Here is a 72,089-nt window from a genome sequence, read left to right as displayed (position 1 = left end):
TGAGGAGCGAGGAGTCCCCGACGTCGCTGGCGATGACCGAGCACCGAGGAGTGAGGAGCGAGGAGTCTCCGACGTCGCTGGTGATTCGAGAACCGAGGAGCGAGGAGTCCCTAGTGTAGGCGGCGATGTCCGAGCACCGAGGAACGAGGAGTCCCCGGCATAGGTGGCGATGTCCGAGCACCGACGTAGCTGACTACGTCCGTGCGGTGAAGTGTGCCCACTTAGTCCTCGAGCACGAAGTATCCATGCGCCGAGGAGTAACCGACGTAGCTAGCGATGAAGCATGAGCGACGAACAGTCTGGTCAACTGGTCGGCGGTGAAGTGAGCATTGAGTAGAAGCGACCGGCGAACAGTCCGAGCACCAGGTGGTCCGATCACCTGGACGATGATCCTGCAATACAAACATGTAGAACGAGTAGTACATGATGTAAAAATAAAGGAACCTTTTGAGAAAAATCAGCAATGGTGATGAAACGACGTATGCAGTTCGGCGATCAGTTGGCGTGAAAATATATTTATGTTTAATATAAACCGCCCGAACAGTTAGTGTGTAGCTGAGTCTCCAGCCCTAGCTAGCCCATAGTCCATAACGTCGAGCGCGGAGCCCGTGCACGTGTAGGAGGAATAGGCGTGACCAAGGAGCCGCTGCCGACCACCCATAACGCAGAGCACGGAGCCCGTAGCACGTGTAGGGAGGAGCCGGAGACAGGGCCATCTCTAGAGGCATCCAAGCATTAACAGTACTGTTTGAGGGTTCGGAAAATCGTTTGGAGAGCAAATATGAAGAAAACAGCTTGAAGAAACATTATGGCGATATACGAAGATTGGAGAATATTTAGAAGAATATTAAAGCAAGACTTAGCTTTGGATGGAGCGTCTGGTCGGTGACGTATGGCGTTATCTGGTCGGCGTTGACGGCGAACACCTGGCGGGCGATGAGTTGTTGGTGAAAGCGACCTCGGAGGTGGTTCCAAGATCGGATCTGCTATCGTAGGGGCTGGTGTAGCAGCGATGAATCATCGTCGTGGACCGGCATGGATCTCCACAAGATTGATGACGAGAACGTGTTGTTGATTTGAGGTCCATCTGGCTCGCCATGGATCAAGCGCACACCCCTACCTGGTGCGCCAAGTGTCGATAGAATATCGTCGACAGTCCATCGAGGGGTATCCCGCGATGATAGATTTGTCAGTGGGGGTGCACGTAATCAGGAATCGGATGGTGACACAAGGCGCAGAGATAGCGATTTAGACAGGTTCGGGCTGTTTGATCGACGTAGTACCCCACGTCTTGTGTCTTTGGTGTATTGTATTGATCTGGACGACCAAGTAGCTTGTCCGCTTGGGGACCCCTGCCTCTCCTTATATAGTCTGGAGGGACAGGGTTACAAGTAAAGTATCCTATTTGGTACTATACAATGTCTTGCGGTGCACGTCGAGCAGCATCGTACACGCCTTGATCTTGTGGGCTGGGCCACCTTCGATGGTGTGGCCCATGTCTTGTCATGAGGATACCAGGGGGCATACCCCCACAATGTTTGTACGAAAAGATCTGCCCTTTTGGTTTGAAACCAAATTGATTTTTCATCATTTCGGTTACTCTGAGCAACAATTCAACAGCATTTGAGTTCAATTTCTTCGCAATTGCTGACCCATCTGCAAATTAAAATTCTGAGTGCCTTGATATCCTAGATTTGGAATCATATTGAGAGTATTATAATCTAAACTATAATGATATCCTTGGACAATATCTATCTGTCGAGACCCTTGCTGATTTACTATTTGAAATCTCTGATTAAAAATATTAAGATCTATATCTCTATGAATCCTTTGAACCGATGGTGCTATTTTTTGAGCCGACGGTGGTATTTGGCCTGATGTATCAAAATTAACCATCTGATTCTAAACTTGCCCTGTCGGCTGTTGCACATGCTATACTGATGATCTAGGATTATATTGCATTTGATTAGTAGTAGCACCCTGAATTTACTCAAACGAATTCTGAATTGATTGGGCATCATCACTCTTAGCTAATGTTGCTTCTTGATGGCTAGTATCGGCTAAAATAGTCGATGCAGTCATAGCAAACAAACAGAGTACATATCTTGATCATGAACAAGACCACTAATCGATAATTTCTAATCTAAAGTCTTACCAGTGAGGTTCGACCGGATCGATGCAGCTATGGTAGTGTCATTAGATTGGATCTCATTAACTAGTGAGTTTATTCAAGATTAAAACATGTCTTTGGATGCATACTATGTTTGATTGGAATAGAGATAAAACAACCGATCTAGCGGAATTAAGCCATCAATTATAAGATTTAAAGCATGAGTAGATCAGAGGACGACAATTAAGACGATATGGTGCCGATCTATCTCTATGTCAATCGGGTGATTTTGTTATAATTAATAAAGCATTAACTAAGCAAGATCGATAACTGGTGAATCAACCAAAAACAGCAAGGAAAATCTTACTAATCTTAGCATATTCGATAATTGATGATATGTATTAAACAACAAGTTATTTAACACAAGATCGATAACTTTGATCTATATTATGTTTCGTAAGAGATCAATCAGCTGATGCAGCCTTATAAACTACGATACAAATCGATAACTACCTTATATTATAGCTCATAAAAGATCAATCAGCTGATGTAGCTTTACAAGTACAATACAAGTTGTGATGGTACTCACAATCAAGCTAGATGTTGATCAGTCGATGCAGCCATGTTTGCTGAAGAACTCACCAAGATCTACAATACTCCAACTCCTAATACGATGACGAAAGCCAAAAAGATTCTATTGATTGTGTGTTCGTCCTTTTACAATAACCAAGGTCTAATATTTATACCCAGAACCTAAACATGAATCCTACTCAAATACGACTAATTATAATTCTTGAAATAAAAGAAAACTCCCTAATTTAATAATAAGTTGGACCCTAATTTTCCTTATTTGTAGAGTCCGACACATCTTCCTAGCGCCATTCAAACATAGCCCATTGACACCGTCTGCTGACATCATCCATAAAATAGCCGATTCTAACATCACATCAGCTGATATCGATTCACATCTATTCGATTCCTCGATGAACAATCCTAGAAGCTTTGAGCTCCCGAGTTCTTCTTCCCAAATTTTGGTGTAAACAGTGAATATGCATCACATCCATGCCGTGTTTGTGCTAGACACCAACCAATGGGCATCCATGCCTCCGGCTCACTCCAATCTTTATATTTCTCAAAAAAGTTTTGGTCACATTGTTTCGAACCTTCATATTCAGTTTTTCAATTATTTTTATCAGATTGTTCCTTTTGGTAAATTATACATTAATTCCATTGCTGTTTTGCTCCATTAATTCCATTGCTCTTTCATAGGGAAAATGGCTCCACGGGTGCCTCGATGAATTGTTGAAATGGATAGAGAATTTGATGAGATTGCCTCTGCTTTATCCAATGATCCAAGAGACCAATTGACCTCTGGTACATGTTTGCTTTATACATTCAGCACAACTAAATATTTTTGCATAAAAAATCTGATGTATTATAGCATGTTGCATCAAAGGAATTAAGAAAGCTTTTGCAGCCTCATATTGTTGCTTACGATCTGGTGTGGAAAAAATATGCTACATATTGCTTTGAATCAATGATTATATGCTTTTTTTATTCCATTGTAGCGAGACCCTGAAACTAGTGAATGGCCTACTGCTATGAAAGTATGGAGGGCTACATATCGAAAGGCTGATGGGACATGGTCTATTCCAAGTTTTGAACGGGTGAATAAATAATGGTATGAACATGTGACTTCCCTTTCTGATGGCATGTTTAGGTTTCACGTCTATGTCAATTTGTATCCACCCTTTTGAACTAGGATTAGGTGAAAGTGGTGTGCTTTTGTATGAAGAAAATATGGTAGTAGAATTCTGTATCACTCTTTCATTGGTTATTGTCTTATCTCTACAGCAGCAGCGTTTTTTAAACAGCATGTCTGCAGATTTTTTTTTGAACAGCAGCAATTCTGAGAACATTTACATGTTACACTATCATGTTGCTAATTCGTGCTCAAACTTATTACAATTCATCCAGATGAACGTTTTGGCCTGCTGTGTAGTATATGGGTTTTTAATTACTTTGTTGTCTCATGTTTTGCAGACCAAAATACATGAAGCTGCTGGACACATCATGAAAAGATTTCTTCTACGCCCGTGCCAATAGTGGAGCACTTCGCATTAGTTCTTAGTCGAAAACCAAACTATTCACATAGTTGTGGCAGAACCTCCTAAGGAATCGGGCCCACGTGCACCTATCGTTGTCTTTAACAGACCTCGGATAGCGTACATGAGTTCCCAACAACTCAATAGGTCTGTCGGGTGTCCTCGGGAAACCCGAATCATCCACGATTCTCTTTTCAAACAGGATCCCAATCACAGTCATTGCAGATTACAATAGTTTATTCAAATATATACCAGAGTAAAAGATAGCGGAAGTCTTAAGATAACATAATTACAAACCAGTTGTTTTCAAACTTACAATACCATAAGTGTCATACAACCATAGCAGCGGGATAATATTACATTAACTTTATTTATCATACAAACTAGTGCCTTGTCCAAAGGCCATTCATTACTCCTCATCGTCGTTGACTTCAAACACCGACATGCAGCAGGGACCAAAACAAGCCTGCGCATGCGACTCACCTGCAACAAGGGTTAACAAACCCTAAGTACAAAAGTACTCAACAAGACTAACCCGATGTAACGGGTGTAAGACTTTAGGGATGCAGGAGTTTGGGACAAGGTAAGGATGTAGCAAAATTCAAAGTCCTTTGCCAAAAGCTTACTATTCTTATCCTATTTTTTAGTTTTACCCCTAAGTATTTTTAGTTCATTATCTCAAACTAAATGTACATTTCCCATATTCCATTCCTTCTCATTTCATTCTTTTCATGTTTTAGTAATTCATCAGTCCTGCATTGCTTCTGTAATGAATCGAGTCTCTATATCCGCGGAGCACCAGCAATTCGAATTGATTCAAGTCCCAGCTGGGGATTCCTTATCACACGACATATGTAGAACTTAATCTTGCATATATCAACCTCGCTACTGGATCCTCCTATACTAAGCCATCTCCACGCCACCCGAGAGCACAGCACACCTCAAATCTGGCCACATTCCAGCCACGAGGGTACACGCTACTCCCACCATCTCTCCACTCTCAGTGCGTGGGCATTCGTCTTAGTATCGGATTAGCCGAAGTAGGCTTACCGGAGTATGTGACTAGTACTACAAAGTGTCTCGTTCAGAAGATCCACGATGAGTGGCCTTTAAGCGACATAGTCGGCAACATTACCCAACATTCAAGATAAGTTACCCGACTAGTCTCTAGTTCATTCAACCTTCTTTCTTTCTTTGGCCAGTATGCCATCTTTGATTGTATCAAAACTTTTACTTTGAAAGCCTACTATAAAGCATACTAAGCATTCTACGCCTTTGTAAACAAAAACATCTTCAAGGATGGTAAACAAGTAACAAGGTAGGTAATGCATCTAGTAGGTAACATTTGAATTAAACAACTTAATGCAATAAGTAACATAGGTGATAAACTTTTCAAAGTAAACAAGGTAATGGCTTAATGCTTAAACCAGGGGCTTGCCTTCGTTGACGATCTCAGGTTCTGGATCAGTACCACAATTATCGAATCCCGTGACAACCGGGGATTCTTCCAGAACTTGCTCAACTAGAATCGTTTCACTCTCGGATTCTACACAAAATAATAACATATGCTTCAACATGATGATAATGTAAACATGATGCTTTCATGGTACATGAAATGTAAAAACACCCCGCAATTGATTTTATTTCACGGTACAGTTGCAAGCCAACAAAACCAACTTGCAATCCTACCATCAAGAACCACACATGTGACTTGACCAAATGGATCTTGAAACCCTACTAGTCACAAAACATGACCAAAACAAGATCCAACACTAATCAAACACTTAGGGTTTGCCTTTATCTATTTTTGAATTAATTTGGAATTAAGCCCAAAAATGAACTTGTTCCAAATGACCTGCAAATTTTATGTAAGCTTCCTCATGACAAATTAGTGTACCAAAACAAATTTCATAATTTTTGGAATTATACAGTGACCTACAAAAATCATGGAAATTGCATTTTTCAATTAATGGACTGAATATTTGAACATTAAAAACTTATTCAAATTTCAAGTTTCAAATTTTTAAATCATACTAGAATATGTACAGAAGCTACACACAAAATTTCATAATTTTTAGAGCTATCCTGAATTTCCTACAAATTCCCAAAGTTTCAGCACTATTCACAAATTCAGAAAATAAAAATTTTCACTGTTCTTCTTCCTCACTCGCACTGACAGACTGACCCCACCCGTCAGTGACTCAAACATGTCATGATGGCGCTGCCCTCACTGGCCGACCTCAAAATGCGCCGACGGTGACGCTCCGACGAGGCCGACCTCACCAAAATGATCTACACCCTACTACGAACCCATCCCCGTCCTTGGAATGGCAGAAGGTACACCGGAGAAGACCCCACGCCGGCCATGGCGGCTCGAGCACGTCGGCTCACGGCGTAACCATGGCAAGACTGTGGTAGAGTCAAAAGCGAAGTGAACTTCACGTTCAGTGGCTCACCACGGTCACGTCGGTGGGCTTGGTGAAGGCAGAGATGGTCTGGAATGGCCTGGCCACGTCGAGACGATGTTGGCGGAGCTCCGGCCGGGCTCGGGGAAGAAGCAGTTGCGCCGGGCGACTCCGGCCAACCCAAGTGGCGTAGACAAGCCGCAGAGAGGCGCAAGACCGAGGCGATCACGTAGGCGTAGATGGGCACGACGGATGCTGCTCGACGGAGGCTACGGCGAGCGACGGAGCAAGCTGGCGGCGGAGCAGAGCAGAAGGGGAAAAACGGGAATGACGACGGCGGCGGCTGCTATTTATAGCCGGGAAGGTGTTGCCCGGCGTCGACAGCGCACGCCCGCACTCGCCACGGCACCGGTTGCGTGTCAACGTGCGAAGAAGTGGCGAAATCCGATCGGCGGTGACCTCCGCGTGGCGCCGGCGGCAAGCAGAGAGGTGGAGGTTGATTTTTGAAATAATTACAGAACTGCCACTGTGTCCATTTTTCAAATTACTCACAAATTTTCTAAAGAAGTTGAAAATCTCCAAAAATGAAAGTTGTTCAATTATTCAAACTCTACAACTTTGCTTCTAGAAATATTTTCAAATTCTGCCTCCATTTTGAAATTTGAATTTGGGGTGCATTTGAGCATTTGAATCATTTCAAAATTACTCCAAATTTTATATGTAAACTTGAAAAACTTTGAATACCAAAGTTGATCTACATAAAATAATCTCCAACTTTGCTTTTTGCCTCAACCCCAAATTCCATATGGATTTTGAATTAGCCAAAAGGGGCAAAAAGGACTTTTATAAATTGAACTTGAATTCAAATTTAATTTGTCTTCCTTTTACTTAAATTTTGATTTTTGACCAGTAACATGGCCCATTAGGGTTATTTGAGTCAAATGACACATGGCCTCACATGATCACATGAAATTTGACCCTTGTGGTCATGATCTTTGTTTAGGGTTTTTGAAACACATCACATGAAATAACAACATTATGAAATAAACCTTATTTAGTGAATGCATTCAAAACTTTATACTATATGAATGCTTTGCAATGCACATGATGACATGTCAAATTTTAGTATTAGGTCAAAACACCAGAGGTGTTACAATAGTGTTCTCAATTTTGTGTACTTCTTGATTACCAAAATTGAATTATTAAAATAAATATTATTAGTGTAGATTTGGGAGAATCATATTTCTATAATGTACATCCGTTGAGCTGTTTTACCACCGTAATTTACATGTGAGGATGAGTTTTCATCACAAATAAAAAGCATTTGTGTTAATAAGTCACCTCTTTTTCCCAAACATATTGTGGGAAACTATTAGACACAACTACAATTTAATAGTGAGAACAAATGTTGACATAGTAAACTTGTATAATGGCGAAACTTCTGTCACTATTATATAGTCTCTAGTGACGATATAATTTGTCACTTTTACAATGGTAACCGTGACAATCAAATTGCCATAAATACTGTATAATAGTGTCAACTATTCTCGCCACTAAAAACATTATAAGTGGCATATTTTTTGCCACTAATACATATGTTTTTGTGATAACGAATGGGGCCACAAATCGCCACTTTACTAGTGGCACAACAATTCGTCGCTAATGAGTGTGGTTGTTTGTGGGGAACATAAAATCATCACTAGAGTATTTGTGAGGCGAGTACCTGTGGCGACTAGTGGCGATTTACAAAGTAACCACAAAGGCTTATTTGTGGTGAAAAATATGCTTTTGTGATGAAAATTTTCGCCACAAAAACCCTTTGCCCTTGTGGTGTAAGTAGTTTTAATAGTTTAGGTTAGTTATTAGGCTTCTGGACGAGTACAATCATATAGTCGTCCAAATTGTATCTATATGTTAGATATATAAAATGAATCAATGAAAAAATTCTATTTGTGCAGATTTGATCTCTTCAATGCCACCTTTTTTATATGAAATGCAAAGCAAGTTCTTTCCAATACTACTTCCAAAATGCCATAACACGGATTTGATCTCTCAATGAATGTTTTTTTGTTTTTCTATATATATATGAATGAATGAAAAGGAAAAAATGTCATGTACGGTTGTGGTTGTTTCTAGGAGAATCTAAAAGCAGTTTAACTGCTGACAATCGCCGTATTATAGCGTTGGATTAGCGTGGCAATGGTCGGCTTAATACGGACACTTTTTAACTTATCACATGCCGTTCGTTCTCGCTACCAATTAATCTAGACTGTCTGTTTGGCAACAAACCTAGAAATGCCCGGCATGTTCTCAACTCCCCTCGGGCCCTGTCGGTGCCTTGGTAGTGATTTGACCTACTAAAAAACCCCAGTACAAATCCATTAGTTCTCCCCACCCGTTGTTGCTTCATCTTCATTCTCCCCAACCATTGCTTCATCTTCATTTTGACCCATCACATGTACTTGCCTTGTCTCGAGCACCTTGCATTGTCGTCATGGACAACGCCCCATGAAGGTTAGATGGATTCGGTCACCCCCTGTTTGCATTTGGTCCCAACCAGTTTTGGGTTTGGTATCAGTTTTGTTCATATCAGGAATTTATTTATTGCAACATATGTCTTACTTTGCAAGAAGCCATTTCAATGCGAGCAACCTTTTGTTTTGACGGCTAACATGGCACTAGGACCCCAGATGATGTTGTTTGCTACTTGGCGATGGAGCATTCACACTGAGCTATGTCCAATTGTTGCTCCACAACTCTAAGCCAGTCATCAACTTCTAGTGGTTTGCTTGTATGAGAGAATGTCGGTGGGTGTCCCTTCATAAAATCACTATGCTTGTCAATAGGTGGTTCTTGATGTGGGTTGTTCAACACACTTTGGGCAATAGTCTATAATAACTGAGTCTGCATCATCAAAACTTGCTCTATAGATGGGGAATTGGATGGCGGTGGATTAGAGTTGGCAGGATTCCTTCCAGCACCTTGCGAAGCATTTCTCCTGGTAGCAACCATCTGTTTTCAACATGTATGAATTAGAACTCAGTCGTTCATAACATCCTTAATTGTAGCTTCAAGAGATGACAAGATAGGATTGATAGCAATTGAGACAAGGGAACACCAAACCCCAGAGATAACTAATACTTCCAAACGAAGCGCTAGAATGTAAGAAACTTCATCTTACCAATCCTTCAACTTAGCTACCCCCCTTAAGAAAAGATCAACTAGAGGACACAAAAAAAGGTAGCTTGCACTTTTTTCTAGATGATCTAACTAGTATCAAGACGTTCTAACATCCCAATGATACTCTTGTATATGGGCAAGAACAAGAAATCTGAAATTCCTCGCGAGTAGGAAAACAATAGCACAGTAAAATAGTTGTAACTCTCATTTTGTTAATCCAATGAAGTTGTAGCTTATACCGTTGGAAATCTTATAAAATTCTCCACAACTTCCTTATAGAATACTTTTCCAAATTCTACAGTTAACTTGATCGAAAATAGTGCACAATAGAAACTGCTCTAGGTTTTAGACAGCGCGGTTGAATCGTTTTGTGATTTTCGTAACTCCATAACCAAAATAGCTATTAGGGTGATTCTTGTGTTTAGAGAAAGATAGTGAAGTCTACTATTGTCTAGAATTTTCCCATGATTTCTGATCGTCCAAAGTCAGAGATAAAAGCCGAAGAGTGCAGACTGCTCCAAAAGGACAGGATAGGGAGAACAGAAGAAACCAAATCCCAACTATTTATTTCATTAATACTTATACCTTAGACCTATAAACTAAATGATATTGTGGGAACACCCAACAAGATCATTGCAGTTATTACAAAGATCCAAAACAAGCATAAACATAATGACAATTCAGCAAAGCAATAAAGGTGCACAACTCAATCATTGACTCAACTTGCGAAACTATCATCCTCATTGTATTAGGGGTAACAATCATAAGACTCATCTTTAGATTACGTAAGAAGGTGATGATGAACAGTTCTAAAAGCATATCAAATCAAGGGGTGGAGATAAGAACAAGACTTTAAAATAAGCACCAAGGTAGAGATGAATAGCAAGGGTAAAGATATAATAGAGAAGAAAATATCAAGGATCATAGAGCAAGGGTTTTTGTAGCAACTTCTAAATCTTAGAACGACTAGTTTCTACTAGGCTTGAGTCCTATAGTCAGCATTGCTTTGATACCACTTTGTAGCACCCGGTTTTAAGAACAAAACCAGATACACACCATATGTGAGCCTAGAAAGTCAAATCTCACATATAGCTACAAATAAGGGTAATATCAATAGACAATGCTCAATATATAACGTACTAAGTATAAACAATATAACCTTAGTTAGCAAACAGCGGAAAGACAACTCCGATCTTTTGGTGAAAACTCTAATTCTATAGGGACAACTGACTGGTTGACCACAAGCATAATTCCTCCAAACTCTAGCAATCTGGTACCCATCCGATATTTTTATCCAAATAATTTAAAAAATGAAGCAAGTGTAAGTACATGTCGTACTCAATAAATATAACATGGGGTTCATGAGGCTCAAAAGGCTGACACTGGTTTAACTGCGATTAGCTTTTAATCAGTCATGATTTTAGCAATTGAGTAGCAATAAGTTTATCATAAGCCCATAAACACATGATCAGGTAATCATGAATAATGAATAGCATAAACAGTAATCATTAGTGAGCATCTTTATCATTAGTCCAAGGCTGCTCATGACCATGAGCACGGATGATATACTAGTTTTACACTCTACAGAGGTTGTACAATTTCGCTGTGAATCATGATTTACCCTTTTGCCCGAGGTAGCTAATCTCTTGAACCACTTTCAAGAAAGGCCAGCAGGGTTCACTATGAAGCCTTTCAAAGGTTCGTCTCACAAGTTAGGGCCGCTAAGGTTTCCCCATCAATATGCATGAACCCCCTCCAATGAGTGACTAACAAAATACAAAGAAACCAAAGTGCACCCTCTTGATATGCCGAGATCATACAAATCGGAGCCCCTCTTGCGCCATAAAGGTAACCACTAACAAGCTAGAAAAGGTCCTCATACTGAGCTAAAGCTAGAGCCATATAGCCCTCATAGCTATATTGTAAATCCCAGATGATCACTTACAGATAAGTCCTTAGGGAGAGGAATCTAGAGCACCATAAAAACAACCCAATGCTCTAGCCCCTGATTCCATGTTGCTAAAAAACATCTTTTAGTGTTTATTGCATATTCCTTTAGTCAAGTTACAAGATCATGACTTTAGTTGAGCACTAGCATCATACTACCCAATGCAATAACCTATAGGTAACAAGGCACAAGGTAACAAAGCACTAGGAAATCCTTAGTGGTAATCAAGGTAGACACATGCAGTATGAATTAAATTATTAAAGGTATATAGGACAACAAGGAAGATCGCATGCTATACTTGCCTTAAAATTAGATCCTTCTTCCAATCCAAATCTTCAAAGATCTGCTTCTTGATTCAACATATAAAGCTCACTGACTGGACAAGATTATAAAGCACCACACAAGCATGGAGGGCAATCATACACGAAGCAAGCAATAGATCTAAATTAGAACAGTACATCAATCATAGAAAAATAGGTAAAAGAGTTTGAGACATGATTCTACGCATCGCTACGAACACACAGTCGCGAGAGGCATGCTAATCGGAGCTACGGTTTAAAAGATACATCTACCGAAAGATTTGCTTCATATGTAGAAAAGAAAATTGTAGGCGCCATTTATTTTAACTATATAAATCCATATATCTAAGATATTTTATAGATATTATAAGTTGAGTTAAGTCAAATTTAGATTTGAATTATAAAACTAAAGTAAAACAAATCATATTTTATTTATAAAATCCAGTCGCATAATTATTATTTCAAATCAGAGTTTAAACCATGAAATTCTAGAAATAGGGACATGATAAACATTGTTACTAACGTGTAGATCTCGTTGTAATGAATCTAGCGCAACTTGAACGGGTCAATTCGGAGCTAAAACATAAAACATATGAAATAAATAAGATTTCCTTTATTGAAATAATAGATTAAATCTAACCTCGAGTTTCAAAAGTGCAAAATATATTTAACAGTTGGATAAACATGTATATTATGAAATTACGAACCTAACACAAGTTGAATGGGTCAAATCAGAGTTAAAACCAAAATTTTATGACTAAAACAAGATTAGTGGCAAAACTGTAAATAAGTGAAAACGTATTTTTGATCTAAACCGAAGTAACTACGTTTTCCAAAGAAGAAAACGTAATATGTGATTACGCTTTGGACAGCGGGTTAATTTGCTAAAAATAGAGGGGCTCTTTAGCAAAAAGAACAGCGAAGGGGTATGTTCTAATCTGGGTCATTGATCTCACCGTCGTCATTGATCTCAACGCGGACGGCTCTGGATGATTGTAAGTATATGTGTATTTCCATTGTATTTCTGGATTTGTTTTCTTAAAGGAAAACGGACACAAAACCCATGCATGACCTCATGTGATGTCATCTAGCTAGCAAATTGAAACAGGGCAATGCATGCATGGCTCACGGGCGGTGGCGCCATGTACGGCGGCAACCAGAGCTCACCGGAGCTCGGTGAAAACAGCGCAGAGGCCATGGTTAACTAAACGAAGAGCACTGGGAGACAGAGCGGAGGATGGCGTGCTAACCTAGGTGTTTATCACGGATGGAGAAGGCTTGGCGGCATCGCGGGGCTCAAAGAGGAGGACGACGGCTTCCTGCGTACCACGGCGGCGATGGGCTAAAGACAGAGAACGAGAAGGAACAAGGAAACGGCTCCGGCAGCTTCTTCACCTCTACGTGGAGCTCGGCAATAGGTCGTGGACAGCTACGAGAACCACGAGCGCGGCTACGACGACTGCATTCCAAGCTCGGTGAGATCCAAAAGGCGAGCGCAAGTGAAAACTAGGACTAACAGCGGCTCGGAGATGGTAAGCAGATGTGTGTCGGGTTCCTCTCCATCATATAGCGGTGGCTTGGCTTGCAATCCATGTAGAGGAAGATCCCGAAGAAACCGGGATTGGGAAGCGTCTCCATCCGAGTCCAGGCAGAGCACGAGGAAGACGAGGAAGAAGACGCTGGCGAGAGGGACCCATTGGTCAGCCACTGAGGGAGCGGGGCCGGTTCATCATACACAGAAAGGGAGAGAAGGGACGCGCTCCACGTAGGCTTTGGCTTGCTACTGGGCTTCAGCCTTTGTCAAGTCGAGGTGGGCTACCGGAGAGATTGGGAGCAGGCCGACGGGGAGACAACTGGGCCGGGAGAGAGAATGAAAGAAAGGGAGAGGGAAAGGGTTGTTTTCCTTTTCCAAATTCTTTTCTATTTTATTTTTAAAACCAAATTCAAATGTAAGCCAAATCAAATAAAGTTTCAAATATACTTTTCACTCAATAGAAAGGAGAAATTTTGGTAAGTTTTCCAAAAATAATTTTTACAACTTTTTAAATTCTTTTATTTTTTAATTTTCTTTCCTTTTACTTCAAAGCCATTTTTAATTTATTTCCAAAAGCATTTCGAATGTTTCCAATTTGAATCAAATCCACACAATACAAAGAAACAAATGCACCTGCATATATGCACAACATGTTGCTACCTTATGATGAATTTTAATTTAATAAAAAAATTTATTTTCCTATATTTCATGAGCACAAAATTCAGAAATAAATCTTTTTAAACCTATTTTTAAAAGAGGCAAATTTTATGGTGTTACAATTCGTAGAAGGCCTGGTACCTTTAACCAGCATTGGTGATGTGGATGACATTAACACTGAGGAACATATCAGTGCTGTTTATGAAATGGGTACACTTTTGTATCCATTGCCTGAGATTCTAGTGAGTTGTGCCATCTAGCGTGCGTTGATTAATTAAAGTGTCATTCCATTATATATAGGTTCCGTATATGCACCTAGTCCCATCAATCGGGTTGTCACGTGTCCAAAAGAGCATAAGCATGGTCGTGACAAAGCACAAAAAGCTGCAATATCTCCTGAACAAAGGCGCTACTAATTCAGAGTCATTGTCGCTTGCAATAATAATAATATCTATGATTTAACTATTTCTATATATTGTTGATGGTGAATCTTGCCACAGACACTCAAGTGGATACCTTATTCTGCAGTATATGTCTACTTGGAATAGACCTAATGCCACACATATTTATACGTTGAGTATAATATACTTTGTTTTAAGGTATTGTGAGAGATTTTTCAAGACACACAATATTACCCATGTGACAGGTACTAATATTTACATATATGCTTGAACCTGTGTATAGGATGGTATGAAGATGCGACGGATCTTATTTGTGGATTTATTGGCGTATGAAAGAAATGGATATCGGAGATTTCTTCCTGCCAATATAAAACATTATCTTAGCCGCATCACGAAAATGTCTATATAGTAGAGTTTATGAGCCTACGACATCGCGTTCTCCGTGACTATGTTAATTTCATAAACTTTGCCTTTTAAATTAAATGTTACTTTAACGTTGTCTTATTGTACGATCCGTGTGTTTTTAGTATAAATTGTTAGCTATCCTATAGCAACGCACGGGCACGCTACCTAGTTAGAATTAAGAACAGATGTTTAAAGTGTGGTCTTAACTTATTCTTGTTGGAGTAACTTATATTTTTGTTAGGTTATTCTTTAATTCTAGTTTGGTGCTTACTAGCAAATATGCTCGTGTGTTGCAACGGGATAAAAATTATCGTGCTTTCATTACCGATCAATCCATAGCTTTGTAATGTTTATTTACTTCTTGAATAATTGTGTTTTTGACTCTCATTCATGAGCAACTGAAATAAGCTAAAGTACAATTCGTGATGTGCATATAAAAAATATTAAATGAAACTATTTCTTCAACAACTGCAACTCTCATCTAACTCTATTTGTTTCCCCAAATAGCTAGTAAACTATTTCCTGGTTTACTGCAAAATAGAAGAGAGGAGAAGCTGGTTTTCCAAAAGAAGAAGAAAAGTATACATGCCACGTACGGCTACCACTTTTCTTCTAATAAGTGTTCTGTTTCCTACCTTCTACAACACATGTCTATCTCTTCTCTGTCCGTTAGCTTATCTCTCCAGCGCACTGCGCACCTGATCTACAGACCGAGATGAAACTCCAGGTGACCTTTCACGTGGGACAGCGGCTGCACAAGACGTAGGAGACGCTTCTGGCAAGCGTGGTCGGCAATCGGCACGATGAGCACCCACGCAGGACAACGGCTGTGCAAAGGCAACCGCCACGCTCGAACATGGTCCGCGATGGGCGGCGCAGCGCGCCGTGGCTTGAAGTTGTTGGTTGGGGGCAGTACCCTTGGTTCAGCGGCAAAGCAAAAATTCATCAGCAATGTTAATAAGGTTGGAGATAAGTAGAGGTGCAGCCATGGAGGTACGGTCGTCACGGTCTATACAAGGCCATATCTCAGTCGGTATCTCATGTCAATTTAATTAATGGATCGGAGGTCCAGACTCCAAATCAATGTAAAGATATAATACAGCTCAGCGTAATTATGGCAATATGCAATATGGTACTTGACGACGCGTGTCCGGCCAGGATTCTACATAATGATGACTAACAACGTTTCTGCTACATGTTGTACAGAACAGGGACTATGCAAAAAATAAATTTGCAATTTCTACATAACGACGGAAAAGCAAATTTGAATGTATTGGGATCGTGTTCCGCCATGAAAAAAATAAAAGTGTAAAAAAAAGAAAATGAAAAACAAAACAGAATCAAAATCAGGAAACTCTTCGTGGTTTATTCGGGATCAAAATCTATTTAGATTAGGAGTGCTAGTAAGAGAAGTCTTATACATATGTCATATATATAATAGGAGGGTCGGTCATAGACACATAACAGAGACAGTTTCCACATTTAGGCGACCAGAACTCCAAGAGACAACGTCGTGCCGTGTTCGAGTCCTAGTCAGATACAATTTGTTTTGTTTTTTCTTTTTGTTTTTGCATGGTTGTTTCAGTTCTGTTACTATAAAAGAGCGCACAATTAGTTAGGGAGGCCAGACCAAAATAATGGCACCAAAAAAGTGGAGGAAATTTTGCCTCTTTATTATTTGGAATAAATATATATATCTTTCTTTGGTGTCCTTAGAAATATAAAGGAGGTGCTACAGAAATCTTTATTATTTGTTTTATGTACTTGCAGCTGATGTTTTGTGAACTTTAGTAGCATCTGGGGGTGTTTGTGGATTTCGGGTTTGTTACATCTGGTCTATAACCTACACCAAGGCTCCAGGAAAAACCCCTGTCGAACTTCTTGCCACTGCCGCCACTGCAGCTATGGTTAGGTTCTTTGATACAACATCAACATTGATCATCATGATGCTTTCCTATGGTGGAATTCAACGTCTTTTGTGGTTTTGACATCTCGAGTTAAGCTAGATAGCGCTCAATGAACATTGGGTCAAAAGAGGGCTTTGGAATGAGTCCTCGTGTATTGCTTTCCTTCGGACATGCCAACGAATTGCCCATAGCGTCACCGATATTTTAATCACATCCCCCCGTGGTAGTCTAGCAAAAACCGTAGCTAGCCATCCCTTCGGGTCTTGTTCTATATCTCGCACGTATGATGAGTGAATGCATCCGGTGATCTGTCTCACCATAAAATGCACAAGCGCTTTGAGGTGCCATGTTTCTGTGGTGGAGAACGTTGCCTGATGGAAGGTAATGGCGAGCTAGTCATCACAGGAACATCCGGATCTTAATTGGAACCTGAACTTTTCACAGGGTCGTCTACTCGCTCCTTCATCACCGTCGTATCTGATCGGCCCGGTCTTCCTTCAAACCATGTGGTCGCATTCTCGGTGAGCATCCTATAGGCTGAGCGAACCGAGAACACCCCTTGTCATCATGCTACCAAACCCAGAAATCCGTCTGCCGTCTGATATTGGACAATCTCAACAGTTGAGGGCCTGTTTGGAATGCGGGAAATATTTTTCGTTCTGGTGTTTTTTTCTGTGAAATTAAACTGATTTCTGCGTTTTTCCTGTGAAATTGAACTGATTACTGTGAAATTCCTGCGCGATTCCTACGAAATTCCTACGTTTCAAACATGCCTTGAAACAGTAATTATTCTCCTGTTCGGTCGTCCATCCGTCCGTCTAGACCCCTCCCGCGTTTCCGCTCACGGAACGGACCCCACCTGTGCCACCCCCCGTCCCATCGCCCGTTCGCTCTGTGCCGTCTGCGCGCTGTGTGCCCTGCTCATGGGACGGATCCCGCCCTTCCCCGCACCGCCCTGGTTCGCGCGCGCGCGCCTCTGCTCATGGGATGGATCTGACCCTCCCCCGTGCTGTCCCCGCCCATACTCACGCCTCTCGTTGCGGCCGCACTCCATCCACCTACCGAGGTCCGTGCGCCGCCGAGCTCCACACCGGCGACCTCCGCGCCACTCCGTAGCATCGAGCTCCACGTCGGTGTCGAGCTCTGCGTCGACTAGCCTCCATTTTCATCCAAGCAGCAAGTAGATGTTGCGCTTGAAAGCGTATGTTGCAAGTGTCTGTTTTAATTGTTTCAGATATTTTAGAGATAACTGTTTCATATGGATGTTGTAAAAGTAGATCAAGATGTTGCATATGTTGCAATGGTTGTACACGTATATTGCAAGTGTGTTTATTTAGATGTTGCATATGTTTCACACATATATTTATAAGTGTTTTATCTAGATGTTGTGTATGTTTTTGCAATGGTTTCAAGTGTTTTCCAGGTGTTTTTACAAGTGTTTTAGATGCATGTTTCAAATGTTTCATCTGTCTTCAGACGTATGTTGCAAGTGTTGCATCTGAATGTTTCAAAAGTAGATCAGATGTTGCATCTCCATCCATGCCTTCTGCTGTCTCGCCTCAGTGTCTCCTCCTCCTCCTGGCGTCAGGCTGGGCATCCACCGCCTCCTCCCTCTCTTCTCGATGCTAGTGACATTCGGGGCAGCACGGGTCCCACATGGGCGTGCGAAACGGCGCGAAAAAATGACTGTAGGCGTGGGTATCCAGATGTCCTGTCCTTCCGAACGTCCGGGGACTAGTAAATCCGTAGTTGAATGGGTAAATATACTTTTTTTTTCATTTCTCGATGACACGTGGACCAAGTTTGGGCTACGATCCAAACAGATTTTGGCCTTTCAACTTTTCAAGGCCTACCAAGAAACCCCTATGACAAATGGGCCATTAAACCCAAAGCAACGCCACTCTCGTGGGCCCTGGCCCGTCTAGTAAGCCGCCGCCCTTGCGTCAGAAATTCTAGCCAACGCGAGTACGCGACGCGGCGGTCGGCGGCGACCGACAAGGAGAGAGAGAGGGCGGAACAGTGAAGGACCGGAAACGGCGACCAGAGGGGGGGTGAATGGGAGCCTCAAATTTCTTCCGAAATTTTCAACCACTGTCCCAACATCAATCCCCAAAAAGCATTCACGAAAGACTTGATGACCACGACCCTAAAGAAGGGTGGATACTCCCTCAGAACACAACGGGTCACCACAGAGCAAACGGAACAAGGATCGAAGCCCAAACGAGCAAACTCCCAAAATAAAACAGCACTGCTCCTGCAAATATCGGACACGTCCGGTATTATATCGGACACGTCCGGTATTTTCGGACACGTCCGGTATGATCTCGGACACGTCCGGGATTTTCAGCAGCAAGCTGACCAAAAGAGAAAAATCCGAAACCCCATCAAACGGTGTCCAAAAATCATGAAATTTTAACCATAGCTCTTTAGACACCAAGGGAAGATCTCCACAAAATTTCAGCTCAAAACTCCAAAGTGAGAAATATCGGACACGTCCGGTATGATATCGGACACGTCCGGTATTTTCAGCAGCAAGCTGACCAAAAGAGAAAAATCCGAAACCCTATCAAACGGTGTCCAAAAATCATGAAATTTTAACCATAGCTCTTTAGACACCAAGGGAAGATCTCCACAAAATTTCAGCTCAAAACTCCAAAGTGAGAAATATCGGACACGTCCGGTATGATATCGGACACGTGCGGTATGAACGAGCAGTTTCTTGGAAAAAATTAAATCAAGCCATAACTTGATCAAATCAACTCCAAATGACTTGAAACTTTGCACAAGAGTTCACAAGCGGGTAGAAAGGCAACCTCTAAAAGATCATAGCCCGAGACAAACTCTAACTCCGTGAATCGAAGGAATTAAAGAAAACCCCAAAAAAATAGGTCAAGAACTAAAATTGCCCGGATCTACGATCTCGTGAGGAATTAGTGGATTTCCTTCGGTGGAAAGCTTCTACTCATGTCACTGATCGATCCAAGGCAACAAGAACGAACCGAAACCATCCCAAATCGAAGAAACGAGAGGGGAAACAAGAAGGGACAAAAGGAGCTCGTGAAGAACACCAAAATCACATCAAGAACACAACTAAATCATGAATCCCGGAGGACATACGGTGGTTACGGCCACCGATTCCTTCAAAACCAAGTCACAATTTGAGTTGTGGACCTCTCTCATACATGGAAGCAAACTAGAGGAAGAAACCCTAAAGGAGAAAATGAAAACTGGAGGAGGTAAGGGAGATGGAGGCTCCCTCATCCTATTTAACAGGGCTATTACACATTCCCAGTTTTGCCCCTGGATACAAATGAGTTGAACCGCTAAGCCCAAGGGCATTGTTGTCCAACCCGGTGTAATCTTGATCCGACGGCCACCGCGCCTTCTCATCGGTAGCTTCGCCTCGACGCGAACTCCCCGATGCCGCCACGTGCCGTCCGTCCCTCCTCGGAACCTCCGCCCGGGTTTTGAGGCCCAAACCCGTAAACCGTCCATCCGATGGTTTTGAGGCCCAAACCATCAAACCATCCGCGAGTAGCGTACTCCATACGCGTCCCCCGCCATCCGACGCGTGTCACCGCCGTCCTCGACCGGCCGGCCCGCCAAGTCCTCCTGAGCCTCGCTCGACTCACGCGTCCGCCGTCTTGACCCGGTCAACACCGTCACTCCATGTCTTCTTGCACTTGTTGATGTCCCAAGTGTCAGCCACCGCGGCTAGTCACCCGGCCTCTGGGTCCCTCGGTCCAAGCCTCACGTCCGTCCTTCACCGCTCCCGGTCCATCGGCACGGCACGTCCTCCTTGACCTTCACCTCGCCGTCGACCACCGCATCCGAGCTCCACACCTGCACAACACAAGCCAAAAGACATGTCGCACACATAGCTTTCGCTATGGTAGGGTTAGTCACCACTCAACCTACTTCGTGGATCACATTGACAATCACTCATCACAAAACGAACACACAAGGGTACTTGTCAACCTTGTGTTCGCAATCTCCCCCTTGATGAGTGCATTGTCAACACCAATACACGAACAGCTTGAGCAAAAGAAAAAGAAGAAGAAGAGAAAAGAAAGAACTCACCCAAATGACCAAAAGCCAAAGAAAAGCCAAGAACCGGGTCATTTGAAAATGAGCAAAAACTTGGTCCCCAAAGACATGGGCAACGGCTCGACGCAACCAAGTAAAACAAAACTAGCCCTCAAGAAGAGGCAACGGGCTCAACACCACTAGCAAAGCTCGAAAAGCCGAAAAAACTGCTAGACCCTCCAGAAGAGGCAAAGGCTCAACACATCTAGCAAAACACCTCAAATGCAACTCCCCCTGAACAAGTGCAATCTCTCTCAAATGAATGCATATCTCTCAACTTTAGGTGAAATTGGAAGTTTGAAACCCTTGTGTCATTGTGAGTGTGGAAAACTTCTCCCCCTTGTTGACATATGCACTTATCAAGCTAGAGCCCAAAGATTGCATCTCCCCCTCAAATCATGCTATGAATGCAGAAATGCACGAATGCAGAAGCTTCAAGATTATAGTAAGTAGATTGAAAAGAGGCTCTAGTTGTTGCTGTCATGTATATATAGCAACACATATAAGTGCTAGCAAATGCTCAAAGTGACCAAATGAAACGAAATATGGCATTTAAGCAATTTTGATCAAGTTTGAGCAATTTTAAAAGAGGGTTCACCACCAAAGGAGCACATAGCAAAAATAGACAGGAGATCGACCTTGTGCTACACATGTATGCAAAGTGAACTACCCCAAACAAAGTTCACACATCATGTCATGAGACAGACTTGTGGTTTGATCAAATTTTAGACACCAATTGAAATTTATCAGAGTTATGCAGCTTATTACCAAAGTTTGTCAAACAAGTGTGTGCAGGAGGTTATCTGTGCCATCAAAACCTGACTTAGCGACCATGTCAAGCCTATGCCAAAGGTAATCAGAAGCTTAAGACAATGATCTCGGTATCCATTACAGAGCTCAAGTTCACCAATAAGTGCAATTTGGAGCTGTCTCGATACTCTGACACAGGATAGTACAGACCCATCCCGGTCTTTTCAAATCACTTAGTTTGATTTTCAAGTTTTAGCACAAATTCAAGTTTCTCAAGCAAGTGTGTAACTCAAGGTATGAGCCGTAGCAACTAAGCATATATATGAAGCAAGAAAAAGATCTCGACACATTCTACACATGCTAGAGCCACAAGTAGTGGTGAACACATTTCATGTTTCAACAAGTTTTAATCAAGTTCACAGTTTGGAAAACAAGCTTAGCTCATAACATGTATCAATTGATCAAAAGGAGCCTAAGCCAGAAGCACATCATAGTATATCCATAACATCCCCAACAAGAGCATAGTGTCAATCTAGCTACTATAAGGATGAAGCTCAGGATGCAATATGATACATGATGATATGATATGCAAGAATGATATAAAAACAAAAACAAAGGCTAAACTACAAAGAAAAGCAAAACTAGAATACAACAACCAAAGTTCCCCTCTTCTAAAAAGGGAAACAAACTCCAAGTTCTCCTCGCAAGCGAGCAAATTGGGCTTGGTCAAGAGGCTTTGTAAAGATGTCTGCAAGCTGGTTTTGGGTGGTTACATGGATGAGATCAATGTCGCCTTTTTCATAGTGGTCTCGGAGAAAGTGGAAACGGACTTCGATGTGTTTGGTTTTGGAGTGAAGCACTGGATTCTTGGCTACACTTATGGCACTGGTGCTGTCACAAAACAAAGGCACTCGCCTAAACTCTAACCCAAAGTCTCTCAGAGTAGCTATCATCCAAAGCAACTGGGAACAACAAGCAGCAGCAGCAACATACTCAGCTTTTGTGGTGGATTGGGCGACGCTAGACTGCTTGCGAGAAGACCAAGACACAAGAGAAGATCCAAGAAATTGACAAGTCCCCGAAGTGGACTTCCTCTCAACACGACAACCAGCATAATCCGCATCAGAATACCCACAAAGAGAAAGAGAGGAGGAGGCTGAAAACCAAAGACCAAACTCAGGTGTGAAACGAAGGTACCTGAGGATCCGCTTGATGGCTTGACGATGAGACGTGCGCGGCGAAGACTGAAAGCGCGCACACAAGCAGACTGCGAACTGGATGTCCGGTCTCGTCGCCGTTAGGTACAGCAGGGACCCGATCATGCTTCGGTATTCCTTCTGGTCCACGGCTTCTCCCTCCTTGTCCTCATCTAGGGCCGTCGTGGTTGACATGGGCGTCGAAAGAGGCTTGGCCTCACCCATATCAAATTTCTTGAGCACGTCCTTGGTGTACTTGCCTTGGTGCACGAACGTCCCCTCACGAGTTTGCTTGATTTGCAGCCCGAGGAAGAAAGTTAATTCGCCCATCATGCTCATCTCAAATTCCCTGCTCATAGTATCTGAAAACTTGGCAACAAGAGCATGAGAAGAGCCACCAAAGATTATATCATCCACGTATATCTGAACCAAAAGGATGTCTGTGCCTTGCTTGAGGAGGAACAAAGTCTTGTCTACGGAACCCATCCTAAAACCCTTATCAAGCAAGAAAGCTTTCAAACGCTCATACCAGGCTCTCGGGGCTTGTTTCAAACCATACAAGGCTTTGTGGAGTTTAAAAACATGGTTGGGGTACTTTGGATTTTCAAAGCCAGGGGGTTGCCTCACATAAACCTCTTCCTCTATGTACCCATTCAAGAAGGCGCTCTTCACATCCATCTGATACAGCTTGAACCCTTTCGAAGCTGCAAATGCTAAAAGAATCCTAATGGCTTCTAGACGGGCAACAGGAGCAAAGGTTTCTTCATAGTCTATTCCCTCTTTTTGGCAAAAACCCTGAGCCACTAATCTCGCCTTGTTTCTCACCACCACCCCATCCTCACTCTGCTTGTTCTTGTAAACCCACTTTGTACCTATGGGGTGGCACTCTGGTGGAGGTGGAACTAAAACCCACACTTGGTTCCGCTCAAAGTTCTCTAACTCCTCGTGCATAGCATTGACCCAATCGGCATTAGATAGTGCGTGTCCAATATCTCGAGGCTCAAAAGAAGCTACGAAAGCAGAATGAGCGAAATGGGAAATATGATAAGACTTGGAACGCGTTACCCTTTCGTCGATGTCACCGATCATGGTCTGAGGAGGATGGCGTCGCTGGATATGTCGAGGTGCACCCAAAGACAAAGTTGCCTCCCCCTCATCCACAGCTGGGGCCTCCTCAGTCGATTGAGGAAGCGGCTCGCACGGACCCCATGAAGTAGAGGTGGAGGGCTCGGGGCCGTGAGCCGAAGTGGTCGAAGCTGGCTCGATCGGGGCAGCTGATTGAGATGGCTTGGGATCATCCCAATCGACGTCATCGTCATCCTCAACGAAAATACTGTCACCCATCTCTTCATCACCTGCATGTTCAAAGACAGAAACAGAAGAGGGCATGGTTTCGTCGAAGGTGACTTCACAAGTCTCCACGACACGGTTAGTCTCAAGATTAAGCACACGGTACGCATGTGAATGAGAAGCGTAACCGAGAAATATACCGTCCGAAGATCTAGATTCAAACTTGTCAAGATTACCTTGCTTAAGAATGAAGCACCTGCAACCGAAGACTCGAAAATGACTCACCTTGGGTGGACGCCCAAACCGCAACTCGTAGGATGTCTTCTTTAAGAAAGCACGAAGAAAAATGCGGTTTGAAACATGGCAGGCGGTGTTGATGGCTTCGGCCCAGTAACGCCTAGGAGTCCTATGCTCATCGAGCATCGTCCTGGCCATTTCAACCAAAGTCCGATTTTTGCGCTCAACAACACCATTCTGCTGAGGGACATAGGGCGAAGAAAACTGATGTTCAAGACCCAAGGAAGCACAGAAGGTGTCAAACTGTGAGTTTTTGAACTCAGTGCCATTGTCACTATGGATAGCTCATATGGCATTCTTTGGTAACTCAGTTTGCAACCTCAAGATCAAGTCACGAGCATGAGAAAACGCTTCGTCCTTGCCCTCCATGAAAAACACCCAAGAATAACGAGAAAAATCATCCACGATCACTAGAACGTACCACTTCCCTCCCTCTGACCGAACCCGAGCCGGACCAACAGTGTCCATATGCAGTAGCTCACCGGGTCTCGTGGTCATGACCTGAGTCACTGGAGGATGGGAAGCAGCCACCATCTTTCCATGGCGACAGGGATGGCATACCAGATCCTTCTCAAACTTAAGTTTGGGCAATCCTCGGATCATGTCAAGAGAACTCAACCTCACTAGGAGATCGAAGCTCAAGTGACCAAGTCTCCTATGCCACTTCCACAAATCAGAAGAAGATCCGGCAACCAAACAGCGAGAAGAACCAAAAGACTGAGAGAAATCAGCTCTGAAAACTCGACCGAAAGGAACGATCTGACAAACTAGATGTCCCTGAGAATCGAGCACACGAGAAAGTCCAGTCTTAAAGCGCACCTCAAACCCATCTTGAAGGAGTTGTGAAACAGAGAGCAAATTGAAATGCAGGCTTGAAACCAAAGCAACGTCCTTCAAGATAAAAGACTCATTGACCCGAATGGTCCCACGAGACAACACCTTACCTTTGCTATTGTCCCCAAATGTGATGTACTCCTTGTATTGCATGGGGTCGAGGCTGGAGAACCATTTGGAACTTCCGGTCATGTGGCGCGAACAGCCGGGATCAACAAGCCACGTGTTCTCCAGGCCTCTGCTCTGCATCAATAGAAAGACAGGGGGTGAGCAAATGGCACAACACTGGGGTTAGTGAAATGAGGGGAATACCAGTGTTGAGTCATTTGCCCTGGAAAAGTGTTAGGAAAAACACCATACATGCCATGTCCCATTGGAGAGAAGCGATCACCACGTGGGGGAAAACGTGGTCCGCTAGGAGTGTGGGACTGAAAGCCACCGTCGCGAGGTCCAGAGTCATATAGATCATGACTTGGGCCACGCTGGGCACGACCACCATGTGGTCTCGCCACCTGAGGCCTAGCACCTTGAGGCATTGCACCTCTAGGCCTAACACTGTGCCTCTGAACAGGCGGTACATATACGCCATGGGGAGGATGATACATGTTCCGGTTGTTCAACTCGTACTCGCGCCGCTCATCTCTCTTCCTCCTAAAGCAAAACTCAGCCAAATGACCATCTCTATGGCAATAGTCACAGTGGTACCTCACCTCTCTCTTGGATGGTGGTTGACTCACTCTCTTGTGGATGTGGTTCACTCTCTGAGGCTTTTTGGCTTTAGGAAGGGGTGCACTAGAGATGTTGGGTAGAGTATCGAGTGAGTTCCGAAAGTGGTTCGGTTTGGGAACCCAAACTTGCTTGGATGGTGGAGCTTTTGGTGGTTCTTCAAACACACCATCTTTGATCATAGGCTTGGTAGACTCTGGTGGAGGGATCTTGATCAATTTGGGAGTGTTGGTGGGTTTCTCACTTGGGTTCAAACCACTATGTTCACCAACCTTGCCATAGACATGCTCACCCTTCCCACCTATAGCAAAGCCTACTCCCGATGAGTCAGTTCTCCGCCTGAACTGGCTCACCATCATGCCCAACTGAGGCTCACTGCACGACACCCAGCTCAAGATGGACCGAAGTTGTGTGTTTTCTTCCTCGGTTTCCATCTTGTCGTGCCTACAGGACTCAAGCTCCAACACCAAAGCTTCACATCGAACACATGTAGTGGTGGTGCTATCTGAGTTGGCCTTCTCAAACTCAGCAAGTTTGGCAACCTTCTCTGCCAACTCAGATTGCAAGCCTGAGCAGGACTTGCATGCACCGAGCAACCCAGAACGAGACTTCAGCTCATCACATTCATCAAGCAAAACAGCATACTTGGATTGCAAGTCAGAGAGGTTAGACATGTGTATAGCACACTCATCGCACTCCTCCTCCTCTGACACCACTACACCACTCTTGGCAAGCTCCAACTCCTTCAAAGCAACCTCTAGCTGGTCCTTAAACTCTTTTCTCTCGCGGGCAGCACGCTTAAGCAACTTATCTTGACTCATCAATGTATCATTCATAGTATCAAGCTCAAGCATAAGTGAGTCAAGTGTGGGCGGTACCTCATTTTCGTCGTCGTCGACGTCGACGTCCTTTTTGAGCTTTGCTCCACCGTCAACCGCCATAGTGCAAAACCCACCACGGTTTGCACCGGCAACAAAGCAGAGACCGTTGAGCTTGTCCTCGCGCTTCTTCTCGGACTCATCGTCGGTCGAGGGAGAAGAAGAGTGATCATCGTCGGAGTCGTCGTCGAGGTCGCTGAGGGAGGCGAGGAAGGCGCGTTCTTGAGCTTTGGCCTTCCTGCGGTACGCCTTCTTGATCGCCTCCTTGTCGAAGCCGCCCTTGGCCTTGTGCTTGCCGGAGGTGTAGTCGCGCTTATCCTTGCGCTTGCCGGAGTCGTACTTGTTGGTGAAGGGCTTCTTCTTGGGGCAGTGCGCGACGAAGTGGTCCGGATCTCCACATCCATAGCATCCCTCCTTCGGGCCACCACTGCGTCGGTGATTCAAACGGTTGTTGTGAAACCGAGAGAACCGGCTGATGACGAGTGCCAACTCATCATCCCCAAGAGACTCCAGCTGCTCCTCTGTGACTGACATCAAGCACGACAAAGAGAAAGAAGCTTGTGAAGGGTTAGTCAATGAACTTGAACCACTACCTGAGACCAAAGCCATGGTTGGTGCAGAGGGATTCTTGAGCTTGGCTTGGGTTTGGTAGTCGATCTCTGTGGACTTGAGCTTGTTGAAAAGCTCGTCAACGGTGAGGGTGTCGTAGTTGGCGGACTCGATGATCGCCGACACCTTCACATCCCATACCTTTCGATCAAGGGCATAGAGAAGCTTGAGCGCCCTCTCATGATCACTATAAGGTAGGTTGGCCTTGTTCGCTTTCATTTTGTTGACGATAGTCTGAAAGCGGGAAAACATGGCATCGATGGACTCGCCATCAAGCTGAGAGAAGTTCTCGTACTCGCGCTTGTACGTCTCGTAGAGTCTGGTCTTGACCTGTGCGGTCCCCTCGTGATAGCGCTGAAGCCTCACCCAGATCTCTCGAGCTGTAGTACAATCGGAGACACGCTCAAACTCAGAAAGCGAAAGACTCGAGAAAAGCACACTGCGAGCTTTGCTATTTGCGTTGTGCCGATCCTTGTGATCCTGGGTGGTACGGGCCGCGGTAGGGAGCACAACGTAAGTAGCATCCTCGCAAATTTCCCAGACAAGCCAATCAATCCCCTGGAGATGCGCAGACATGCGGATCTTCCAATAAGGATAGTTTGACCCATCGAAGTGCGGTGGTTTGCCAGAACCACGCTCCATGTCGCCTTCATGGATCACTGACCGATTAAGGTGGAATGATCCTTAACCGGCTCTGATACCAATTGAAGGACCGGAAACGGCGACCAGAGGGGGGGGGGGATGAATGGGAGCCTCAAATTTCTTCCGAAATTTTCAACCACTGTCCCAACATCAATCCCCAAAAAGCATTCACGAAAGACTTGATGACCACGACCCTAAAGAAGGGTGGATACTCTCTTAGAACACAACGGGTCACCACAGAGCAAACGGAACAAGGATCGAAGCCCAAACGAGCAAACTCCCAAAATAAAACAGCACTGCTCCTGCAAATATCGGACACGTCCGGTATTATATCGGACACGTCCGGTATTTTCGGACACGTCCGGTATGATCTCGGACACGTCCGGGATTTTCAGCACCAAGCTGACCAAAAGAGAAAAATCCGAAACCCCATCAAACGGTGTCCAAAAATCATGAAATTTTAACCATAGCTCTTTAGACACCAAGGGAAGATCTCCACAAAATTTCAGCTCAAAACTCTAAAGTGAGAAATATCGGACACGTCCGGTATGATATCGGACACGTCCGGTATGAACGAGCAGTTTCTCGGAAAAAATTAAATCAAGCCATAACTTGATCAAATCAACTCCAAATGACTTGAAACTTTGCACAAGAGTTCACAAGCGGGTAGAAAGGCAACCTCTAAAAGATCATAGCCCGAGACAAACTCTAACTCCGTGAATCGAAGGAATTAAAGAAAACCCCAAAAAATAGGTCAAGAACTAAAATTGCCCGGATCTACGATCTCGTGAGGAATTAGTGGATTTCCTTCGGTGGAAAGCTTCTACTCATGTCACTGATCGATCCAAGGCAACAAGAACGAACCGAAACCATCCCAAATCGAAGAAACGAGAGGGGAAACAAGAAGGGACAAAAGGAGCTCGTGAAGAACACCAAAATCACATCAAGAACACAACTAAATCATGAATCCCGGAGGACATACGGTGGTTACGGCCACCGATTCCTTCAAAACCAAGTCACAATTTGAGTTGTGGACCTCTCTCATACATGGAAGCAAACTAGAGGAAGAAACCCTAAAGGAGAAAATGAAAACTGGAGGAGGTAAGGGAGATGGGGGCTCCCTCATCCTATTTAACAGGGCTATTACACATTCCCAGTTTTGCCCCTGGATACAAATGAGTTGAACCGCTAAGCCCAAGGGCATTGTTGTCCAACCCGGTGTAATCTTGATCCGACGGCCACCGCGCCTTCTCATCGGTAGCTTCGCCTCGACGCGAACTCCCCGATGCCGCCACGTGCCGTCCGTCCCTCCTCGGAACCTCCGCCCGGGTTTTAAGGCCCAAACCCGTAAACCGTCCATCCGATGGTTTTGAGGCCTAAACCATCAAACCATCCGCGAGTAGCGTACTCCATACGCGTCCCCCGCCATCCGACGCGTGTCACCGCCGTCCTCGACCGGCCGGCCCGCCAAGTCCTCCTGAGCCTCGCTCGACTCACGCGTCCGCCGTCTTGACCCGGTCAACACCGTCACTCCATGTCTTCTTGCACTTGTTGATGTCCCAAGTGTTAGCCACCGCGGCTAGTCACCCGGCCTCTGGGTCCCTCGGTCCAAGCCTCACGTCCGTCCTTCACCGCTCCCGGTCCATCGGCACGGCACGTCCTCCTTGACCTTCACCTCGCTGTCGACCACCGCATCCGAGCTCCACACCTGCACAACACAAGCCAAAAGACATGTCGCACACATAGCTTTCGCCATGGTAGGGTTAGTCACCACTCAACCTACTTCATGGATCATATTAACAATCACTCATCACAAAACGAACACACAAGGGTACTTGTCAACCTTGTGTTCGCAAACAGAGGGGAGAGAGAGAGAGTGTGTGTGCACATGGAGGAGCTCTCCAAGAAGGCTCCGGCACCAAGCTTGCTTTCGCTGTGCCTGGACGCGGTCGCTGCTCGTCTCATCAGCGACAACGCCGGCGCAGGCGGAGGCGTGGGCCGAACGGGTTGGCCAGGAGGGTGCAGCGGCGGCGGCGGTCTCGGCGGGTTCTCCGAAGATGACGAAGGGGAGGCAGACGACGACCGCCTGCAACCGGAGGAGGTGGCGGAGGGGCTTCCCTGGGAGCTTCTCCATCGGCTGGCGTCCCGGCTCCCGCCTGTCGCGCTCGAGTTACTCCATCACGCCGCCCATGCCCGGTACCCTTCCCCTCTCCCTTTCGGTACCAATTCGTACACAACAACAGGACGCCCATTCCTGTGCCCGTTTATCTTCTATTGCTATTCCAATTTGCACATCACCTGTTGTTTCCTCTGAGAAAATCGTGCATCTTCATAAAGGAAGAGCTAGATGTTATGCTCATAATTTCTCGTTCCAGGTGCTGCTCTTCTGCTAAAACTACTTCTGGACTTGGAGTGCAAGATGGAGACAGACGTGGGGTGAAACGTTCAAGGTTTTGCAAGCATTTATTTATGCAAAGAAAAACATGTTTTTGGCGTACTGTGTTAACAGTACTGTAATGCAATGGGCTGAAGACAATAATCGGCAGCACCAGCATTTGTTTCAATACCTGACCTGACATATATGATACTGCTCTTAGGTGTGAAGACTTCAACACCACTTGGCAATTGTTGTTCAAACTTCGCTGGCCCCTCGGTGGTAACACTGGACATAATAACTTGGTCACTGTGGACTGGCAGCAAAAGTATTGGGAAAAGCATTTACAAGAGTATGCTATCAGTGATTTGTGATTGGGTTTTATGAATGAAATGCCTTAACCCTTAAACACAAATTACCAATCCTTTTTTTCCCTCCACAGGTGCTTGGATGAAGCTGCAGAGTGTGCCTTTCTTCCTTCTTTTTGTGGGAGTATTGGTAAGCTGAGTGTATCAGGTTAGTATCCTGTTTTCCTTCATGACATGTCTACCATATTGTCATTCATTTGTTACCAACTTAACATTGCTTGGTTAACTGAGTAATTGCCCTCTTAGTTTTAGAAAGTAAACTGGATTATTTTAAAAATATCTTTAGCTAACAATGTGATACCCATTTACTCCCTCTGTCCTCGTATAGAAGGCGTAACCGTTTTTTCATGTGTTCCGCAATAGAGGGCCTGGTTCACTTCTTTTTTATGGGCATGCAAACAGGTGCCAATTAATTCTTCAAAAAAAAAAAAACGCCAATTATTGCTCCCTCACCATGCTGCCGTCTCTGCATGCTGCTGCACTGCAGAGCGACCAGTTTGATTGGCCATGTGTGCCTGGATGAGAAATCACCAAGCTAAATGCATGATTAAAAAGAACAGCAGCACGGCCATCAACGCATGATGAATTAGTTGTTAGATAGAGTAAAAGTTGTTCTTGGGCTTTGTGTGGAAGGAGTTGCGCCTTCTATAGCAGGATGGAGGGAGTACTGTTGAAGTGACTACTGTTTATAGTTTTGTATAGTATTGGCAGAACTGACATTAGTTACTAGAAATTATCTTTACCTAAAAAATGTGATAGCCCATTTACTGCTGCAATAACCTTTCTGTTTTTGTTCATGATTGAGCAGCTAAAATCATGAATTCCATCTACCAGAGCATGGACACATCTCAACATCATTCAAGACTAGAATATCAATGCAGCAAATTTGGTTGCTATGTGAGGTGCCAGCATACGACGATTGTTGTACATATGCATTTCTTTTTTTATTAACATTTTTATCTTTTCAGCAATACTTGCCAATTATGAATATTCTATTAATTAAAAATACACATGACATGATTGAGGGCCCTGTGATATATGATAATTTTATGCGATTTTATATGTCCTACAGTGTTGATGTAACAAATGAATCTATGTTGGACTTGCTTGTTTGGTTGTTATTTGCTTGTAGTTCTTCAGTATCAACGTTGCCCCTTATTTTTCAGGTGCTTGAGACTGCAAGGTGTTCTTTGCACTGCAGAAACTTATGTAAGTACTAAACTGCTGATCCGCTTTATAGTAGCTTAGAGCTCTTTTCATTTATACTCTATTTTCTTTTATATAGCTGATGTTGTGAGTTTATTCTGTTAGTTGTGCTCTCGTGTCTGCATCCGTGTTCTCATTTTGTCAAATGGGGGTATCTATATCATCTTTGTAATTATCTTTACACATGGTTCCAGAATACATTTATTATCCATGTCATTACATATCTATTGCAGTATGGTGAATCTTTTTTAGGATGTTCATATGATTGCACGTTGACTGCTGGGTATCCTTTGTCTCTCAGGACTTGTTGCAACAATGCAAGCTGGAAAGATTAATGTTCATAAGAATTATATCAGACCCAGAGGTAAACTTAAGCCTCTGATAGTACCTTTACTGTTGCATAAACAACAAAATATATCATGATGATCATTCTTTGGAATCAGCTGAAAGCATAGAGATGCTCACAATTTTAGTTTTGCATGTGCACAATTTTTCTTCAACCCTATGAAAGAAATAATAATTTCCCAGTTTTATTTTTGCATGTTCTGTTTAAGTTTGAATATTAAAACAAGCTGATATTGTTAGTCATCAACTTGTGTCGGTACGACCATTCTGCATGAGCTCGAGTTGTCCATGTGTTGTACTGCTCTTTTCAGTGGCATGATAGTAAGTCAGCAACGGTTCAGTTGGGGTTTGAAGTTTCTTCTGAATTTTCATTGACAGGTTAATGGTGCATGTTTACTTCTGAGCTGGCATGCAGAGACACTGCTTTCTCTTGAATTCATCCATTGTCAGCTTTATCCTACCGTCATGGATAAAATTTGCAGGAGTTTGTTCCAGAAGGGATCTCAAAGCCATGGAATCCAACGATTTAGCATTAAATCGTCACAAATCTGTGAAACCAAGCCTCTGACCATCTCTTCTGGTCTGTTAAATTTTTTGTCATCTGGCAAGTAAGCTGCATGCCATTCAATATTCATAATTGAAATATTATGGATTGACAAACAAATGAACCATATCTTTAGTTTATTTGTTCTACTTTCTACAGCAGCTTCCCATTAGTATTAATCATGGGGTATTGACCATTTATGTGTTTCTGAGTAGTTTTACTTATATGGATTTGTTATATCGATACTTGATAGTCCATTTCAGTGTGAAACATTTAAACACCGTTCAATCCTTACAATTGTTCAGGTCGTTGCGCCTGCTGTCACTTAATGATACTAAGATGCAGTCATCACTAGCTCAGATGATTATTCACACTCTTCTTGAGTCGTCATGTGATTTACACACGCTTGAGATATCAGAAAACAATGTGGGTTGACATGAAAAAAATCTATTCTTTATTTCTTTTTACATATTTTCTACCCATTAAATTGGTTGTTTCTTGTAGATTGCTGGCTGGCTTTTGAAACTGAACAAAAGTTCTACAAACTCATTAGCACTGAAATCAGATATTTTTATGAACTCTCTGTCCGTTCTTAACCTGAGGTATTACTTTGTACCTACCATAATTAGCTGTTCAAGAAACTTCTGTAGCAGGTTATTTTCAGATTCTGATGGCCTAATTGTGTGTTTTGCATTTCTTGATTCTTATCATTCCAGGGAAAATAATTTGCAAAAGGATGATGTTGTAGATCTTCACAAAATTCTAATAAAAATGCCTAATTTAAGAGATTTAGATATAAGTGGCAATCCAATCATGGATGAAGGTATCAGGTACTGTCTGACATAACAGAATATCCATCAGTATCCTACAATGATCAATACAGGGTGTACAATTGTTTTTCCATGTCTGTTTTTTTTTGAACGGGAAATACAGCAGGGGAAGCCCCCACTGTAGGATTTTATTAAATAAAAACAGAAACCTGTACAAAAGAAAGAGAAATAACAACAAACCAACCAGCCGGAGAGCTGAGGTAGCCACGGCGGGAAGGAAACTGCAGGCCAAAAACCAGGGAGGCCTAAGAGAGGAGATCTAAACAGAGGAGAAAAGCTACACGTTTATCATCTCTCATTCTAAAAGCCTGAAGTTTGGCCTCTTCACAGAAGAGTTTTTTCCAAGAAGAGAAAGAAGGCCGGCCTCTGTCAAATATAATTTTTCCATGTCTGTGTTCAGTTGCCTTTAGCTTTCTTGCATAAGTACAGTACTTCTCAATATTTGTGATAAAGTGCCTCAGTCAAGCTGTTTATTGTTGATTTACTGAAGCACTCATCAGTTTCACTTAAATTGTAGATCAATGATCCCTTTCATTTCATGGTCTATTCAAAAGGAAAATCCACTTTTGAGATTAACAGTCGAGAACTGTGAGTTGTCCAGTATTGGTGTGATTACACTTCTGGAGTGCCTCACAACTGTGAAGCAACCCCTTGATGTGCTATCTATTGCAGACAATCATTTAGGGAGGTGAGTTGTATCTCTTTTCATGCATTTTGTCCTGCTGTGCTGTGTTAACTTGTGTCAACATATTAATTGAAATGTGCTTGCAGTTCTGTGGCAGCTGCAATGGCCAAATTCTTGAGTTCACATGTAAGGGCTTTAAATGCTACAGATATTGGCTTGGGAACATTAGGCTTCCAAATACTTGAGGAAGCATTGCCAACAGAAGTAGCTCTTTCCCACATCAACATCAGGTTAGAACCAAGTACTGCCTCTCACCATAGATGTCAGTTTCTTCACTGACATTTTTTATATTTTGCAGTAAGAATCGTGGTGGGATCAGAGCAGCATATTTTGTTTCCAGATTAATAGGGCGAGCACCAAACCTTGTCTCAGTCAATGCAGCAGCGAACCTTTTACCACCTGAATCATTGGAAGTCATCTGTAACTCCTTGAAGCAAGGGACTTGTAAGAAATAAATGCTTTACCAAATTCACTTTTACTTTTGCATTTGGAAAATCCATACATGTATGGATGAAAATGGATCGGATAAAAATGGGCATGTACAGATACGAATGTGGGTAGTTCTTTTTTTCTCATATTCAGTTAGATATGGACTCAGATAGTGTTGGGTATGTTTGGATATTGATACCCGTCCCATATATGTATTTGATATCTGACTTTAAGTTTTCAGATTCAAATGTGGTATGGATATTGAATGTCTGGATTTAGATACGGATTATGGATTATTCATTTAGTATTTGAATCTCTTTCGGACGGATGGATATCGTGAAATATCTGTCCCGTTTTCAACCCTACATAGCTGATAGAGATTGGTTAATAACTAGTCTTTCCTTGTTTTAGGTAATTTGGAGAGAGTGGACCTGACTGGCAACATGCATTTATCAAGCAATATTTTTCCTGCATTCCTTGAATTCAAGAAGCATGGAAAGCCAATTCTGGTAGTCCCACCAAACTTGAGCACTTGTGCTCCATATGATGATGACCCATGACTATTATGTACCGGATAATCCCTAGTGCTGCTCAAGTCACTTCAGATGGAACTAAATAGGGCCACACCATTAGTGATGTATTTGTTGTGTCATCTGGGCATATAGACTGTGTGGTCAATTGGTCATGCTTTGTTGGAATGAATTGTCTGTCTGCTGGTTGGGTCCGTTTGGTCTCGTGATGGTACTACATACTCAATGTGAGCAATGATAAGGTGGTTGCCAACAAGGTTGGGTGGAAGAATTGGGGGTGGACCAAGCACATTTGGGTGCCCAAGGAGGTGACCAAGAACATGGATCAGACTCAAAATGTTGTGCTCCCCAACACATTTGTATGCTATTTTAGGGAATTTGGAAACTTAGCATACTAGGGATGCATGAATGGATGTGCATCATATTGTTTCAAGTAAATGCCAAGTGGGTAGGTTTGTATCTTTTACCGAAGTTCCTCTTCCCCATGCCAAGGTAATGTGAATGTCCTATCATGCATCGTATAGACACTACCATGTGTAGGATTGCATTTCATATTTAACTTTGTTCCCTACACTTTTATGTGGGATCATAGGTTTTACTCTGTAATTGATATCATAATCAATGTGCCTAATTCTCCTTTGGTATCAATATTTGAATTGGTACCATCTGTGATTCAATGACTTGTGCGCACTTTTAGGTGGAGCTTGATCTTTAGGTTATGGTTTTGGGACTACATGTGTTCAAGTCTTATCTTTGTAGGGCCTCTTGTTGTGATAAAGGGGATATGTCAAGAACGGTCCTATACACCCCAGATGCCTTGTTCCCCTAAGTGGAACAATAGTACTACTGATATGTACAACTTCGCTACTAATACCCCTCTTTGTGTGAGATTCATGTAGTAAAATTTATTCTTGAGGACCATTTTGGGATGGATGATAAAGGGGGAAGAGGATGAAGTCAAAATGAGCCTTCCTTTGGAATCTATGAAAATCGAAGCAAACTTCCACAAATCTTTTTGGCACATGGACATGAAGGAAGCAAGGAAAAGGAGGAGACCGGGATTTAAGGGGCAGTGCATACACCTAGTGTCAAAAAGGGGGGAGAACTGAAAATTTGTTGATTCCAGTTACATAGAGGAAGCACAACATGAAAACTGGAATGCCTTGGAATAAATTTCTTCAAGTGGGATGGATCAAGTCGGGGCATTTCCATGTGATGGCATGACTTCAAAAGGCGCAGAAAAGTGAATACCACACTAGCTAGTTTCAAGAAACATTACAAGTGGCATCAAGAGCATCCAACCAAGCTTGCTTAGTGCAAACGTTCTTCAATTGAGTCTATTCGATGCAATTTTATGCTTGCTTTGATTGAGTTGTCTTGAACCACTCAAAAGAGGGAGCTTGTAATAAATATGGGCAGTTGGCCCTATTCAATGTGTAATTTTAGTGATCTTGATGACAACCGAATCACTAGGGCAAACATGTGTGTAGAGATGTGTTAGACATGTTTATATAGGTACTAGGGATGCAAAGGTCCAAGTTTAGTCAAGATCCAAGCACAAATGGAGTCAAAACACATGCCAGATCAAACACCAAATCAGTTGATCAAAAGGCATAGATAAGCCAGTGACCATCAGTAAGCTTGGCCGGAGAATACATAGTCCACCAGATGATATGGTGAAGAGAAGAACCACCTGAAGGATCATCTGGTGAACAAGTCTGATGATCCTGGAGAACAATGCCATTGTATAATACTGTGATATACAAGAGTGCTTGGTGGATCATTCGGTGATCATCAGTACCGTGGCCAACTATTGGATTCTCTCACATTCCCACATGATGACATAGTGGAGTACTTCCCCCGTCCCAAATTATAAGGTATTCCAACATTTTTAGAGAGTCTAAAACATCTTAAATTTAACCGAAAATTATGGAGAAAATTATAAAGATTTATGACATTAAATAGATATACTATGAAAATATAATTAATAAAGAATCTAATTATACTTATTTTATATCATAAATGTTATTATTTTATTACAAGAAGTTGGAATGTCTTATAATTTGGGAAGGATAGAATACTTGGGTAAGCCTTTGGATCATCTGTTGAGGTGGGTCCTATGTTAGTGAGTGAAGTGTCAACAATGTCGAGTAGGGAATTGTCGGGGATATGATACCCCGGTTATCTCAAGGCACCGATTAGATAGCCTCTTGGGTGGCCCATGGTACGCCGGCTAGTATAACGGGGAGAGACCGAGTCTAGCCAAGCGTGTCTGCTCTAACAAGAGCAGGCACGCCACACCACACTGACCCCGCAAGGACCGAGGGGACAACGGTCACCTCAGTCCGGTCAGACGCCATCCCTGCACCACGCAGCAGAGACAAGACAACACCGCCAAGTGGTGATGGCCAGTACGGTGACCCACCGTCCAAATACGGCCCGACGAGACACACGTACGACTCCACCCACTACGGGCTGGGATCCACGACGGTGGCTTTGACTTAGAGGCCATCTAAGCCAACAGGGGCCACGACCCCGGAGCCCGAGATCGTGGCCACCAACTTCACAGGCTAACAAGACGACCAGTGACCTAGGGTGGCTACCAACTCCTATACGACGCCTCTGGTAGATCAGGAAGCGATGACGAAGGCCACGACGAAGATCACGTCATCTAGGACGCTGGCGAAACACCGTGCCCATACTGCCGCCACGAACGACACTATGGCACCATGTCACACCATGCCATGACGTGGACACAAGATCATGATGACAACCACGCCCAAACATGCAGCACAAGACGGCGTTACATGCGAGCCAAGTTAGCTAGGTTCCCTCCCTCAGGCTCATGACCCCTCGGTCGGAAGAACCTCCTTCTTTGTATGTGACCTAGCCCCAAACTCTATATAAGGGCAGCCAGGGCACCCTTCTAGAGATCTCTTCATCATCTTCACCATTTCTAGACTTTCGAAGCTCTCATTCGGGCTCTTCCACCATTCTTGCACCTCCCATTGTAAGAACTTCAGAGCATTCAAGCGAGGAACACGCACTTGATCATCTCTGAGATTGGACATAGGGCTCCGGCCTGAACCAGTATAAATCCTCGTGTCTTTTGGATGCTGCCATTGTCTTCCTAGAGCAGCGTGGCAATCGTATAAATTCACTAGTCTGGTTTACAAAACACCAACAGTTGGCGCGTCAAGTAGGGGACAGTCGTGCACTCTCGTTTGTTGAGAAGGAAGTTGTAAGTGCATCTAGCCCTTTAGTGGGTTTTGGCGAATTGAATGACAACACCATTAAAGGTCTAATGAGTTTGCTAAGTTTTGAACAGAAAATTGAGTTTATTGCATACACTTGTGGATTGTGGAATGAGAAGTGTATATAGGTTCAACAGGAAGGCAAACATGATGATATCCCACATAATGTTCATATCAAGGCCAAATTGTGTATTATTGTGTTGGAATATCATGGAAACAATATAGTTCAAGAAAGAGACAACAATGCAAATGGAGTTGATGAAATGACTTCTATATTGTGGGATATCATGGTATCATGAGAAAGCAAGCATATTTGGCAAATGGTAAATGAGACATGAGTTGATGATTTTGGATTGGTCTCAATAATGGCTTGCTTTGCATGAAAAAGAAGAGTTTGATAGCGGATTAGCTTTGATCAAGGATTGAAGAATGAGTCAAGAATGCATAAGTGAAGAATACCAAGCAAAGGTTACCAAAGGACACAACTCATATTGGAAATAAATTGGTCTCTATGTTGGTTTGCTTGTATGGATAATGATTTAGAAAATCACTTTGCATTGATTTGATCATGCTAGAAGTATAAAGATAGATATTGAAGTGAGTGTTAGGAGTGTCAAGCCAAAATAAAGAGGACATAAGGAATCATGAATTGGCTTGACCATATTGATGTTGATTCATATATCTCAATCTATGTGAATCCAACTGAAGCTTGATTGATCTCAACATTCATATCTAGAATATATTCAAGCAAGGATCATAATATTGAAGAAATGGTTTTTCAATGGATGCTTAATATGATGTGACTTGAGTATGTCTCGATAGAGTGAAGATAGCAAGGAAAGGGTTTCGATGGACTAAGCGTAGGTGAAGGGCAAGCAATGGATTGAGGACCGAGGTACCATTGCTAAGGTGAAGAAGAGAGTACTTGTATTGAGTCAAGGAACTAATCAAGCTATGAGGAGTCATATTGTGTTGAGGATAAAATTATTAGTAGAAGTGACTTGAAGCCATGAGGTGAACTCATATATATGGAAATGGTTCAAGCACATGCTCAAGGTATGTTTACTTAAAGAGAGGAGACAAAGTTGATTGTAACCCCTTATGAAGTGATTTGAGAAGAAATGGCATATGAATACATTGAAGACTCAAGTGATTGAAATGGTTATATTCTCTTGATGTTGAGTATAGGTATGCCGTACTATCAAGGGGGATGCAATACGAATCATAGACAAGTCTCAAGTGCTCAAACTAACCGAACCCAAGTGCGAACATGAGAAAAACATATTAGTACAACACCTGCACTTATTAATCTTGGGGCTAGTTCTTGGTTGGGATGGATAGCCCTCAAAACAAGCTTTCTGGGAAGTCCAAGATCATTGAAAACGGAGTTCGGGGTAAAAAGTTATGGCATTTTCCGTGAGGTGACCTGTGCTGTTTTTTAGAGCTGCGGCAGTGCCGCAAATTTTCGTAGCAGTGCCACGGGTCGGAGCGGCAGTGTCGCACCTGTACAGGTCATAACGGCTAGTTTTTGAACTACAACGGCTAGTTTGTTTGGGGTGGGTATAAATACCCATCCCACGCCTCCTAGTGAGGCAGCTGATGCTCCAAACATTCCAAACCCTTCCCAAGCCTTGTGAGAGCTCTCTCTAACCCCTCTCTCTGTGAGACTGAGTGATTAGTGTGTGATTAAGTGTTAGAGAGCTGATTAGAGCAAGCAAAACCTTGAGCACTTGTCGGGCTTTGTCAATCTTCATTGCGCATTTGTTACTCTTGGAGGTGAAGCCTCCTAGATGGCTAGGTGTCGCCCGGTGAGCTCTCGTGCTTGTGGTGAGCCACGGGAAAGTTTGCATTATCCGGAGATCTTAGTGGAAACCTCAAGTTCAACCTCGGTGTTGGACTTGAGAAGAGTATAGGGTTGGAAGAGACCCAAAGCCTTTGTGGCTTCCTCAACAACGTGGACATAGGCAAGCCTTGGTGGCGAGCTGAACTACGGGATAAATCGTGTGTCTTCTCTCTTGTGCTTTGAATTTTATTATTTGTGTTCCACTCGATCTACTTGGTTGTGCATGTTTGTGAGTCAAGGTACTTAATGGACTTGCTACTAGACATCTCCAAGCACATGTCCAAGTTTGGTTTGAGTTCGGGTCGAGCTTATTTGCAGGCACGGCAGTGCTGCATTTCAGTGAGGCAGTGCCGCAATTGGAATTTAACTTCTACTATGAGTTTGTTTTAAACAGGCCTATTCACCCCCCTCTAAGTGACATCAAGGTCCTTTCAGAAGTGATGGTTCCTTGCACTGTCGGTGTATTCGCTCATGAAATGGCCCATGGCGGCCACATCCATTACAAAAACCACAAGTTCATCAGCGTCGAAGGGCCAGCGCCCACGTTCGCCTTTAGTTGTGGCCCGAACCTCCATTTGGGAGATCTAGAGCCCATAACCTATGGCGGACACACTCTTAGAACTACCCTCAGTAGCAGCAGCCCAGAGTTCACCTACATAGGGGGGCCACTACCCTCTCTCATCACTAGCCATGGCCAGGTCTTCCACCTAGGAAACCAGAGGCCAATGGCTCATGGCGAGCTCACCCATGGAATGGCCCTCGGCGGCCACATCCTTTTTGTGCAATCATGAGATCGTCCACACCGGTAGGTTAACACATGTCACCGCCCTCTACCCTGTCTAGGCCCTCCACGTGGGAGGCCTAGACCCGGTGGCAGGGACACTCCCCGAGTAGCACCTCTGCCACCAACAGAACGCAGCGAGTCAGGGTGCACGTGAGTGACAAAATCACCCGCCGCCACGCGACGACGTCGTTAGCGATCAGGTGGCTACTCGGTGCCACGCCTTGCAAGGCCAAGCTCGGAACCAGGGTCTAGTCCCACGTGATAGACTAGCCATCCATCACCCCATTATGAACTGCTAGCTTTCAAATGGAGGCATGTGCATCCGAGGAAGCGGGCTCCCTGAGCACACAACGCGCTGCGCTGAGCGGACCAAATAGCGTCACCCTCAGAACCCACTTCCGCAGCAATAGATCACACCAGCTCTTAGGCAAGAGCGACAACCACATCTAGAGACAGAGACATGCCGACTGCGATGACATCATGCCACGAAGGCTTGCGCACCAACATGCACGTGCCCTCCAGGCCATGGACTTCAACAGGCTGGATACAAAGAAGCCATCCTCGAGGGCTCACGAGCCCGCCGAGGACAATGAGCCGGCAAGGATCGACCCAAGGCTGCCTGAGAGGTCAACCTGCGTCGGCTACAATCGCTCCAAGCGATAAAGAAGTGCCCTCATTAGCCCATGGCCCAGGGACTACAACAACTCCGCCATAAGCAAGCACTCGGGGATTCACCGCAACTTGAGCAACAACAACAGGATGAACGTCTACCCCTAGAACAACCACCGGTGATGTCAATCCTATCTCTGTCTTCATTATTTGATCACATTCGCATACGCTCATAGATATGTCAACGATCCTAACTGTCTAAAATGGAGCATAGAATGAACGTAAGGGCACAAAATCTGCATGGCTCGTTCCAAAAGCACCCACCTTTTGGACGGCCCAATTGGTTTCTAGTAAGCAGCCAGCACCGTTAACCCATGGGGGAGCATACGCGAGACCCCCTACCAGCATGCACCGCCATCACAAGAATCCATACTTGCCACTTGCGCACCCTTGCCACCTGCACCCTGCAGCGTAGCACCACACGTAACCTCTAGCTAGTATCTATGCGTTGTGGGAAACCAATCCTTAGGCAAAGATCACATGCCTGCCCATGTGAAAGCTCTAGTTTGGTTTTGGTGAATTGATGAAACCCTAAGTGCTAACCTAGTTTATCAAGTGATCATGAGATAGGTAGCACATTCCAAGTGTTGAAGCAAATGAAGATCATGACATGATGATGGTGATGCCATGGTGATGATCAAGTGCTTGGACTTGAAAAGAAGAAAGAGAAAAACAAAAGGCTCAAGGCAAAGGTATAAGTCATAGGAGCCAATTTGTTTTTGGTGATCAAGACACTTAGTGAGTGTGATCACATTTAGGATTGATAGCCATACTATTAAGAGGGGTGAAACTCATATCGAAATGTGGTTATCAAAGTGCCACTAGATGCTCTAACTCATTGCATATGCATTTAGGATCTAGTGGAGTGCTAACACCCTTCAAAATATTTGTGAAAATATGCTAACACACATGTGCACAAGGTGATACACTTGGTGGTTGGCACATTTGAGCAAGGGTTAGGAACTTCACCGGCGCCCTAGATAGAAAAGATGGAGGTCATTGGAAGTGACCAGACGCTGGCCTCGGTTGGACCGGCGTGTCCGGTCAGTGGAAGCTATGAAGTTGCTGGCGTCGGTCTCTAACCGGATGCTAGGACACTGAGTGACCAGACGCTGAAGGGGTGCGTCCGATCCTACTGACGTGGCAGCACATAGGGGAGTCGCCATGTGACCGGACGCTAGGTGTGTCCGGTCGAGCATGACCGGACGCGTCCAGTCATGAAAAGTCGTCTCTAGATGCTTACTGGAAACGACTAGACGCTGGGGCTCAGCGTCCGGTCACTATGAGCTGTTGCGTCCGGTCATCACTTGACCATTGAGATCGGGCGATCAACATTTGAAAAGAGGGGACACATGGCATGCATCGCGTGACCAGACGCTGAGGTCCAGCATCCAGTCGATCTGACCGGTGCGTCCGGTCGGCCCATGTTCTGTGTAGTGAGGAGCCCAACGGCTCTATTTCGTGGGGGCTTCTATTTAAGCCCCATGGCCGGCTCTAGCTCACTCTCTTGACCATTTGCATTGACATAGCAACCTTGTGAGCTTAGCCAAAGCCCTCCCACTCATCTCCATCATAGATTCATCATCTTTGTGAGATTGGGAGAGAATCCAAGTGCATTGCTTGAGTGATTGCATCTAGAGGCACTTGGTGTTCGTGTTTCACTGCGGGATTCACTTGTTACTCTTGGTGGTTGCTGCCACCTAGATGGCTTGGAGCAGCGAGGATCGTTGAGCGGAGGTTGGTGATTGTCTCTGGCTCCGATCGTGGTGATTTTGAGGGGTTCTTAACCTTTCCCCGACAGAGAGCCAAAAGGTACTCTAGTGGATTGCTCATGGCATGCGTGATCCTCATCTTGTGTTGGTTGTGCGGCACCCTATTGAGGGTTTGGCGTGTGATGCCAATTAGCGCGTGAACCTCCAAGTGAGTGAATCGCCACAACGAGGAGTAGCTTGCTGGCAAGCAAGTGAACCTCGGTAAAAAATCATTGTGTTCATCATTTGATTCTGAGGTGATTGGTCTTCATTGTTATTCATTCTTGTGTTTGATAGGCTCCTTCCTCAACACGGTGGTATAACCTTCTCACTCACTCTCTTTACATTACCACAAACTAGTTGTCAAGCTCTTTAGTGTAGCTAGTTTTGAGAGCTTGTTAGTTTGGTTAGTGTGACTCTTTAGTTAGCTTTTGAGACTACACTAACTTAGTGTAGTGTCATAGCTATTGTGTGGATAGAAACTATATAAACTATAATTATGGTAGGTGGCTTGCTTTTTTAGTAGGCTAGCGCAACACTTGCTTCACCTCATAATTGTCTAACTGGTTTGTTAAGTGTTGTTGTAGAAATTTTTAAATAGGATATTCACCCCCCTCTAGCCATTAGGACCTTTCACCATGCCAGACTAAGAAAGAATGAGAGCGCCACATTAGCACAAACAAAAGGGAGTAAGAAACCAACAATAAGATCATCAGTAGGCCACGTGCATAGGCAACTTAGTCCCCATGACCTCGCCCATCGGCGAGACACACAAGCTCGTAGACCAGGAGCATCAAACACAGCCTAGGAAACCTAACCGCGGTTGTGGAAACCACCCTTCAAACTTACCATCGCCGTAGCAGCTTCTGCGGCGGTGATAAAGTCATCCACTAGAATCAGCCCCCGGCGCGAGTTTTGGGAGCCACACCTCGGTGGTGATCCTCGCCAAAGAGGCCTTCCCAGAGATGAGCTTCCTCCACCTCATAGCGGGACACCACAAGCTGCTCCTCTAGAACTACAACCCAGACAATCCCGCTAAGGTCCGAGCACAAAAACCCGATAGTAGGAATTAACAGTAGTAGAAAACTTACTGTATGCTCACACCCGAGCTATGGTAGCCGACACCTACGCCACAACGACTTCTTCATCCGCCACCAGGAGAGCCGCCTAGAGGTAATCTAGGCGGGCCTTCAGTTGAGCCACCTCGCGAACAAAGTCTAAATGGAACCGGCGAGCCTCGTCCCTCTCGAGCATGAAATTCCATATCCCTCCCCGCCCGGTGGAAAAGGACGGGGAATGGGGACTCGCTGGCTCTAAAGGTGAAACAGACCGGGGACGGTGAAAGGTCCTAATGGCTAGAGGGGGGGGGTGAATAGCCTAATAAAATTTCTACAACAACACTTAACAAAATGGTTAGATAATTATGAGGCGAAGCGAGTGTTGCGCTAGCCTACTCAAAATGCAAGCCACCTACCACAATTCTAGTTTAGATAGAGTCGATCCACACAAAAGCTATGACACTACCCTATGCTAGTGTGCTCTCAAAGGCTAACTAAAGAGCCACACCAACCAAGCAAGCAAGCTCTCACAATTAGCTACACTAAAGAGCTTGTCAACTAATTTGCGGTAAAGTAAAGAGAGTGATCAAGAGGGTTATACCGCCGTGTAGATGAATGATCCAATCAATCACAAGGATGAATAACAATGAAGACCAATCACCTCAGAATCAATGATGAACACAATGATTTTTACCGAGGTTCACTTGCTTGCCGGCAAGCTAGTCCTCGTTGTGGCGATTCACTCACTTGGAGGTTCACGCGCTAATTGGCTTCACACGCCAAACCCTCAATAGGGTGCCGCACAACCAACACAAGATGAGGATCACACAAGCCACGAGCAATCCACTAGAGTACCTTTTGGCTCTCCACTGGGGAAAGGTCAAGAACCCCTCACAATCACCACGATCGGAGCCGGAGACAATCACCACCCTCCGCTCAACGATCCTTGCTGCTCCAAGCCGTCTAGGTGGTGGCAACCACCAAGAGTAACAAGCAAAATCTGCAGCGAAACACGAACACCAAGTGCCTCTAGATGCAATCACTCAAGCAATGCACTTGGATCACTCCCAATCTCACTATGATGATGAATCAATGATGGAGATGAGTGGGAGGACTTTGGCTTAGCTCACAAGGTTGCTATGTTAATGAAAATGGCCAAAGATATGAGCCATAGCCAGCCATGGGGCTTAAATAGAAGCCCCCACGAAATAGAGCCGTTGTACCCCTTCACTGGGTACACTGCGCTCTGACCGGACGCTCCGGTCATACTGACCGGACCCTGGACACAGCGTCTGGTCTACTGATGGATGCCACGTGTCACCAGCTTCAAACGCTGTTCGTCAGATTTCTATGGCTACGAACCTGACCGGACGCTCCGGTAAAACTGACCGGACGCTGGAGCCTCAGCGTCCGGTCGAGTACAGTAAGGGTCGAAAACCGGTTTTCCTCGACCGGACACGTCTAGTCCACCTCGACCGGACATAGCCTAGCGTCCGGTGGTAAACCCTAGCCACTGTACCGCCAGTCAGCGCGACCAGACGTAGGCAGCAGCGTTCGGTGCTTTTGGATCCAGCGTCCGGTCACTTGACCGACGCTGGCATCTCTTCTGTTTTCACCTCTAACTTCTTCACCCTTGCTCCAATGTGCCAACCACCAAGTGTTTCACCTTGTGCACATGTGTTAGCATATTTTCACAAATATTTTCAAGGGTGTTAGCACTCCACTAGATCCTAAATGCATATGCAATGAGTTAGAGCATCTAGTGACACTTTGATAACCGCATTCTGATATGAGTTTCACCCCTCTTAATAGTACGACTATCAAACCTAAATGTGATCACACTCTCTAAGTGTCTTGATCACCAAAACAAATTAGCTCCTACAAATAATACCTTTGCCTTGAGCTTTTTGTTTTTCTCTTTCTTCATTTCAAGTTTAAGCCCTTGATCATCGCCATGCCATCACCATTTGTCATGTTATGATCTTCATTAGCTTCTCTACTTGAAGTGTGCTACCTATCTCATGATCACTTGATAAACTAGGTTAGCACTTAGGGTTTTATCAATTCACCAAAACCAAACTAGAGCTTTCAATCTCCCCCTTTTTGGTAATTGATGACAACCCTTATACAAAGATATGAATTTAAATTCAATTGAATCCATGTTGCTTGCCCAAGCATATTTACCATTTGTAAAAGGATATGGACAAGTTTCATGAACCCTAAGTGGTAGCAATTGCTCCTCCTACATATGTGATAAGAATTTGGATTGTAGCTTGCACATATGCTTAGATAGGAAATGTAGGAGTCAATGTCTACCAAATGATGCTAAGGTATAAAAGATGGACCTTTGAAGCGTGATACCAATCGGAGTGCACTAATATACCATCCTTAGCACCATGGTTAGTTCAATATCACTTGGAAACATATTTTTGAAAGATACCACTTGTAAAGACTTACTTGGAAATGAAAGTTGTCTAGTGATTTCATTTCACCATTCAATCTTACAACTAACATTCATCACACAAGCATGGATGTGTAAATTTAATACTTGTGCCATGCAAGCAAACATATGAAATGCACATTCAAATGCACCATACAAGTTTATGAGCTTGCTCCCCCTACTTGTGTGCTCAAAATTTTAGTTGATCCCTTTCCTTTTTCATATCTCTCCCTTATCTTTGTTTCTCTCTCCCCCTTATCTTTGTCTCTCTCCCCCTTTGTCATCAATGACCACAAAGGTTCTAAATATAGATAGAATTACTTGTAGGGTCGAGATTATCAATGTCAATCAAGGGGGTGAGGGTCATTTTCCCAAATTTGGTACAATCTAGATTATTTGCTAAAGATATTTAACTCGGTTTGATCCAAGGACAAGCTTCTTCACACCTCCAAATAAGGGTTATCTTGTACCATGTTGAGTTAAACACTTATAGTTCATTTTCTAGATTAAACACTAGGTTTACAAGCTCACAAACATGTCATATGCCATCACTAGATTAAGTCAAGCATAGAAGCAATAGTGATACCATATTGACATCAAAATTCATTTGATTTTCATGAATGAGCCTAATAAGATAGAACCACTTGAGAGGTCTTAATAAGATTGAAAAATATGACTAGATGCACTAAACATGTCCTTAGCAAGGATGTATGCCATGCCAATCAACTTTTACCTTGGATTGCTCGAAGGAGAGGCATGTCATATGAGTGGGGGTGCATCAACACATATTTGAGAAATCCAATATGTTCAACTCATTCTTAGCTTGCAAAACCTTTTCTCATCCAATGGCTTGGTGAATATGTCGGCAAGTTGATCTTCTGTGCCTACACTCTCAATGCAAATGTCTCCTTTTTGTTGGTGATCTCTTATGAAATGGTGGCGGACATCAATGTGCTTTGTTCTTGCATGTTGAACCGGATTGTTTGTCAACTTGATTGCACTCTCATTGTCACATAGCAATGGTACTTTCTCGAACTTGATTCCAAAATCACTCAAAGTGGCCTTCATCCAAAGTATTTGTGCACAACAACTACCGGCGGATATGTATTCGGCTTCGACGGTTGATAATGCAACACTATTTTGCTTCTTTGATGACCATGAAACAAGTGATCTTCCCAACAATTGACATGTGCCCGAGGTGCTCTTCCTTTCAACCTTGCATCTCGCATAATCCGAGTCGGAGTAACCAACTAGCTCAAACTTTGCTCCTTTGGGATACCACAAACCAACATTTGGTGTTGCTTCAAGTACCTCAATATTCTCTTTGTAGCCTTCAAATGACTTTCTCTTGGTGAGGCTTGAAATCTTGCACACATGCATACACTAAACATGACATCCGGCCTTGATGCGATCACATAGAGTAGGCTTCCAATCATAGACCGATACAACTTTTGATCTACCATATTTCCACTTGCATCACTATCCAAGTTGCCATTGGTTCCCATTGGTGTGATAATGATATTGCTATCAATCATGCCAAACTTCTTGATCATGTCCTTGATGTACTTGCCTTGACACACAAATGTACCATTCTTTAATTGCTTGATTTGAAGACCAAGGAAGTAACTCAACTCTCCAATCATGGACATTTCAAACTCATTAGCCATCATCTTTCCAAACTCATCACAAAATTCTTGATTAGTTGATCCAAATATGATGTCATCAACATAGATTTGCAACACAAATAAATCTTTTCCAATCTTCTTGATGAAAAGAGTGGTGTCAACCTTGCCCATCATAAACCCTTTAGAGAGTAGGAAGTCCCTCAATCTCTCATACCATGCTCTAGATGCTTGCTTCAAGCCATACAATGCCTTCTTCAACTTGTACACACGGTCGGGCTTCTTGTCATCTTCAAAACCGGGAGGTTGCTCAACATATACTTCTTCATTGATGTAACCATTGAGAAATGCACTCTTGACATCCATTTGATAGAGTTTGGTGTTGTGGGCACAAGCATAGGCTAGCAAGATTCCAATTGCTTCCAATCTAGCAACTGGGGCATATGTTTCTCCAAAGTCAAGACCTTCAACTTGTGTATTGCCTTGTGCTACCAATCTTGCTTTGTTCCTTACTACTATCCCATCTTGATCTTGCTTGTTTCTAAAGACCCATTTGGTTCCAATCACATTGTGTCCCTTTGGTCTCTCTACTAATTCCCATACTTGATTTCTTGTGTATTCAATTCTTCATGCATAACATTCACCCAATCAACATCCTTCAATGCTTCATCTATCTTCTTTGGTTCAATGGATGACACAAATGAGAAATGCTCACAAAATGAAGCCAATCTTGATCTTGTTTGTACACCTCTAGAAATATCTCCAATTATAGTGTCCAATGGATGATCTCTTGCAATATTTGTTGGTTGGAGCATTGGAACTTGATTGCTTGCACTTGCTTGATCATTGGGTTGAGATGATGTACTAGCCACTTGATCTTGTTCATTATCATGAGAGCCACTTGTATTAGCTTGATTTGTATCATCTTGCACATTTGAGTTAGAGAGCACTTGTACTTGATCATCTTCATCATCATTCACGTGTCTAGGCCTCAATTCACCAACATCCATGTTCTTCATAGCATTTGAAAGTTGAATGCCTCTAACATCTTCCAAGTTCTCATTCTCTACTTGTGAACCCTTGGTTTCATCAAATTCAACATCATGAACTTCCTCAAGAGTACCACTATCCAAATTCCAAACTCTATATGCTTTGCTTGTAGTGGAATAACCAAGTAGAAATCCTTCATCACATTTCTTGTCAAACTTGCTCAATCTAGTGCCTTTCTTCAAGATATAGCATTTGCAACCAAAGACCCAAAAATATGCAATGTTGGACTTTCTACCATTCAAGAGCTCATATGGTGTCTTCTCTTTCAATGGGTGACAATAGAGGCAGTTGCTACAATAGCAAGCCGTGTTGATAGCTTCGACCCAAAAGGATTGACTCACATTATACTCACTAAGCATAGACCTTGCCATATCAATAAGTGTTCTATTCTTCCTCTCAACAAGGCCATTTCATTGTGGAGTGTACTTGGCCGAGAATTGATGTCTAATTCCAAATTCATCACACAACTCATCAATTCTAGTGTTCTTGAACTCACTACCATTGTCACTTCTAACTCTCTTGATGGTTGTTTCATACTCATTGTGAATGCCCTTGACAAATGATTTGAATGTTGCAAACACATCACTTTTGTCCACTAGAAAGAATACCCATGTGTATCTAGTATAATCATCCACTATCACAAAGCCATATTTGTTACCACCAATGCTAGTGTATTGTGTTGGCCCAAACAAATCCATGTGCAATAACTCAAATGCTTTACTAGTGCTCATCATGCTTTTCTTAGGATGGGTGTTTCCAACTTGTTTGCTGGCTTGACAAGAGCTACAAAGCTTATCCTTCTCAAACACAACATCTTTTAAGCCTCTAACCAAGTCATGCTTAACCAATCTATTCAATTGTTTCATTCCAACATGACCAAGCCTTATGTGCCATAACCAACCCATGCTAGACTTAGTGAACAAGCATGTAGATAATTTAGCTTCACTAGCATTAAAATCAACTAAGTATAGATTCTCATATTTAAAGCCTTTGAAGATCAAATTAGAGCCATCTACACTTATGATTTCTACATCATCTACCCCAAATATGCATTTGAATCCGAGATCACATAATTGAGCCATGGATAGCAAATTGAAGTTCAAGCTCTCTACTAGCAACACATTGGATATGCTCATGTCATTGGATATTGCAATCTTACCAAGCCCCTTGATCTTGCCTTTTCCATTGTCACCAAATGTGATACTATCATAACCATCATTGGCATTGGTGTTGATTGAGTTGAACATTCTTGCATCACCGGTCATGTGTTGAGTGCATCCACTATCAAGAACCCAATGCCTTCCTCTGGCTTTGTAATTGACCTACAAAAGAAGATCAATTCTTTTTAGGTACCCAAACTTGCTTGGGTGCTTAAAGGTTAGTCACTAAGCTGTTTGGTACCCAAATGGCTTTCTTCTTTGAGCCCATCCATGGTTTACCAATGAACTTAGCCTTTGCACCATTTGCATCCTTTGTAAGCATATAAAAAGAATCAAGCTTAATGGAGGATACATTAGCGTTTTTGCTCTTATTTTTGCATTCATGCTCATTATGACCAACTTGCTTGCAACTAGTGCAAAACCGACCATTGTTCTTCATAAAACTAGTCTTGTGAGGAGCAAAGGCTACCTTACCTTTCTTGGTGGTATAGCCTAATCCCTCTTTGTAGAGAGAAGCTCTTTGGCTACCCAAGTACATAAGCAAGCAGTCCTCACCACCATAGGCCTTAGCCAAGGTGTGAGTGAGCTTATTGACCTCCTTCTTGAGGGTCTCATTCTCAACCATTAGTGAGGCATCACAAGTGAAACCATCAGTACTAGATGAGGTGGAAGTAGAAGTACTACAAGAAGGATTAGTGGGAGCAACAATGATAGGAATAGATAATGATTCATCAATTATATCACAAGTTAAGCCTATATTGCAAGTTTCAACATGCTTCTTTTTATTTTGCTCATCAAGCAAAGAGGAATGAGCCTTTTCAAGCTTTTTTTTGAGCCTTTCTAAGCCTCTCATGGGCTTTCTCTAGCCTCTCATGAGATTCATTGAGCTCATCAAAGGCTTGCTTAAGGGCTTTTAGTTCCTTACGCAAGCTTTTGCATTCCCTTCTCTTGATGTCAAAGTGTTCTTTAGCATCTTCTAGCATGTCAAATAGGTCATCCTTAGTAGGTTCATCATCATCACTATCACTTTCATTTTTATTTTCATTATCATGTTCCTCATCACTTCCATCATCACAAATTTGTACCTTAGTGGCCTTAGCCATGAAGCATGATGGAGTGTCGAAGAGAGAAGGCTTCTCATTGATTGCAATACTTGCAAGTGCCTTCTTCTTGGTGGTCTTGTCATCATCATTACCATCATCATCACTTGAGGAAGCATCACTATCCCAAGTGACCACATATGAACCACCCTTCTTCTTTTTGAAGGTCATCTTGTCCTTCTTCTCTTTCTTTTCCTTTTTGTCCTTCTTGTTCTTCTTGTTGTCATCATCATTGTCGCTATTGTATGGACATTGAGCAACAAGATGATCTTTGCTTCCACATTTGAAGTACCTTCTTGACTCTTCCTTGTTCTTGCATGAAGATTTCTTTCTTCTAGCACGGTACCCTTTCTTCATCATGAACTTGCCAAATTTCTTGACAAAGAGAGCCATCTTCTCATCATCATCATCATCCCATGAGCCATCATCTTCACTTGATGTATCTTGCTTTGCCTTGCCCTTAGATGATGTGGCCTTGAATGCCACGCTCTTCTTCTTCTCATCCTTCTTCTCATCTTTCTTCTCCTTCTTTTCTTCCTTCTCATCATCATCTGTATATGTATCATCGGTCATTATATCTCCTAACACTTGGTTTGGTGTCATGGTGTCCAAACCACTCCTCACTAGAATAGTGACCAATGTGCCAAATCTTGAAGGCAAACATCTCAAGAACTTGTGGGAGAAGTCCTTGTCCTTCACCTCTTCTCCAAGTGCTTTGAGATCATTGACAAGCACTTGAAGCCTATGGAACATCTCCAGCACACTCTCATCCTCCTTCATCTTGAAGCTTGCAAACTTCTCTTTGAGAATATATGCCTTTGCACCCTTCACGGCTTGAGTGCCTTCAAATGATTCCTCCAATTTCTTCCATGCCTCATGAGCTCTCTCAATATTCTTGATTTGCTCTAATGTTCTTTCATCCAAAGCATCATGGATGGCACTAAGAGCAATGCCATTATTTTGGAGTAGTATTTCTTCAGCGGCGGTGGGAGCCTCTTCATCTTCAATCTCAATCTTTTTCTCTACCACCTTCCAAACCTTCCTATTGATTGACTTGATATAAGTTGTCATCTTAGCTTTCCAATAGGGATAATTTGAGCCATCAAATTGGGGTGGCTTCTTAGTGTTGTTGATTTGAGCTATTTTTACACCGAAGGTTGTTAAGCCTCAAATCACGTTGACCTCGGCTTTGATACCACTTGAAAGGTCCTAATGGCTAGAGGGGGGTGAATAGCCTATTAAAAAAATTCTACAATAACACTTAACAAACCGGTTAGACAATTATGAGGCAAAGCAAGTATTGCGCTAGCCTACTAAAATAGCAAGCCACCTACCACAATTCTAGTTTATATAGTTTCTATCCACACAATAGCTATGACACTACACTAAGTTAGCGTGCTCTCAAAAGCTAACTAAAGAGCCACACTAACCAAACTAACAAGCTCTCACAACTAGCTACACTAAAGAGCTTGACAACTAGTTTGCGGTAATGTAAAGAGAGTGAGCAAGAAGGTTATACCACCATGTCGTGGAAGGAGCCAATCAATCACAAGAATGAATAACAATGAAGACCAATCACCTCGGAATCAAATGATGACACAATGATTTTTTACCGAGGTTCACTTGCTTGCCGGCAAACTAGTCCTCGTTGTGGCGATTCACTCACTTGAAGGTTCATGCGCTAGTTGGCATCACACACCAAACCCTCAATAGGGTGCCGCACAACCAACACAAGATGAGGATCACACAAGCCACGAGCAATCCACTAGAGTACCTTTTGGCTCTCCACCGGGGAAAGGTCAAGAACCCCTCACAATCACCACGATCGGAGCCAGAGACAATCACCACCCTCCGCTCGACGATCCTCGCTGCTCCAAGCCGTCTAGGTGGTGGCGACCACCAAGAGTAACAAGCGAATCCCGTAGCAAAACACGAATACTAAGTGTCTCTAGATGCAAACACTCAAGCAATGCACTTGGATTCTCTCCCAATCTCACAAAGATGATGAATCAATGATGGAGATGAGTGGGAGGGCTTTGGCTAAGCTCACAAGGTTGCTATGTCAATGCAAATGGCCAAGAGAGTGAGCTTGAGCCGGCCATGGGGCTTAAATAGAAGCCCCCATGAAATATAGCCGTTATACCCCTTCACTGGGCACAACACGGGGTGACCGGACGCTACGGTCATATCGACCAGACGTAGGACCCCAGCGTTCGGTCGTGAGATGCACGCCATGTGTCCCCTCTCTTCAAATAATGAGCGCCCGATCCCAACGGTCCAGTGATGACCGGACGCGCTGCTGTAAAGTGACCGGACGCTGGACCTCAGCGTCCGATCGTTTCCAGTAAGCATCTAGAGATGACTTTTCACGACCGGACGTGTTCGGTCATGCTCGACTAGACACACCCAGCGTCCGGTCACTCAACGTCATCATACGTCAGACTGACCGGACTCAGGCCCTGAGCGTCCGGTCAGTTTTCGCGCCAGCGTCCGGTCATAAGACCGAAACTGCGCGCCCTCTACTGCCACTGAACGGACGTGTCGGTCCAACCGAGACCAGCGTCCGGTCACTTACAGTGACCTCCGTCTTTTCTGTATAGAGCATCGGTGGCACCATCGGACTGTCCACACTGTACGGGCGGACACTTCACCGGTGAAGTTCCTAACCCTTGCTCAAATGTGCCAACCACCAAGTGTATCACCTTGTGCACATGTGTGTTAGCATATTTTCACAAATATTTTCAAGGGTGTTAACACTCCACTAGATCCTAAATGCATATGCAATGAGTTAGAGCATCTAGTGGCACTTTGATAACCGCATTTCGATACGAGTTTTACCCCTCTTAATAGTACGACTATCAATCCTAAATGTGATCACACTCACTAAGTGTCTTGATCACCAAAAACAAATTGGCTCCTATGACTTATACCTTTGTCTTGAGCCTTTTGTTTTTCTCTTTCTTCTTTTCAAGTCCAAGCACTTGATCATCACCATCATCATGTCATGATCTTCATTTGCTTCAACACTTGGAATGTGCTACCTATCTCATGATCACTTTATAAACTAGGTTAGCACTTAGGGTTTCATCAATTCACCAAAACCAAACTAGAGGTTTCATCCGGACTCTATATAAGGACAGCCAGGGCACCCTTCTTGAGATCTCTTCATCATCTTCACCATTCCTGGACTCTAAAAGCTCTCATTCGAACAGTCCATCTTCTAGCAACTTCAGAGCATTCAAGCGAGGAACACGCACTCGATCATCCCTGAGAAAGGACGTAGGGCTCCGGCCTGAACTAGTATAAATCCTCATGTTTTTTGGATGCTACCATCGTCTTTTTAGAACAGCACAGTAATCATATAAATTCACTAGTCTGGTTTATAAAACACCAACAGGAATATACCTCGCATGATGATATGCTAAACCACATATGGATCATGTCAGTTCATCCGGTGAGGACAGAGTTAGCAGCTTTTGTTCCCAATGTCTAGGAGCTTTTGGGGTCTGTATATATGCGTTTGGACGGCGGCCATTTGGAGGTTGTTGGAGACTATAGAAGCTAGAGGGACTTGCTACACGCAGTGGCGGAGCCACCGCCCGGCGGTCAGCCGGGCTCCTCGGCAAACTTTAAAAGAAAATTTTCTATATATCAAAGAAAAATGTTATAATTTGCTAGGTAAATATTCTTGCGCAATGAGGATCGTCCAGGCTTCGAAAAACTTCTGGCTCTGCCACTGGCTACACGTGAAGATACACAGCAACCTTGCTGACAGCTTAGTGATTAGTTCTCTGGATTGAGAGTTGAGTTGATCTCTTATATGTTTAGGCTACCAAGACCATGGGGCCGTTGTGGCTGACCCATAACGGTGTTAATGACCATCAGAACTTGGTGTGGAGCAGCAATGACTTCATGTGTGCATGAGATGAGTAGACCGTGGCCCTTCTATCAGCGGACCAGGCTCGCCAATGGCTAACGCCTGACCGCGTCTTTAGCGTCCTCAACTGCCTGCGCACATCGCGCACTCGCCGTGCCCGTAGATCCGCAGAGCGCGCTCTGTCGCCGCATGCGCGCCCAGTCTCCACGGCGCTCGTGCTCCCGCTTAGGCCGCTCACCCGCTCACGCATGCGCTGCCTTGGCCAAAGGCCACCCAATGTACACTATATATGTACTCATACATGATCAATACAAGGTTGTCTAGTTGATCACTTTCACTCTACATGGTATCAGACGATCCTTTGATCCTCCAAAATCCTTTTGCCTCCTCTTTCTGCTCCCATGGCTCCCTCCTCCATCCCCTTGGACTCCTCCGATGATGGCCTCGATGCCGTGCCCGTCTCTACCTCCCAGATCCAAACCCTCTCCATTCGCCACCACGTCCCGGTCATCCTCGACCTCGATGAAGGCAACTTCGGCCAGTGGCGTCATTTCTTCGATTCAACTCTCGGCAAGTTCGGCATCAAGAGCCACATCCGCTCGATGACTCCCGATGACGAGTGTGATGGCGAGTGGCGCATGGTGGACTCGTGCGTCGTAAACTGGATACTCGCCACCATGTCCAAAGGTGTCTTCGACATTGTCCGTCGTGATCGCCACGACGCCTTCACCCTCAGGCACGCCGTCGAGGGTCTCTTCCAGGACAATGAGATGCAGCGTGTGGTGTACCTCGAGGCCGAGCTGTGTTCCATGGTGCAAGGCGACCTGTCCATCAATGACTACTACACCAAGCTCAAGCGGATCGCCGATCAGCTGCGCGACATTGGCCATGCCGTCTCCGAGCCAAGCTAGGTGCTCAATCTTCTTCGTGGCCTCAACCCCAAATTCCGCTACGTCAAGCCGGTCATCACGTCCAAGTCGCCGCCGCACACCTTCCAGAGCGCCCGCTCCTTCCTCATTCTAGAGGAGCTCAATTTCCAGCACGACGCCACCGTCGAGGCGGGTCAGGCCCTGACCGTGTCTCATGGCGCCACCAACGGCGGCTCCTCATCATCCTCCTCTGGTTCCAAGGACGCCTCCTCCGGTTCTTCTGCCCCGTGCTCCACCAACAATCGATCCGGGTCTGGCAATACCAGGAACGGCAACGGCGGCGGCAACCGCAAAAACAACCGCTACGACCGCTGTCGCGACAACGGCGGTGGCCGGAACAACGGTGGTGGTGGCTCCCGCTCCAACAACAACGCCGGCAACTCCAACGCTCTGTCCGCGCCATGGGCCACCGGCTAAAACCCATGGCAAGGCATGGTCCAGGCGTGGTCCATGCCGTTCCGTGCCCCCAGCGCAGGCGTTCTGGGTCCTCGGCCGCTGTTCCAGCCGCAGCAAGCCATGATGGCCGCCTCCAACATCTTCAACCCCAGTGCGCTCTACGCGGCGCTCCAGTCATTCGGCGCACAGCAGCAGCCGCCCAGTGCCTCTGAGTGGTACTTCGACATCGGGGCGACGTCACACATGTCTTCTTCACCCGGTAACTTCCCCCCAGTTCCCTCCGTTCTTCTTCCTCAGTCATCACAGTCGGGAATGGTGCTCGTATGCCGGCAACACACCGAGCACACACAATCATCCCCACTACCACTTTGCCTCTTCATCTCGATGACGTCCTTGTTTCTCCTTCTCTCATTAAGAACTTGATTTCTGTTAGGCGATTAACTCGTGATAATGATGTATCTATCGAGTTTGACCCTTCTGGTTTTTCAATCAAGGATCTTCATACCAGGGCGGAGATGCTCCGATGTGATAGCAGCGGTGATCTCTACCCCCTTCGCCTTCCACACCATCAAGCTCTTCACACTTCATCAGCAGCGTCCCTGTGGCATCAGCGACTTGGACATCCGGGGATTCCAGCTACCACTCAAGTTCTACAGAATTTTTCTTTTCACTGTAATAAAACTGATGAGCATTCATGTTCTTCTTGCCGGCTGGGTAAACAATCTCGCCTGCCGTTTCATGATTCCACATCACAAACATTTTTTCCGTTTCAATTAGTTCATTCTGATGTATGGACATCACCTGTGTTCACTCATTTAGGATACAAGTATTATGTTGTTTTTCTTGATGATTACACACACTACCTCTGGACAATTCCCCTGCAAAATAAATCTGATGTTCTACCTACTATTCGTTCTTTTATCGCTTACGTTCATACTCAGTTTCGTTTGCCAATACTCGCCTTCCAGACAGACAATGGCCGTGAGTATGACAACACCGCCATGCGTCTTCTGCTATCTTCTCTTGGCACTCAGCTTCGCCTCTCGTGCCCCTACACGTCTCAGCAAAACGGGAAAGCCGAGCGTGTTCTTCGAACCATTAACGATTGTGTTCGTACACTACTGATCCACAGTGCAGCTCCACTGGCGTTCTGGGCCGAGGCGCTCACCATGGCAACACATTTGATCAATCGGCGACCATGCCGCGCCACGGGATCGGCGACACCGTTCCAGCTGCTCTTCGGCACGCCGCCAAACTACACCGACCTTCGCGTCTTCGGCTGCAGGTGCTTCCCCAACATGATCGCCACGGCGAGTCACAAACTCGTCGCGCGGTCGACCGCGTGCATCTTCATCGGCTACCCGACTGACCATCGCGACTATCATTGCTATGATCCCGCGTCGGGTCGCGTCATCACCTCGCGGCATGTTCTGTTCGATGAAGCCATGTTCCCCTTCCGCGACGTCAGACCACCAGCTGCACCGAACCATGACATCGACTACGATCCAACGATGCAAGTCCCCAGGGCAAGGCACGACGCGCGTCATCGACGATCGGCATCACCGCCTTCCCCGCCACACCCCATGCCGCACCCCGTGCCGCATCCGCCACGACAGCACCGACACATCCTCGACGCGATGCCGCCTTCGACTCCATCCACTACAAATCCAGTCGTGTCGGGTACCTCGACGACGTCTTCATCAAGCACCGCATCCCGGGGATCCTCGCCACCAGCGACTGCACCAAGCTCACCAGCGTCTTCGACGATGCCGCCTGGCGCCGAACCTGAGCAACCACCGCTGCACCCGATGATCACTCGTGCTTGTGCTGGGATACACAAACCGAACCCCAAGTACGCCATGGCGGCCACCGAGGCGGTCTCCCCGATTCCACGGAGTGTACGCTCTGCCGTCAAGGATCCCCATTGGTACGCCGCCATGAAAAAGGAGTATGACGCGTTGCAGGCCAACAAGACGTGGACGCTCGTTCCATGGCCACCAGGTGCACGGATCATCACCGGCAAATGGGTCTTCAAGCACAAGATGAATCCCGACGGCACCCTCGAGCGTTACAAGGCTCGGTGGGTCGTCCGTGGCTTCAATCAACACCCAGGAATAGACTTCGGCGACACTTTCTCACCGGTGGTCAAGCCGGCGACCATCCGCACCGTTCTGACGATCGTGGCAACCTACAACTGGCCGGCGCATCAACTTGACGTCTCCAACGCTTTCCTTCATGGCAATCTGCAGGAACAGGTGTACAGCCAGCAACCGACAGGCTTTGTCGATCCACGCCGGCCAAATGATGTCTGCCTCCTTTCGCGCTCCCTCTATGGACTACGCCAAGCTCCACGCGCGTGGTTTGATCGATTCGTCGGTCATGTCACCAGTCTCGGCTTCGTCCAGTCCAAGGCAGACACATCTCTGTTCATCTACCACAGGAATGGCGCAACGGCGTACCTACTCCTATATGTTGATGACATGATCCTGTTGGCGTCCACTACTGCGCTACTTCGACACATCATCGTGCGGCTCCACGACGCCTTCGCCGTGAAGGACATGGGACCTATGCGGCATTTCATCGGCATCAACGTGCAGCGCACTCCAACCGGCTTCTTCCTCTCGCAGTCCTCGTATGCGGAAGATCTGCTCGAGCTTGCCGGCATGGCCAATTGTAAACCAGTCGACACGCCAGCAGACGCCAAGCCGAAAACGTCAGCAGCTGATGGCAAGCTGATCGACGACGTCACCACCTACCGCAGCATCGCCGGAGCACTACAGTACCTGACGATCACCCGCCCCGACATCGCCTACGCCATGCAACAAGTCTGCCTCCACATGCATGCGCCACGTGATGTTCACCAGATGATGTTGAAACGCATCCTCCGGTACATCAAGGGCACGACGACGCTCGGCGTTCAGCTGCGCACTGCATCGACACCAACGATTACGGCATACTCCGACGCCGACTGGGCCGGCTGCCCGGACACACGGCGTTCCACGTCCGGGTTCTGCGTCTTCTTCGGCAACTCCCTCGTATCGTGGTCCTCGAAGCGGCAAAACACGGTGTCGCGGTCAAGCGCGGAAGCTGAGTACCGCGCCATCGCCAACGCCATTTCAGAGTGCTCCTGGCTTCGACATCTGCTCGGTGAGCTGCTCTGCAAGGTCTCCTCGGCAACGGTGGCTTACTGCGACAACATCTCGTCCGTGTACATGGCGCGCAACCCCGTTCACCACCGGCGCACCAAACACATCGAGCTAGATATCCACTTCATTCGGGAGAAAGTCGCCATTGTAGAGCTCCGCGTCACTCACGTTCCCAGTGCGCGACAGGTTGCCGACGTCTTCACCAAGGGTCTCCCGTCGGCACTGTTCTTCGACTTCCGGGACAGCCTCTCCGTCGTACAATCACCCAACGTCGAGACTGCGGGGGGGGGGGGGGGGGGTGTCAGCGGACCAGGCTCGCCAACGGCTAACGCCTGACCGCATCTTCAGCGTCCTCAACTGCCTGCGCACGTCGCTCACTCGCCGCGCCCGTAGATCCGCAGAGCGCGCTCCATCGCCGCATGCGCGCCCGGTCTCCACGGTGCCCGCGCTCCCGCTTAGGCCGCTCACCCGCTCACGCATGCGCTGCCTTGGCCAAAGGCCACCCGATGTACACTATATATGTACTCATACATGATCAATACAAGGTTGTCCAGTTGATCACTTTCACTCTACACCTTCCATGATAGAGAAACTCTGTAGTGAAGATGGCGCCAAGGTGATTGGAAGAGTTGAGCAGCAGTGGTTAGCTTAGGTGGATTATGACACTTGCCTTGATTGGTGGGAGCCTATGTGGCGAAGCGAACACCATGGCCGGGGAAAGCTTGGTGACCGGGAGGGTACCATGGTGGAACCTCAACATGAATTAGGGGGTGCATTTTGAAACTGATACTGTGGGATGAATCACCTTGTATCCAGGAGTTTGCCCTCTCTAATTCTTGTTCATTACTCACTGCATTTATTGATTTCGCTTGTGCATGCTTTGTGTAACCTTTACCTTGATATTAATTAGCTTGAGGTAGTTGATAGAATTGGGCCTACGTTACTAACGCTTCGTCAGTCAAAGGTTAAGTTACAGCATACTTCCTCCATCCCAAAATAAGCGCACATCTCGCTTCCCTATCACTGCTGATTAACCTCTGCTGACATGGATACCGCCTGTGATGATTACTTACGACGCGGCAGTGGTTCTGGCGTAGTATCCGACCCTAACAAAAATAAGAGATCGCCCATAATAATAATTCAACATTACAGATGTTGTCGACATCGCCCATAATAATAATTCAACATTACAGATATTGTCGACATGGCCTATAATAGTAATTCAACATTATAGATATTGAAACGGACAAATCGATCACTTCATTTTATTGCATAGTAATAAGGTAACACTGAACTGGAACAGAGCATTATATTATTAGCCACGCGCGGCGGTGGAGAATATGGCTCCACTACCTCTAGCGCGCGGTGCAAAGAAAAATGTGCATGGGTTTCAATCCACACAGGCATGCACACAGCACACAGCAAGTTTTCCATGCTGCGTGCGTGCGTGCCACCATACCGTACGTGTTCTAATTAATTAAGCTAGCCGGCGTAAGGATCTTGTTATTTTGAACCTTCTTGGCAGCTCCATATTGAACTCCTGCAACCACCTGGCTGATCGCTTCATGGTGCGCTCGCAGCCATTCTGACGATCGACGTAGACGATGCCAAAACGTTCAGTGTAGCCGCTGGACCATTCAAAGTTGTCCAGCAGAGACCATGCGAAGTAGCCGCGCACGTCTGCTCCCAAGCTGCACGCACGTAGGAACGAACAACGGATGCAACCATGCATGCATTTGGATATATATGTACGAATGTGGAAAAGTAGAGGTAGGTAGGTCGATATATACATACTCTATTGATTGTTTAGGAACTGAGAGGTGGCGCTGGATGAAATCTAGCCTTGTGTGGTCTTCCAACGCAACTGCTTTGGGTACATCGCCCTTGTCAATGTCCCCCATCCCTGCAAAATCAAATTTTATTAACTCCATCTCCATGAGAAGACAAGTGCATGCACCTCTCACAAATGATTAATTTATCACCATTATGTTCATCAGCGCCTCATTCCATCATGGGTATAATCTTCCCAAGTCGCCTCAGTCAGCTAAATGTTTTAATTAAGGGACTGACTACACATCTCATGGAAGATTTTGCTGTTTGTTATCTTCCACATTTTCAACAGATCAGTAGTTGACGCGTCACATGATACAAAACAACTAAACAAATTAAAAAAGCAGCACATGTACTGTCACATGACACAAAATCCGGAAGATTTTTATAGTTGTTATCTTCTGGAAGATTTTTACGGCTGTTATCTTCCAGAAAATAATAAACTGCCCCATGACAGCCGAATGACAACACATATCCAGCATACATACAGCACAGGTACACCACCTGACGGACAAGAAAGAAAGAAAACCAGCGTCCAAGACAGACCACATTCACAGCAACGTAGATGACGGTGGCGACGTCTTGGGCGTAGAAGACAAGAGTAAGCCGATGAAGACCAAAGGTAAAGGACATCAACATCAGAAGAAAAACAAGACGCAGAGGTAATCCATGAAACTAGTCCACCCCCAAGCACCTGCATCTAAATTTTTTTTGAATAGATTTGCATTTACTTTTGCTAGGAAATTCTAATAACACAAAAACATAACAACTCTCCAAAAACAGGCATCAAGATGTGCAGGTTCGCTGGATCCAAATGTGTCACCAAAGCTTGATATGGTTGCGCTGTAGTTGTAACATCAGTCTTTTTGAAATATACCAATCTCTTCTAATAAAATTGTGGCAGCTTTTGTTATCAACAACAACAAAGCCTTTAAGTCCCAAACAAGTTGGGTAAGCTAGAGTTGAAACCCAGCAGAAGCAATCAAGGTTCAGGCACGTGAACAGCTGTTTTCCAAGCACTCCTATCTAAGGCTAAGTCTTTGGATATATTCCATCCTTTCAAGTCTCCTTTTATTGTCTCTAACCAAGTCAACTTCGGTCTTCCTCTGCCTCTCTTCACGTTACTATCCTGGCTTAGAATTCCACTATGCACCGGTGTCTCTGGAGGTCTCTGTTGGACATGTCCAAACCATCTCAACCGGTTTTGGACAAGCTTTTCTTCAATTGGTGCTACCCCTAATCTATCACGTATATCATCGTTCCGAACTTGATCCCTTCTTGTATGACCGCAAATCCAATTCAACATATGCATTTCCGCGACACTTATCTGTTGAATATGTCATCTTTTCGTAGGCCAACATTCTGCACCATACAACATAGCAGGTATAATCGCCGTCCTATAAAACTTACCTTTTAGCTTCTGTTGTACCCTTTTGTCACATAGGACACCAGATGTTTGGCTCCACTTCATCCACCCTGCTTTGATTCTATGGCTAACATCTTCATCAATATCCCCGTCTCTCTGTAGCATTGATCCTAAATATCGAAAGGTATCCTTCCAAGGCACTACTTGACCTTCCAAACTAATATCTTCCTCCTCTTGAGTAGCAGTGCCGAAGTCACATCTCATATACTCAGTTTTAGTTCTACTGAGTCTAAAACCTTTGGACTCCAAAGTCTTCCGCCATAACTCCAGTTTCTGATTCACTCATGTCTGGCTTTCATCAACTAGCACTACATCGTCCGCGAAAAGCATACACCAAGGGATGTCCCCTTGTATGTCCCTTGTGATCTCATCCATCACTAAGGCAAACAGATAAGGGCTCAAAGCTGACCCTTGATGTAGTCCTATCCTAATCGGGAAGTCATCCATGTCTCCATCACTTGTTTGAACACTAGTCACAACATTGTTGTACATGTCCTTAATGAGCCCGACGTACTTCGTTGGAATTTTATGTTTGTCCAAAGCCCACCACATAACATTCCTTGGTATTTTATCATAAGCCTTCTCCAAGTCAATAAAAACCATGTGTTGGTCATTCTTCTTCTTCTCCCTATATCGCTCCATAACTTGTCTTATTAAGAAAATGGCTTCCATGGTTGACCTTCCGGGCATGAAACCAAATTGGTTCATAGAGACCCGTTTTATTGCTCTCAAGCGATGCTTGATAACTCTCTCCCATAGCTTCTTAGTATGGCTCATCAACTTAATTTCCCGGTAATTAGTACAACTTTGAATATCCCCTTTATTCTTTTAGATCGGTACCAATATACTTCTCCACTCGTCAGGCATCTTGTTTGATCGAAAAATATGGTTGAACAGCTTGGTTAGCCATACTATAGCTATGTCCCTGAGGCATATCCACACCTCGATTGGGATACCATCCGGTCCCATCGTCTTACCTCCTTTCATCCTTTTCAACGCCTCTCTGACCTCATATTATTGGATTCTCCGCACAAAGCGCCTATTGGTGTCATCAAAAGAGTCATCCATAACTCAATGCGCGCTTCAAATCTTCATCATGCACAGGGGGCTCGACAGTTTTTGTGGCTCCGCTGTCAGGGGTGAACGGCGTTCCACCCCCGCCTCCTCCGCATGATGATCCTGGCCATGGTAGGCGACATCGCCGGCGGTGCGAACCTGATCCACCGGAGTCCTTAGCTCCTGATTTCGGTGCCTCCATTGATGGTGCTACATGGGTCCCTGTGCATCGGCGGCTGGGCCTGGTCTGTGTCGAGCCAGTTGATGGCTCGCTTCGCTCTATGCCTGAGGCGACGCAGGCGCCTTCAATTCTCTCGCCCGCCTCATTTCTGTCGGCTGTAATTGATGATATGGCGGCCCTGGTCATTATGCCACGGTTTGGGGAAGAGGAAGTGATCCCAGGCATGCCAGGATTTCAGTTGTGGATGTCGGGTGCGGCACAGATCGGTGGGGATGACTGCGTGGGGTTCGGCTCTAGGGTTGTGGGCTCTGTCTCGGCCCAAGTACCTGAAAGGATATCTTTCAATCTTGTGCATTCAGGCCTAGAATCACCTCTGGTTGCTGATGGCCAATTGGAGCAGTCCGATCTCCTGGCTTCTCCATCGCCGAACATCATCCCTATTGATGCCCCGGTCCTGGCGGCTCTGTGCTCCTCGCCGATGGTCGCCCCCACTAGAGTTTCTTTGGAACCCGACGTTCCCTCCATTATCAAGACTTATTCCAGGCGATGAATGCGTGTTGCTGAAGGGGATGACATGGTTGTGGCTCTGCTCCCTGATCTTCGACGGAACATGGTAGCCGAGGCTGAGGAGGCGGATGTTGATGGCGTGGCCGTGTCTCCGCACCAGACCCCTCGGGAGCTTGGGTGCGTTGATGGCGTGGTCATGTCTTCGTCTTTTTTTGCACGTTTGATTCCTGTCAGCATGGTTCCTCCTGTCACCTTGGTGGACAATAATGTGCAGTCCTCTTCTTTTGCCTCACAACAGCCACGTCCTGCGGGTGTGGAAGGCGAGGCCCCATTTCCGCTTACTGAACTTCCTCTCATTCAGTCAGGCATTGTAGCAGGGCCTATGTCTCTGCTCGTCAGGGAAGCTCTTCAAGTTCCTGTTGGTGGCGTTCAGGGGGGCGTGTTGGTCTCTAATGCTACGATTCCCTGCTCCACCGAACCTGCCATGTCATCTCCGCCAGCCTCCCCAATTGCTGCCTTTGTTTTCAAGTTGGTTAAACCGGTGTGAAAGCATCTAGGCCCCTTGTTGGGTTTCGGTGATTAATGACAATACAAGATTACTATGACTAACGTGTGTTTTGTAGAGGCAATTAAGTTAGGTTATGGTAATAGAGATCAATTAGGCAATCGAGGTGGTCATGCCCCTACAATGGAAATCGTTTCGGTTCCAAAGGAGGGACGACAAGGTTAAGGATGACTAGTTCTAAGTGTCGATTGGAGTTGGTGAGACACTTAGAGTAGTTTAGGACTTTGTTTTTCTTTTGGCTGTACTATTAAGGGGGGTATGGATGGGTAGCTTGACCTAGGCGAGTCTAGTGAGTTAGGTGTGGTGCACACTTGTTAAAACTAGCACTAGGTAGCTCCTCAATATGCCTAAGATCGTTTGGAGCAAACTTCATTCACATATGATCGAGAGTTGGAAGTGAATGGAGGGTCAAATGCTAACCGGACGCTGGCTCCGGTGCGACCGGACGCTAGTCGTAGGGTCCGGTCAGTCCATTTGATGAAGGAGATTGCGTTCAGTGCGACCGGACGCTGAGTGGTCGAGTGACCAGACGCTGAGGACCAGCGTCCGATCGACTCCAGTAAGGTTCTAGAGAAGGAATTATGCGACCGGACGCGACCGGTCAGTACTAATCGGACCTTGGGGGTTCAGCATCCAGTCAAGTACAGTAAGGTTCCAGTGAGGGTTTAATGCGACCGGACGCATCCGGTCAGTGGTGATCGGACCCTGCCAGCGTCTGGTCAACACTTAAACACTGGTGTGCGGGTTGAACTGACCGGAGCGTCCGGTCAACATGACTGGAGCATCCGGTCACCCCGCAGTGGCTCATAACGGTTCGTTTTTTAGGCTGCCTTATAAATAGAAGCTCCACTCGTGTGTGGAGTTACTTTTGTTCATTCTAATAGCTAAGAAACACGTTTGTGAGTGCCAAGAAGAGCAAGGTCCTAGTGAGGTGATTGAGATTTGAGAATCCAAGAGAGTAGCCTCATTAGTGAATCAAGAGTAGCAAAGTGTGCATCCACCGTTCTCATTAGGCTTCGTGTGGTCAAGTGAGAGTTCGTGCTTGTTACTCTTGGTGATCGCCATCACCTAGACGGCTTGGTGGTGATTGGGAGCTTGGTGATCACCCGGCGGAGCTTGTGGGTGACCCAACTCATGTTGTGAGCGGTTTTGGGTGATTCACCACGACGAAGTGTCGAAGAATCAACCAATAGAGAGCACTTGATCCTTGCGCGGATCAAGGGGGAGCTATACCCTTGCACGGGTGCTCCAACGAGGACTAGTGGGGAGTGGCGACTCTCCGATACCTTGGCAAAACATCACCGCGTTCCTCTCTCTCTTTTTACTTTGAGCATTTACTTTGAGCAATTCAATACTTGTCTTTACATTCATAGAATTGCCATGCTAGAGTAAGTTTGGAACATAGGTTGCAAGTCCGTTGTGCGTTAGATTAATAGAAACACTTTTCTAGGCACAAGGGGTTAGTTGGGCTAACCGTAGGATTTAATTATTGCAAGAAAATTTAGAATTAGCCCAATTCACCCCCCCTCTTGGGTATCTTGATCCTTTCAATTGGTATCAGAGCCTCGTGCTCACATTTTTAAGCTTAATCGCTTAGAGCAAGATGTCTCACGGGGATGGATCTCCTCCTATCTTTGAGGGAGATGACTTTCCATATTGGAAAATCCGCATGGAGGCGTACTTAGAAGCTCTAGACGTTGGTATTCTTAGCCGCCTCACAAGGCTTCCCAAAACCTTAGGATGCTACTAACTTACAAGGCGATGAGGTTAATTATGAAAAGTGGAATGCAAAGGCTCGAAACACCATCTTTAGAGGCCTTTGCAAAGATGTGTTCAACCGTGTAAGGAACCACAAAGACGCCCATGCACTATGGTCGGACATTTGTGCGCTCCATGAGAGAACCAAGAGTGAGCGTGAGGAATGCTATCATCTTGTAATTAAAAAGCTAAATTCTTTTGAGATGCTTCCCAAAGAATGTGCCAATGAAATGTATTCATGTTTGAATGTTCTTGTAGAGGAAGTCAATGGGCTTGGACTTACTCAAATGTCACCATCCGATGTTGTGAGAAAGATCTTGAGTGTCCTCCCCATTGACAAATATGGGCATATTGTGACCGTGCTACATCAAGGTGATCTTTCCGCTGCTACACCGACACAAATATTGGGAAAGATCAATGCTCATGAGATGTACATGCACATCACGCCACAAGATGGCTCATCCTCTACCAAGAAGAAAGAGAAGGACTTAGCATTCAAAGCTAGCCAAGATAAGGGCAAAGCAAAACTTGAGTATGAGAGCTCAAGTGGTGAAGAAGATGAAGATGCAAATCTTGCTCTCATGGTGAAGAAAGCCGCCAAAATGCTAAAGAAGCTAAACAAGAGTGGCATCAAGTTCGACGGCAAGAAGAAGTTCTTCACAAGCTCTAGAAGAAAGCCAATCTCCGAAATGGATTGCTTCAATTGTGGTGAACTTGGTCATCTAGCACATCAATGCCCCAAGCCCAAGAAAGACAAGTTCAAGAACAAGAACAAGGGCAAGAAAGATGACTCAAGTAATGAAGATGAAGATGAGAAGAAGAACAAGCCATACAAGAAGAGAGATGGCAAAAAGAGGGACTTCCACAAGAAGAAGAAGAGTGGAAAGGCCTACATCATCGATGATTGGCTTATAGACATTGATTTATCTAGTGGATCATCCAATGATGATAGTGACAATGAGAAGGTGGCCGCCATTGCTATTGATCATCCATCTTCACCGCCACCATCGCCATCATCCTCTACACACCTATGCCTTATGGCCAAGGGTGAACGCAAGGTAACTAATAATGATGATAGTAGTGATGATGAGCAAGCTAGTGATGATGATAGCGATAGCGATGATGATGATTCACCTTCATATGATGATCTTGTCAAAATACTAAGAAAATACACTAAGATCATTAGAAAGAGTAGAGCTAAAAATGAAAAGCTTGATGCTAAAAATGATTCACTCTTAGCAAAATGTGATACATTGGAAAAGGCTAATGTTGAGCTTAGAGAAACAAATGATGCTATATCATCCAAACTCTAGGAGCTCAAATCTTCTAAGAAAGAGCTTAAAGATAAACATGATAAACTTGAGTGGGTGCACAATGAGCTCATCACTAGTCACAACAAGCTAAAAGATGAATATACAACTCTAAAGATCAATTATGATACTCTTGTTATTGCTCAAGAATTTTTACCAAATGAGCCACATGATGCTACTAACCATGTTGCTAAGATTGATATTGCTACATCATGTGATGATTTAATTGATGAGAGCATTGAGCAAGGATCTAGTGGCAAAGGCAAGAAAGTGGTTGAGTGCAATGACTATGATGAATATGTCAAGATCAAGAGTGATAATGAGAAGCTCAAGAAAGATCTTGAAGGGATCAAAAGCCACAACGCCATTATACTAGAAACTCTTGATCATGATGAAGAGTTGATCCTTGAGAATGAGAAGCTCAAAGAAGAAAACAAGAAATTCAAGGAAGAGAAGAAAGATGATGCTCTAAAGGAAGAAAATAAGAAACTCAAGTTGGAGAAAGAGCATCTCAAGATTGGGTTGAGCAAGTTTGCTAGAGGCAAGCACCTCCAAAGTGAGCTACTCATGAACACCGTCATGAAGATGGATAGAAGTGGCATTGGATATGTGGCAAGTGTAGAGAAGAAGAAGGCTCAAGTTCAACAACAACAATCAAAGACAAAGTCAAAGCCAAAGAGATGTTTTGAGTGTGGACAAGAAGGCCACTTTGCTCATGAGTGCCAAACTCCACCGTCACAACCCTTGCCCAAGCATGCTAGACCCTTTGCTTTCAATGCTCACTACATGCTTAGAAAGGATTCTAGTGGAAAGATGAAAGTCATGTTCTTAGGACCCCCTAACAAGAATAGGCCTAAGAAGATTTGGGTGGCTAAGTCACTTGTTGAGAAGGTGAAGGGCCCTCAACAAGTTTGGGTTCCTAAAGCTTGAATCTCTTGTGTGTAGGTGAACTACAAGACCGGTGGAAGTCATTGGGTTATTGATAGTGGTTGCACTCAACATATGACCGGTGATCCTCGTATGTTCACCTCACTAGATGAAGAGGTATATGGACAAGAGAAAATAACATTTGGAGATAACTCAAAGGGCAAGGTTAAAGGATTGGGCAAAGTGGCAATATCAAATGATCATTCCATCTCCAATGTGTTATATGTTGCTTCATTGAGCTTCAACTTGCTATCCGTTGGACAATTGTGTGATCTTGCTTCCAATGCTTGTTCATCGAGAAGGAGGTTATTGTATCCAAGGTAGATGATAATCAAGTGATATTCAATGGATTTAGATACAACAACTTATATCTAGTAGACTTTACCTTCAAAGATGCAAATTTGAAGACTTGCCTATTCACCAAAACAACACTTGGGTGGCTATGGCATAGAAGACTTGCTCATGTTGGTATGAGTTCACTCAAGAAGCTAATGAAGAATGATTTGGTGAGAGGGTTGAAGGATGTGAAGTTTGAGAAGGACAAGCTTTGTAGTGCATGTCAAGCTGGCAAGCAAGTTGCAAATACCCATCCAACAAAAGCTTTCATGTCAACCACAAGAGTGCTAGAACTCCTACACATGGATTTATTTGGACCAACAACATATGAGAGTTTGGGAGGGAATCTCTATTGTCTTGTGATTGTTGATGACTATTCAAGGTATACATGGGTATTCTTCCTTCATGACAAATCCAAAGTTGCATCTTGCTTCAAGAAGTTTGCCAAGAGAGCTCAAAATGAATTTGAAGTGAAGCTCAAGAAGATAAGAAGTGACAATGGAAAAGAATTTGACAACACAAACATTGAAGCTTATGGTGATGAAGTTGGGATCAAGCATGAAGTCTCCGCAACTTATACTCCTCAACAAAATGGTGTAGTTGAGAGGAAGAACCAGACTTTGATCACTCTTGCATGGACAATGCTAGATGAGTACAACACCCCCAAAGCTCTATAGGTGGAAGCAATCAACACCGCATGCTATGCATCAAACCGCCTATTCCTTCAAAAGTTCCTTGGCAAGACACCTTATGAGTTGCTCAACGGGAAGAAGCCGGACGTCTCCTTCTTTATGGTGTTTGGTTGCAAATGCTACATCTACAAGAAGCGACAACACCTAGGGAAGTTCCAAAGACGTTGTGATATTGGTTTTCTTGTTGGTTACTCATCAAAGTCCAAAGCATATAGAGTATTTAATCATGCCACCAGCTTGGTTGAAGAAACATATGATGTGGAATTTGATGAATCTAATGGCTCCCAAGGAGCACATGAGAATCTTGATGATGTAGGTGATGAACCGTTGAGGGAGGCTATGAAGAATATTCCGGTGGGAGACATCAAGCTAAAAGATGATGAAGATGATGTACAAGTCATTGATCAACCTTCTTCATCAAGTTGCCACAAGATGGTGAAAAAGATGGGAGAGTAGAAAATGAAGATACTCATATCTCCCATGAGCAAATGGTGGTACAAGCACAAGATGTTGATGCTCCACAACCTCCTCCTCAAGTGGTCAATAGAAGAAATACACCTCTCCTACAAGATCATCCACAAGATCTCATCATAGGGAGTCCATCAAAGGGTGTAATGACTCAATCTCAAAAACTTGCTTCATTTATTGCTCATCACTCTTTTGTCTCTTGCTATGAGCCTACCAAGGTAGAAGAAGCTCTTAAAGATCCGGATTGGATCAATGCCATACATGAAGAGTTGAACAACTTCACTCGCAATGAAGTTTGGACTCTTGAAGAGTGACCAATAGGTGCAAGAGTCATTGGAACAAAGTGGGTGTTCCAAAACAAGCAAGATGATCAAGGTGTTGTTG

At 44.7% G+C, this 72,089-nt stretch overlaps 1 protein-coding gene and 1 pseudogene across 1 annotated transcript; both read left to right on the top strand.

The window, feature by feature from the left end:
* Nucleotides 1–30,116: 30,116 nt before the first annotated feature.
* On the top strand, nt 30,117–37,167 carry LOC136504465 (uncharacterized). Its single transcript, XM_066499401.1, has 15 exons — nt 30,117–30,455; nt 30,635–30,709; nt 30,857–30,985; nt 31,076–31,149; nt 31,810–31,903; nt 32,168–32,210; nt 32,509–32,571; nt 32,931–33,160; nt 33,402–33,522; nt 33,601–33,698; nt 33,813–33,926; nt 34,444–34,614; nt 34,698–34,841; nt 34,910–35,055; nt 35,452–37,167. Exons 1-15 carry the CDS (start codon nt 30,148–30,150, stop codon nt 35,598–35,600), a joined length of 1,959 nt encoding a protein of 652 aa, XP_066355498.1. The 5' UTR covers nt 30,117–30,147; the 3' UTR covers nt 35,601–37,167.
* Nucleotides 37,168–56,780: 19,613 nt separating this feature from the next.
* Nucleotides 56,781–58,032, top strand: LOC136505917 (uncharacterized; annotated as a pseudogene).
* The last annotated feature ends 14,057 nt before the right edge of the window (nt 58,033–72,089 follow it).

Source organism: Miscanthus floridulus, chromosome 14, assembly GCF_019320115.1.
Source record: "Miscanthus floridulus cultivar M001 chromosome 14, ASM1932011v1, whole genome shotgun sequence".
NCBI lineage: Eukaryota > Viridiplantae > Streptophyta > Magnoliopsida > Poales > Poaceae > Miscanthus > Miscanthus floridulus.
This window is presented reverse-complemented; position numbering and strand designations above follow the sequence as displayed.

What these genes read in the sequence shown, in the direction of transcription:
- LOC136504465 (XM_066499401.1), top strand. Translation starts at nt 30,148, where the DNA reads ATGGAGGAGCTCTCCAAGAAGGCTCCGGCACCAAGCTTGCTTTCGCTG. An exon ending in GAATTATATCAGACCCAGAG is followed by an intron (nt 32,572 to 32,930) that starts GTAAACTTAAGC and finishes TTTCATTGACAG; the next exon opens with GTTAATGGTGCATGTTTACT. An exon ending in CTGTCCGTTCTTAACCTGAG is followed by an intron (nt 33,699 to 33,812) that starts GTATTACTTTGT and finishes TTATCATTCCAG; the next exon opens with GGAAAATAATTTGCAAAAGG.